Here is a 64,604-nt window from a genome sequence, read left to right as displayed (position 1 = left end):
TTATGGTCAAAATAGTGTAAATCTGTCAGATTTGCAGCAAAAGAGAACTGTAAATCAAGTAAATCAAGAGGGTGAGATCTTATTTTTCCCCTACTCATCTTCTAGAAGAGCAATGAGTGTTCAAGGTCACTTTCATGTGATGGGACCAACCTAAAGATGCTTTCTAAATGCCAAGACAGACAAGTTGAGATACCCTGCAGGAGCCACCCGTAGGGCCTCATGGTGGGGCCCACCTACATTATGCACCCCTATGGAGCCTTCACGGTCTAAAATGATATTTTTGGTGAATAAATAGTCCCTTTTATGTCCAATATTCAATGAGTGGTCAAAGGACACTTAATTAGGTCTAATCACTTACTCTAATTAAGTGTAGCATAATCCCACTCCTACACAACTATAAATAGCCCCCCTTGGAGAGACTCAAGGACACACACCTATATTTTCAACTTCATGTTGTTTCTTGATCAATAGTAGAGAAAACCCCAACTCTCCCTCTTTCACATCCTCCCTCCTAACCTTTCTCTTTGGAGGAAGAGCAACTCTATTCTCCACTCTTTCCATTCTACAATCTCTTACTCCATCAACCCAATAAATCATTTGTAGCACCTCAATAACTTGTAAATACATCATGATCTCTCTCATGGTTATGTTAATGATCATGAAATCATATTCAAAACTTTCAAGTGTCGCAATTCGTGATGGTTAGCGAGCGTCGGTCCTCCCCTTAAAAGGTGTGCGAGAAATCAAGTAAGTGTTCTATTCTCAATTTACCATTGGTTTGTTTCTCCACACTTATTCAATTGGTCTAAAGAAATTTCTCACTCCAACTCTCTTTTGCTTCATTACATATGCATGTGGCTACCTCTCATGGTGATTTTATTTGTGTCACGGCATTGCATAGATGGAGATGAGCTCTCTATGCAAAGTGTGTTAGTTTGATGTAAGTGATTCTCTTGTGTGTTTGAGAGGCAAGTCTTGTGTGCATGATTTTTTTGATGAGTGCTTGAGAGAGGAAGAGTTTGGATGTATTATGGGTATTCTTATGGGGAGAAGGTGAATGCTATTCCACAAATTGCATATTTCATTTTGATGCACGGCATTGGGTTGCATAATCGTTGATGGTGTTCAAGTGTCCAAAGTGTATATAGAGTAAGGGGGTTTTCAAAGTGTGTTGCTTGAGTGGGTGAGTGCAAGTGTCATTTTGATTGGTTCCCTTCTCCACTCCCAAAAGAAGGTGGTGCCCCAAGTAGTGTGCGTACCTTTTACGAACATTTTGTGAGGGTAGGCCCATTGGTTTGGGTTTAGAGGCCCCATTTCAAAAAGCTCGCCCTCATAAAGTGGTGCCCCCACTGAGGAACATATTTCCAAGTTACCTTCAAATTTTTTAGTGATGAACAACGGAGTTCCCATCTATCCATTTCATTTTGCACAACACATTAGAGTAAATGTTCACATAGATAGAAAAGTCTTTTTCCAGCAACGCATTGTTTTTATGTTTGGTGCAGAAAGACTTAGAGAAATACTGGCATCACCCAATCCAATTATACTGCCAATCATCAATTATGAAACTTCTTTTGATGTTCACGTTTTCATTTTGTTTTAAAGGCAGGAACAAGGAGTGGTGAAGGGGTGCTCAATGGCCATATGAAGGAACGAGGTCTTCAAACCAACAACGAGGAGTAGCACATGAATCACGATCAAAACAATGAACCTTTTAGGCATATTGCTCGGCAATCCATTCATATAATCATTGCAACTAAGTTTAGGTTTCAATCGATCATAAGGAGGATATTTGGATCCACTCGCCTCAATGAAATCAATGCTTCAATTAATCCATTTATTCTACCTATGATAAAGTACGAATTAACAATGGATGTGTACATCTTCATTTTAATGTAATCAGATTTATAGTGTCAATAATCTTGTGCGGCCCGTAAGAGAAAAGTTTCTTTTAAAAAAAGAGATTTCAAAAAGTCTAAACAAAATGTCAAGTTCTTTTCCCACGTTCTATGCAAGAAGTGGGGAAGATGCGCAAGAGTTTCTTGACAACTTAGAGATGGCACATCTCATATCCGGGAGAGATGAAGAGGAAGTAAAGCTACGAGCCTTCCCGCTGGTTTTAAAAGCAGAAGCTAAAGAATGGTATGAGACCTTGCAACCCCAAATCAAGTCCAATTGGGAGAGACTGCGAGCAAGCTTCCTCTCCAAGTTCGGGCAAGGTGATACTTCTGAAGGACTATGAAAATGTCTTATTGGACATAAGCAGGTATCACTTGAAGACTATCCCTCTTATGAAGCAACCTTTGTCAATCTATGGGGTAGGTGGGAGGCTACCCCATAGATTGACATAAGCAGGTATCACTTGAAGACTATCCCTCTTATGAAGCAACCTTTGTCAATCTATGGGGTAGGTGGGAGGCTATCAATCCGTTGATAGGCAGTCATCTGTCTACATCGTCTAAGCTACAAATTGACATTGATCCCTTCGGCTTGGCAAATGCTCCACCTATTTTTAAAGCTTTGATGTGCAAAGAAGAACCAGCCTTGGAATCTGAACATATCCAAGGCAACCCTCCCATCTCCGATTTATGGGATTGAGGTAATGAAAAGCAGATCTAATGGAGTAAAAGAGTGCATGACAGTCCTCCTATCGGGAAAAAAAAAAAGTGAAAAAGAAAAAATAACAAAAAAAGAGAAAAAAAAAAAGAAGAAAAAGAAGCAACACCGTCCTCCTAAAGATATGAATATCTCTAGGCCTGGGGGAGGGCTAATATGAGTGGCATAAAATGGTAACCATCTTTTTGCAACATTTGTCAGCCTACTCAACGTCCTCTTTCTCATATGTGTATATATTTTTCTACGCTATTAAGTTATTTAGAGTAAATTCCCCCTCTTCGTTTAACCTTTGTGGCGACACATACATTATACTCTTCTCAAAAATGTCACCTTAGTCATATATTTATATTACCACCCTTTTCTTTTTTGCTTTGTAAATAGAATAAGCATACAATAACCAACTATATACCCCCAAACTTTCTTACCTCTTTTGAATTAGTAGTAGAAAAATAATATATCCATCTTCCACCCCATATAGATAAATTCCCATGGAAATCAACTCTCCACTTGTCTTTACCAAAGATTATGGTCCCTCTCTACAAGTCTTCTATGCCCCTTACATAGGTGGCCCAATATCTCTTAAGAATATACATATAGTTTTTCTCCTTTCAAAAAGACTCCAATTGTATATTCTTTTCACAAGAAAATAATATTGGGCCCTCCTCTATTTGTTTAAGCATCATAGCCTTTTGAAAAAGCATGATTCCCCTTGGATGCATACAAGCAAAGGGCCCATACAAGAAGACTTGGAAGCAAAAGGTTCCCTAGCCTAGTGTGGACCTCCCAAACCGAATTCCTTAGTGCATGGGCGTGAAGAATAGTCCAAATTCATATCAAACATGTTGAGAAGGTCAATTTTGCCTTTTGAAGCATGTCATTCCGAGCTACAGGTAAAAAGTTATGGTCAAAATAGTGTAAATCTGCCAGATTCGCAGCAAAAGAGAACTGTAAATCAAGTAAATCAAGAGGGTGAGATCTTATTTTTCCCCTACTCATCTTCTAGAAGAGCAATGAGTGTTCAAGGTCACTTGCATGTGATGGGACCAACCTAAAGATGCTTTCTAAATGCCAAGACAGACAAGTTGAGATACCCTGCAGGAGCCACCCGTAGGGCCTCATGGTGGGGCCCACCTACATTATGCACCCCTATGGAGCCTTCACGGTCTAAAATGATATTTTTGGTGAATAAATAGTCCCTTTTATGTCCAATATTCAATGAGTGGTCAAAGGACACTTAATTAGGTCTAATCACTTACTCTAATTAAGTGTAGCATAATCCCACTCCTACACAACTATAAATAGCCCCCCTTGGAGAGACTCAAGGACACACACCTATATTTTCAACTTCATGTTGTTTCTTGATCAATAGTAGAGAAAACCCCAACTCTCCCTCTTTCACATCCTCCCTCCTAACCTTTCTCTTTGGAGGAAGAGCAACTCTATTCTCCACTCTTTCCATTCTACAATCTCTTACTCCATCAACCCAATAAATCATTTGTAGCACCTCAATAACTTGTAAATACATCATGATCTCTCTCATGGTTATGTTAATGATCATGAAATCATATTCAAAACTTTCAAGTGTCGCAATTCGTGATGGTTAGCGAGCGTCGGTCCTCCCCTTAAAAGGTGTGCGAGAAATCAAGTAAGTGTTCTATTCTCAATTTACCATTGGTTTGTTTCTCCACACTTATTCAATTGGTCTAAAGAAATTTCTCACTCCAACTCTCTTTTGCTTCATTACATATGCATGTGGCTACCTCTCATGGTGATTTTATTTGTGTCACGGCATTGCATAGATGGAGATGAGCTCTCTATGCAAAGTGTGTTAGTTTGATGTAAGTGATTCTCTTGTGTGTTAAGAGTATTCTTTTATTCAGGGAGAATTCGTATAGAAGCACGAGAACCCAAGGAAACCCCTCCGTTCTGTAATCTTAGACCCGAAGGTTGTGCTTTCCCGTAAAGGGCTTGGGCACAAGGTCGTTCCTTCCCATAAGGGACTTAGGCGCGAAGCCGTACTTTTCCGTAAGGGACTTAGGCGTGAAGCCGTACTGCCCGTGAAGGGCCTTCCCGTAAGACGGGAGATTCCTACAAAACAAACCACACAAACACGCGACAACAATCCGTATGGTGAATCCACAATAGATACCTGTCGTCTTGCGCGGGAAAAGTGACTTTCGTGCTTCGTAGTCTCGTGATCTCTTGCGGCAGAGTCTTCTCTTGCTTATGTTGGTACCTCCTTTGAGTAAGGGCACGTGGTGCTTTTATAGCTCCCTGGCCACAGGACGAATAGCTGCTCGCGTAGAGATCGCGGTTGTTTTTTTTTTCGTTGTTCTACCCGAAATAGGGAGAGAGAATTCGCTGGCTGGTTTTGGTGCTTTATCTTCTAAGTGGCTGCCCACTTATTAAGTGGGCAGTCGGCATATTTTAAAATTGGTCTGAACCTGCCCAAAAACTCAATAAAACCTTATAAGTTAAAACCAATGCATTTAACAACACTTCCCAGGCGTCCCTGGATGCAACCACATGCACGAATGCAATGCAAACATAGATTCCTCGCGGGAAAGCGTCTGCCTTCCCGCGATTGTTCCTGCTTTTCGTAAAAAGCTTCATTGAACCCATCTTTATTCTTGTGCTTGCGTTCTTACGCGTATTTTCTTACTCAGTTCGGATTTCCTCCTTAGCCTACAGGATGCCCCCTTACTGATGCACCCGTCACCCATCATGTGACGCATCAGGGGCACTCGTAACCCGGCCCTTTCCACCTAACTTACGAAAACTCCTTCGCGATGTTTACCGTCACCCATCAAATGACACATCAGAGTTGTCCGTTCTTGATGGCAGTTCCTATAGCTACAATCTTTTTAACAGTTCTTAGTGCACATAATAAAATATCCTTAAAAAAAGATTAATCATTAAAAATAAGAAAATAGTCCAATTAGCAACAGAGTCTATAATCCAGTAACTCAGTGCATGTCCATCAGATACTATAAGAAGGGCTGAGTCCATTGTATTCTTCAAGAAGTAGATGTCTCCTGACACTAGACTGTCATCCTCTGCAACAGTGTTTGTCACATTTATTTCTTGAATTTTCACTGAGGACTTGTTTTTCTCACCATGGTCTTCAGCTTTCTCTTTGCCTTTTTCTGCTTTCCATTCTCTGCAGTCTCTTTTCATGTGACCCTTCTTGCCACAATGGTAGCATTCTATGTCACTCTTGCCTTTAGCACTGCCAGACTTGCTACGAGACTGATTCCTCTTTCCACCTTTGTACTTTTCTTGGTCCTTCCCCTGACAACTAAGGCTGTTCCTTTGCCTTTGTCCATTGTCTTTCTGTTGGTTTCCTCAGTAAGCAGACTGCCTTCTACACCTGCTATGGTCAAACCATCTGGAGGTGCAGAATTACTCAAAGCTGTGCGAAAAGTGTCCCAACTTTCCAGCAATGTGATCAACAGGAACATAGCTCTAACAGGTTCATCAAACTTGACACCTTGAGCTGATAAGACTGTAGATGGTGTTGAATTCATTCAGATGATTGGACATAGGTGTCCCTTCTTTCATCTTCAAGCCAACAAGCTTCTTAAGCCAGTATACCTGTGAAGCTGCACTCTGATTCTCATAAAGATCACTTAGCTTTGTCCATGCTTCATAAGCCGACATCTCGTCTGCTACATTGAAGTAAACGCTTTCTGCCAAAGTCAGCATAATGGTAGAAAGTGCAAATTCATCCATTTCACTCCATTCATCTTCGTCCATATCTTGTGGTTTTATCCCCTTGAGCTTTATAGGTTTTATCTGCTTCTTTTTTACCAACACATGCCAAATCTGCTTCTTCCACAATGGGAAATTGGTTCCATCCAGCTTCTTGATATTGTAAAGAGCAGTGTCCTGTGATATAGCCACAGCTACGCTCCACAGTAGTTTACTTTCCTGGAAAAAATTCGGCAGAGTTTTCCCTGTAAACTGACCTCTGAACCAATATCAACCTGTCAAATGAACCAAGAAAGCTTCAGATTCTGCAGAAATTTTGGCAGAGTCTCCTTTGTAAAATGGCTCTGGTGTACCAAAAAACAGACCAAAAAACAGCTCAAAAATCCACTATCTCTCTAACACTGTAAGCTGTGGGCTTTGGGTAAACCTGTCATGCACCTGTACTGTCTCTCACTGTCCTGTCACTGTCGTGTAAGCATAGACTGCGACAATGCCTCAACGGCAGTAAAGCAAAGATGCAATCCCAACTGTCTAACTCACAGTCAATACATCCTAGCTGCCTATCTAAGGGTGCTCAAGGGATCGCTCCAGAACCTGTATCACCGAAAGAATCTCAACATTCGAGAATCCCCCAGCTCAATAAAACCTCACTCGACCCTCAACAAAGGCTGCAGTAAATCTGACAATACATAGACTTCTCACAAAGTCATACATCCACAAATTTCCCACTATATGTTGTAACCGCTGCGGCGATTGTTTGCTGCGTGACTCATAGCCAGCAAACCCTCAACAGACATACATCATCTCTGACAATACATCCCATGTGAAAGTACCTGCAATGTCACGATGAAATCTGGAATATCAAGCAGCAAACACAAGCTACCTGATGAACTAGTGGATGTCGCCTACAGTGTGTGTGTGTAGATGCACCCGTGTCGTATGTGACACGCCTCCAAGAACTGTGAACCGTCCTTCGATGTGTAGACAGCCACAAATCAGCACTCTGGAAGTGCCGATATCCTCAGAACCTGCAGTCGTAGGCCGAAACCCCAAATTTGCAGAGTCTGATCTGCACCCGTCGAGACCACGTAGTCGAAAATGGTCTACGTAGAACTTTGTCGAAGCCGAACGGTGGCCGAGATGACTTCAGAATGAAATTCTGAGAACACCGAGCCCTTCGGGTGCACTCACAAGATTTGGGGCCGTGTCTTCGCCTGTCGAATCTCACTCCAATCTGAGCAGGTGACTGGCTACCTGCAAATGCTGCCCCGAGCCTCGATCTGAGCTCTGATACCAGTTGAAGGAGTACGAGCGGAAGTGCGACGCGAGATAGAGTGCGAGAAGAAGAGCACGACGATATGGTGAACTCGCTCTGTTGTAATGTACAGAGCATAGTGAGTTCTTATTAGGTTTTTACAAAAGAATATGTGTACATACCTGGAGGCCCGCCCACTTACCTGGGCAACCACATTGGGCTTTATACCCCAACAAAAAGGTGGCGTCAGGTGGGGCTGTCCTCTCAAGCCACATAACTCGTAGCGAAAGAACTACCAAGAGAATTCCTCGCGGCACAAGCGTGTCCAAACCCCTACGTCTAAGGAGGAATGGAAGAGGGGTCAGGAGATAAGGTTGTGGGCCCCATCGTGGAAAGAGGAGGGACGAGAGGCACAGGTGGAGGTGGGGGAGGTGGAGGAGGCGGGGGAGGCGAAGGAGCAACATCTGAGGGAGGAGGAGGTGGAGGTGGAGGTGGAGGTGGAGGAACTGAAGTGAACGGGGCCTCCTCATGCATGTCTTGTTGAAGGGGGTCGAAACGGTTCTCAATCAAAACCCAGTGCTGTTGAGCTGGAGAAGATCGGCCACCAGGGGAGCAATGGGGCGAGCCCACCCCTATCGGTGACGGCCGGGCACATGCTATCAATCGTCAACTGTCTGATCGTTGGTCTCAGACGAGGTACCAACCTGTGCGTCCTCTATATCTAGTTGTTGGGCTTGCTCATCCTTGGGAGGCTGCGCATGCGCTGTGGGTCGATTTCTCCTGCAAGGACAAGCCTTTTCAAATGGCCCATCTCTCTGCAAATGAAACACTGATTTGGGAGGCCTGAATACTCCACGCTCTGAGGAACCAACCTCGACTCATTCGAGGTAGTAGGATGACCTTCGAGAGAGTGTAGGTGTCCCGAACCAGAACATGTACTGAGGGGATGTCAGCCGCCTTGGCAGCTACTACAGAGGCTACCATGCGAGGTGTCTCCAAGACAGTCCCAATCTCTAAGACTATCCTGGACAAGAGTGGCAGGTACTCCCTCCTCAAACCGGGAAAGCAGACGGAGATGGGAAGGTCTACCTCCTCTACCAAAACATCTGTAGCTAGATCAAAACCATGTCTCCACTGTCAAAAGTGGGCTCGAACTACTCGAATGGCCAAGGGGCTCATCACTATGACCTTGGATGCCATCTCATAAGTCTCAAACTCTATCTGACATTAGTAGCCGTGTCTGAGGAACTCAACATCCAAGATCTTGCTCACCTCTGTGAGAAGGCGGTCCTGGAGAAGATCATGCATCTCTCCTCTGTTGGGTTTGGTATCGAGAATCTTGTAGATGACGGAATTCACCTGAAGGTGTTCCACCCCTGCTGCAAGGCTCGCTTGCTCTATCGGCGAAAGAGCAAGTCAGATGGTGGGCTCTGCAAAGTCGGACGAGGGGGCTTCTTGCGAGTCCCTTTGGGTTGGAGCATAAGCCTCCATCTGTGTCTAATGTTGTGGAGGAAAAGGAGTGAAAGAAGACGACCCTCTGCAAAAAACCCCAACAAGCAATGTCAAGAATCCAGAACAGAGCAGGTCAAAAGACACCTTCAGGGGGAGGATGGCATTGAACAAAACGGGGGGGGGGGCAATGAACGAAGGGGAGAAAAGGCGTGTAAGATGGCAGCAAGCAAAAGGCAGGCAACGGGTAGGCGTGGGCGATTGATGTACATCCCAACCAAAATGAGCTGCCAATGCACATAGAAAACGTACAGTAGTCATACGACAAGTGGGAGCAAAAGTCTCTTCATAATCTATGCCTTTTTGTTGTGCATAACCTTTTGCAACAAGTCGAGCCTTATGGCGATCGATCTCACCATCCGACTTGCGTTTCAACTTGTAAACCCACTTCATACCAATGGCCTTTTTGCCAAGAGGCAAATCACATAAAGTCCATGTGTCATTTTCTATAAGTGCATCATATTCTGATTGCATGGCAGCCATCCAATTTTTTGAATTCTGTGCTTCATCAAAAGACAGAGGCTCCTCAACATCATGTAAGCTAGACATAGCCAAAGCATAACAATATGATGCATAAGATGCATGGCGAGAGCCTGAACGAGTACGACTAGACAAAGGTGCATCCAATTTATTGTCACGCAAAGTGTGCACCAGCCATTTTGGCATACCTCTAGCCTGCTCATTTTCAGCCCTTTCCTCATCAAGTCCATCATGTACATTTACATCAGTAATAGGCTGATCTAAAACATTTTCAGAAACCCCCATAGGCTGTAAATTTGCCTCATTGGAACTTACATTCGTATTTCCACCACTGAAAAGAGGCAACAAAGTGTCATATATGTCCTGTGAGCTTACATTACTGTCTCTAGTATATGAGAGCAAGGGCTGAACAGAATCTTCCACAAACACTCCATCTTGAGAAACCAGAATATGTTTTGTTTGCGGATGATACAACCTGTAACCTTTGCTTTCAGGACTATAACCAACAAAAATACATTTGACAACCTTATCATCCAATTTTCTGCGCTGCACTTGTGGCACCAAAGTATATGCCAAACAGTCAAAAAGACGCATGTGCTCAATAGAAGGCTTTCTATCATGCCATGCTTCATATGGAGTAATAGACTGCAAAGCTTTCATAGGACACCTGTTAAGTACGTAAGTGGCACACATGAAGGCCTCAAGCCAAAAAGAATGCGGCAAAGCTTGACTTTTGACCATACATCGTGCCATTTCCGTCAGTGACCTGTTTTTCCTCTCAGCAACTCCATTTTGCTAAGGTGTATAAGGCACTGTACATTGGTGTTTTATCCCACAACTAGCAAAAAATGCATTAAATTCATGAGACAGATACTTCCCCCCTCGATCGGAACAGAGGGTGCCCATAGTACATTTCGAGACATTTTCAGCCATAGCCAGAAATCGTTTGAAGCCCATAAAAACTTCGAACTTCGCTTTAAGCGGAAATACCCATGCATGCCTCGAGTAATCATCAACGAAAGTCACGAAGTACAGGTAATTGCCCAAGGACGGAGTTTGCATGGGCCCACAATCATCACTATGCACAATCTACAACCTTCATGTGGCCCGAACTGAACCATCCTTTGGAAATTTAGAACGCTGCATCTTACCCAAAATACAGCCTTCACAAACATGTTTGACAGGTGCTTCAAGAGGAGGCAAAGAAGCAACCATATCAGATTTCTGCAAACGCAGCAACCTGGAAAAATTCAGATGACCAAAACGTGCATGCCAAAGTTTTGCATCTGAAATAGCCCTTGAATCTGCAACAGCATTTAGAAAAAAATTTCAACACTTGTCATACATAGTGAGCTTATACAGCCCACGGCACAAAAGCCAAGATGCAACAATTTCATCACCAAAACTGAGACCATGAACTGTACATCTGTCATCCACAAATTTGACTACAAGTCCAAGTCTAGCAAGTGCGGATAAAGACAAGAGATTCTTCTTGATCCCAGGTACATAAAGTGCATCAACAAGTGTGAAGGAACTGCCATTAGCAGCAGTGAGCACAATCTTTCCAACTCCCTAAACTGGATAAGAGGCGTTGTTGGCACAAGTGATTGAATTCCCATGAGGGACAGACTTGAGAGAGGTAAACAATTCACGATGTGAGGTAATGTGCTTTGTAGCACCATTGTCGAAATACCACACATGTGAATCTGCAGCAACTGACAAGCATGCATCATGGACAGCAGGATTGTAAGTGCACTCTACGCTAAAAGCCCATTCTGTATCAACATCAGCATTACATTCTCCTTTCACAGAAGACTCAACAATGGCTGCATTTGTAGTGGAACCAGCAGTTGCTGTGGATTTTCCCTCTTTCTTCTTAGCCTCTTTGGCCTTCAACTTAGGACACGACTTGATCAAGTGATCATTGGCTTTACAATAATGGCAACGCATCTTCTTTTTTCCCTTATCACCAGAATTTCCAAACAAATTGCTGCCAGTAGAAGCATTAGGAACATAATTTTTGCCACTTGCAGCAGAACCATAAGAAGTGGCTGCATTGCTGTTACCACCCTTTCTTTGAGAAGCAATAAAAGCCTGCTCAACTGCACGCTGTCTAGTCCTGTTTTTTCTGGAAACTGACTCTTGCAACGGCAATGTGCATAATGCATCAAACTTGACATCATCTGGATTTTCTTAAGTCATAAGTCTCCAAGTACTAGCAAAAGTCTGGTAAGAATCTGGTAAGGCATCAAGAACAGTCTGCACAAGGGAATTGTCTGAAATAACTTCACCTGCAGAAATAAGTTGCTCATTGATATCCTTGACACTAGCAAGGAAAGTTTCCATATCATCTTTCTCATGCATAATCTTCGACTCCAGCTCTTTACGCAACAAAGCAATTTTAGCCTCATTGCGGCTTGCATAAAGACCTGCTAGAATATCCCAAGCGTGTTTTGCAGATTTTATTGAACGGATGTGAGGAACAATGGTGCGCTTCACAGAAAACGCAATCAATGCATGAGCCTGCGCATCCTTAACATCCCAACGAGCTTGTTCTACTGTAGGCAAAACAACTCTAACAACTACAATCCTTGCAGCAAGACCTGCAACATCCTTAACATCGCCTACATCCTCAGAACCAGGACGTACATAAATGCCCTACACAATGTTCCATACACCCTTTGACACAAGAACATGTTGCATCATATAAGCCCACATAGGGTAGTTGCCCCCATCCAACCTGTCCTCAGCAGCAAACATCTTGAACACATCTGTGTTGTTGTTGTCAGCCATGGTAAATGTTGCACCTGATGTGAAAACTGCTCGAAAATAGGAGAAACGGAGCGGGAACAACCTGTGCTATATAGCACAAACCGTAGAAGACTATAAGGCACCTGTTATGCAAAAAACGGAACTGATAGAAATTTTGCACAAAATGGCGAAATAGCCTGTGCAGTACTATCTGTAGTGAAATTGGAGGCCGAAATGAGCCCAAATCAAAATTCTTAGCAAACCGAGCTCTACGAGCTCGCCCAAAATATTTGTCAACCTGCGAACGCTTGCCGAAGCTCACTGAAATCGGAGAAAGTGAGCAGGCGTGTGCTAGAGCAGCTGGCGACTAAGCCCGTGAGGACGTGACCTTCTCTGATACCAATTGTTGAGATTAGTGTTGCAGAGAAACACACACAGCTTAGAGAAGATGAAGGAAGCTCAAGGCGCACAATAGAGAGTGTATTACTTAGTGTGTAATGAAAAGATAGATAGCCCTACAGTGATGGGCGTATATACAATGCTCGGGGGAAAAAACCTCCTAAAGAGGGAAAAAATGTCGCGACGGTCGTAGTGTGTTCACACACATCACTACCACATGTATATGGTAACAATTTTCTTACGCATCCCTTTTTGAGGCACTTTTGGCCCTAATGGATATCCATAAGATGGCCTTTTGAGCAACCTTTGACCTATATGAATTCTTGGTACTCCGTTTTGGACTTACAAATGCACTGGCGACCTTTAATCGAATGATGGAAAGGCTCTTCAGACCTCATCGAAGCTTCATGAGAGTGTTCTTTGACGACATTATCATCTACTCGGACTATTGAGGAACATAAGAAGCATCTTTAGGTAATATTTCAAGTTTTGAGAATATATAAGCTTTACATTAATCAAAAGAAAAGTAAATTTTTTTGGGTGCTACAAGTGGAACTTCCAATACATAAGTGCACGATCGAAAATATTGGCATGTGTGAAACAAACTCTGTTTTTCAACTCATTTGCCCCGTACTATGCGTACATTTTGATTCCCTTGTTGATATCATCTAGTATCATGTTGTGAAAGAAGTGCTCGTAATGTGGTTGATCCATGTCCTTCATGCAATATCCAAGCATACCATGAAAGGTATGCATGTTCTTCTGCTTAAGGGCACGACACAAGAAGTTTGCTCCAACAGGACTATCAACATCCCACCCTAGGTACTGCTTTATTTTCTTATTCACTGCAACAATGGATGTCCCCATGATTCGAATGACCATCTGGAAGTGGAGGTGGAAGACAATGCCATCACGCTTGATCGAGCACTTGCCAGCGATCGCTTCCTCCTCCACAAAGGCTTTCAGCATTGAAAACAAAGCAATGTTCACATTGTTGCCGCCGGTAGATACTGCTATGCTCAGCTCAAGTATCTTTTTGGGCTTGTTGCCTTCTGTACGAGCGATTCTCTCATGTTCGGAGAGCCTTGGCCTACCTCGGTCTCTCTTCAAACTGGAGCAAGTGGCATGTGCCTTCCAGGCGAAATGCTTCATCCTTCCCATTACAAAAGAACCCTAACGACACAAGTCACTTGACAAGCACAGTACTGACATGCATAAAGAACTTCACTTTGTGTGCCGCAACCATTCCCAACAAATATGTGCAAGGAGAAAAAGGTATGCACATTTACCTGCTCACACAAATGCGAAGAGTGAAAGAAAAGGCCCAAGTGTCGTAGCCTACCGTCCTCGAATAGGGATGGCTCCCTCTGCTGCTCTTCTTTGATGCCCTGCCATGACAAACGCCTCCCTCGGTGCTACGATCAGGTAGCGTAGGGCACTTTGCAACAGTCAAAACCGTATCGTACGATGGCGTTTTCAGCTCAATACTGTGCTACATGCCCAAACGCAGCTGCCTCAGCCCACTGCGCTGCAGAATTATGTGCAGCGCGTGGCGCTGCAAAATCGACCCATAGACATGCGAAGGCTTTCAAGCATACGTACCATTAATAAAATATTTGCATGCACCATTCCATGCAAACAACAGCACGAACTCAGCATTGGATGGATTTTCCGAAAAAGACTCCACTCCTACCCTTCCACTTTCACCATTACAATTGGATTTCTTCCCAACTTTTGCGAACTATTCATCATGTTTTACCACTTTCCCCAACTGGGTACCCCTACTACTTCCGTAACATAGTCTTTAAATAGATCAATGATAGTTGACTTTGCTATCTCACTTTGGCCATCCGCTTGTGGGTGATAGGCCGAAGAGAAATTCAACTTAGTACTCTAATATCAAAGAGACCCTTCCAGAAATTATTGATCATTCTTGGATCTCTATTGGATACTATAGATGTTGGTATTGAAAGACTTGTAAGATAAAGAGGGTTTCCATATGGTGTGCTTTAATAGTCTTTTTGATCGATATAAAATACGTTTGCTTGCTAAATCGGTCTACTATTGTCCATATTCTCTTATTCCTATGTATGGACATGGGTAATCCAAAGATGGAATCCATGGATATACTTTCCCATGGGGAATTAGGTATAGGCAATGGCTGAAACAAGCCAAGCTACTTCTCTCTATCATACTTTGTCTTTTGACATACAATGCATTTGGCAATATAGTCTGGTATGTCTACCTTCATTATTGGCCAATAGAAGTATAGCCAATAAAAATGCATCTCTACTCCCTTGATAGTAGCTTGAATCCCTCTATGTCCTGCATAAGGTGGGACATGATATTCATACATAACCTTTTCACGTAGATTATGTAAAATGTATAGCTTATTGCCATAGAGAAGATAACCATCTTGCACATTGTATAGTGTCTCTTTCTTCCCTAGTATAATAGATGTCATTACATCTTTGAAGTTCGGATCCATAGCGTACTCATCTATCATAGAGGATAGATCATTATGAGTAGCTATTGATATAGCATACACCCTTGGTCTTCGTGAATGTGCATCGGTCCCTTGGTTGTGCTTACCATCTATGTAGGAAACATGAAATTAAATTGTGAGAGAATATCCACCTCATTTACTATGACTCAATTTAGTTTGCAACAAAAAGTATTTAAGACTTTGATGGTTGGTACGCAAAACAAATGGAGTTCCTAGGAGATAATGCTTCCAAGTATCCAGGGCATATAAGATAGCTAAAATCTCTTTTTCATATATACCTAGATTCTTTTCTTGGTCATCCAGTATCCTACTTCTGTATACTAGAATATGTCCTTAGAACTAGTAATTGAAGAACCACCTAAAATTTGAGGGTCAAGAAGAGATCTTGCAACCAAAGAGCATCCTATAACATGAAGGCAAGGTTCTAAGAAGTGTTACCATATACATGTGGTAGTGATGTGTGTGAAGTGTATCCCTCTTTAGGAGGTTTTTTTCGTCGAGCATTATATATATGCCCATCACTCTAGCGCTAACTATCTTTCCATTGCATACTAAGTTACACACTCTCTATTGTGTGCCTTGAGCTTCCTTTGTCTTCTCCAAGCTGTGTGCGTTTCTCTGCAACCCTAATTCCAACAATTGGTATTAGAGCAGGTTACGTCCTCCCGAGCTTAGTCGCCAGCTGCTCCAGCACACGCCTGCTCACTTCCTTCGATTTCAGTGAGCTTTAGCAAGCGTTCGCAGGTCGACAAAAATTTCGGTTGTGCTCGTAGAGCTCAGTCTACTTAGATTTTTGATTCGGGCTCATTTCGGCCTCCGTTTCCACTACAGACAGTACTGCACATGCTATTTCGTCATTTTGTGCAAAATTTTTGTCAGTGCCATTTTCTACATAACAGGTGCCTCATAGTCTTCTACGGTTTGTGCCCGCTCCGTTTCTCCTATTTTCGGGTAGTTTTCACATCAGGTGCAGCATTTACCATGGCTGACAACAACACAAATATGTTCAAGATGTTTGCTGTTGAGGACAGCTTGGATGGAGACAACTACCCTATGTGGGCTTATATGATGCAACATGTTCTTGTGTCAAAGGGCGTCTGGAACATTGTGCAGGGCATTGATGTACGTCCTGGTTCTGAGGATGCAAACGATGTTGAGGATGTTGTTGTTGAGGATGTTGCAGGTCTTGCTGCAAGGATTGTTGCTATTAGAGTTGTTTTGCCTATGGCAAAACAAGCTTGTTGGGATGTAAAGGATGCGCATGCTCATGCATTGATTGCGTTGTCTGTGAAGCGCACCATTGTTCCTCACATTCATTCAGCAAAATCTGCAAAACAGGCTTGGGATATTCTAGAAAGTCTTTATGCAAGCCGCAATGAGGCTAAAATTGCTTTGCTACGTAAAGAGCTGGAGTCGAAGATTATGCATGAGGAAGATGATATGGACACTTTCCTTGTTGGTGTCAAGGATATCAATGAGCAACATATCTCTGCAGGTGAAGTCATTTTAGAGAGTTCCCTTGTGCAGACTGTTCTTGATGCCTTACCAGATTCCTACCATACTTTTGCTAGTACTTGGAGACTCATGACCCAAGGAAATCCTGAAGTTGTCAAGTTTGATGCATTATGCACATTGCTATTGCAAGAGTCACTTTCTAAAAAAAACAGGACTAGGCAATGTGCAGTTGATCAGGCTTTTATTGCTTCTCAAAGAAAGGGTGGTAGCAGTAATGCAGCCACTTCTTGTGGTTCTGCTGCGAGTGGCAAAAATTCTGTTCCTAATGCTTCACTGGCAGCAATTCGTCTGGAAATTCTGGTGATAAGGGCAAAAAGAAGATGCGTTGCCATTATTGTAAAGCTAATGATCACCTTATCAAGTCGTGTCCTAAGTTGAAGGCCAAAAAGGCAAAGAAGAAAGAGGGTGGTTCCACTGCAAATGCTGGTTTCACTACAAATGCAGCCATTGTTGAGTCTTCTGTGAAAGGAGAATGTAATGATGATGTTGATGCAGAATGGGCTTTTAGTGTAGAGTGCACTTACAATCATGTTGTCCATGATGCATGCTTGTCAGTTGCTGCAGATTCACATGTGTGGTATTTCGACAGTGGTGCTACAAAGCACATTACCTCACATCGTTAATTGTTTACCTCTCTCGAGTCTGTCCCTCATGGGAATTCAGTCACTTGTGCCAACAATGCATATTATCCGGTTCAGGGAATTGGAAAGTTTGTGCTTACTGCTACAAATGGCAATTCCTTCACACTTGTTGATGCACTTTATGTACATGGGATCAAGAAGAATCTCTTGTCTGTATTTGCACTTGCTAGACTTGGACTTGTAGTCAAATTTGTGGATGACAGATGTACAATTCATGATCTCAGTTTTGGTGATAAAATTATTGCATCTGGTCTTTTTTGTCGTGGGCTGTATAAGCTCACTTTGTATGACAAGTGTGGATAAAATTTTGCAAATGCTGTTGCAGATTCAAGGGCTATTTCAGATGCAAAACTTTGGCATGCACATTTTGGTCATCTGAATTTTGTCAGTTTGCTGCGTTTGCAGAAATCTGATATGGTTGCTTCTTTGCCGCCTCTTGAAGCACATGTCAAACATGTTTGTGAAGGCTGTATTTTGGGTAAGATGCAGCGTTCTAAATTTCCAAAGGATGGTTCAGTTCGGGCCACATGCAGATTGCAGCTTGTGCATAGTGATGTTTGTGGGCCAATGCAAACTCCGTCCTTGGGCAATTACCTTTACTTCGTGACTTTCATTGATGATTACTCCAGGCATGCATGGGTATTTCCGCTTAAAGCGAAGTCCGAAGTTTTTATGTGCTTAAAACAATTTCTGGCTATGGCTGAAAATGTCTCGAAATGTACTATGGGAACCCTCCATTCCGATCGAGGGTCTCATGAATTTAATGCATCTCTGGCCAGTCGTGGGATAAAATAGCAATGTACAGTGCCTTATACACCTCAGCAAAATGGTGTTACTGAAAGGAAAAACAGGTCACTTACGGAAATGGCACGATGTATGGTCAAAAGTCAAACTTTGCCGCATTCTTTTTGGCTTGAGGCCATCATGTGTGTCACTTATGTACTTAACAGGTGTCCTACGAAAGCTTTGCAGTCTATTACTCCATATGAAGCATGGCATGATAGAAAGCCTTCTATTGAGCACAAGCGTGTTTTTGGTTGTTTGGCATATGCTTTGGTGCCACAAGTGCAGCGCAGAAAATTGGATGATAAGGCTGTCAAATGTATTTTTGTTGGTTATAGTGCTGAAAGCAAAGGTTACAGGTTGTATCATCCGCAAACAAAACGTATTCTAGTTTCACGGGATGTAGTGTTTGTGGAAGATTCTGTTCGGCCGTTGCTGTCATGTACTAGAGTCAGTAATGTAAGCCAACAGGATATTTATGACACTTTATTGATTCTTTTTAGTGGTGGAAATACGAATGCAAGTTCCAATGAGGCACATGTACAGCCTATGGGGGTTTTTGAAAATGTTTTAGATCAGCATATTACTGATGCAGATGGACATGATGTACTTGATGAGGAAAGGGCTGAAAATGAGCAGGCTAGAGGTATGCCAAAATGGTTGGTGCATACATTACGTGAGAGTAAATTGGATGCACCTTTGTCTAGTCGTACTCGTTCAGGTTCCTACCATGCATCTTATGCATTAGATTGTTATGCTCTGGGTGTGTCTAGCTTACATGATGTTGAGGAATCTCTGTCTTTTGATGGAGCACAGAATTCAAAAATTAGATGGCTACCATGCAATCAGAATATGATGCACTTATAGAAAATGACACATGGATTTTATGTGATTTGCCTCCTGGTAAAAAGGCCATTGGTACGAAGTGGGTTTACAAGTTGAAACGCTCGCCAGATGGTGAGATCGATCGCCATAAGGCTCGACTTGTTGCAAAGGGTTATGCACAACAAAAAGGCATAGATTATGAAGAGACTTTTGCTCTTACTTGTCGTATGACTATTGTGCATTTTCTATGTGCATTGGCAGCTCATTTTGGTTGGGATGTACATCAATCAGACATTGTTACCGCTTTCTTGAATGAAGACATATTTGAGGAAGTTTATGTAACGCAGCCTCGCGGTTTTGTCAAGAAAGGACAAGAGGACAAAGTGTGTAGATGTAAGAAGGCTTTATATGGTTTGAAGAAATCTCCTCGTGCTTGGTATGAGAAAGCTTACACTCATTTGGTTAAACGAGGCTTTCGTAACAGTTCAACAGAAAGCACATTGTATGTAATGTGTGAGGATGATGTACTTCTCATTGTGTTTCTTTATGTCGATGATTTGCTGATCACTGGACCAAATGAGAGACATATTGCTGAATTTGAGGCTAATTTGAATGTTACTTTCAAGATGAAAGATTTGGGCCTGTTGCATCATTACTTGGGTATACAATTTAAGTAATGTGATGGTGGTATTGCCTTGTGTCAGAAAAGTTACATAGAAACATTGCTATGTAAGTTTGGACTTGAGGATTGCAAACCTATTGCCACTCCCATGGAAACAGGTTTGAAGTTGAGTCTACATGATGCTGGCGATCCTGCTGATGTCACTATTTACCGAACTGTTGTTGGCTGCCTCATTTATGTATGCAACACGACGCCAGATATTCAGTTTGCAGTCTCACAGGTTAGAAGATTTATGCATAGCCCAGGGTCTAAGCATTGGCAGGCTGTCAAGAGGATTTTCCGCTACCTTAGTGGCACTTTACATCTTGGCTTGTTTTATCCCAAGGGGGGATCATTGCCACCAGACTTACATGCTTTTTCGGACTCAGATTGGGCTGGTTGTTTTGACACGCGAGTGTCCACAAGTGGTTTTTATTTCATGCTTGGCAGTTCATGTATATCATGGTTGAGCAAGAAGCAGCCTACTGTGGCCACTTCGAGTTGTGAGGCTGAGTACAGGGCAGTCTTCACAGCTACGGTTGAGTGTGTGGCTCAGACGCCTTATGTGGCTGATTTGGGTGTTGGACAGGACACTGCCAACACTATCTACACTGACATTCAGAGCGCATTGGCGGTTGCGAGGAACCGAGTTTTTCATGCTCGCACAAAGCACATTGAGGTGCATTACCACTATGTCAAGGAGAGGCTCTCAGCAGGAGAGATCGGCTTGGCTTTTGTGCCAACACAGGACAACCTTGCAGTTCTTTTCACAAAGGCATTGTCTCGTGAGAAGCTTGAAGCTTTCCGCAAAGCTTTGGGCTTACTCCTCTTTGTGGACTGATCATGTCCTCAGGGCATGGCACTTCCCTTTACTCATGTGCCAGCTCTCGTTCACCGCATCACTGCAGGGGGGATTTGTTACCATATACATGTGGTAGTGATGTGTGTGAACACACTAGGACCGCCGGGGCATTTTTTCTCTCTTTACGAGGTTTTTTCCCCCGAGCATTATATATACGCCCATCACTCTAGGGCTATCTATCTTTCCATTGCATACTAAGTTACACCCTCTATTGTATGCCTTGAGCTTCCTCGTCTTCTCCAAGCTGTGTGCGTCTCTCTGCAACCCTAATTCCAACAAGAAGTGGTAAGACTATCGAACGATATCTTGTCAAATTTAAGAATTGTCCGTTTAAAGATACAAGGTGGATGCAAACTAAAGGATAATGTAAAACTTGTAAATACTTACAATGACTCATATTAAAGGTAAGAATCAAGTATGAACAAATATATTTTATAAAGAATTTTTTCTTGTTAAGATTTCTTTTCAAAGTTCATAAATTTTAAGTGTATGCATACCATGAATCAAGTTTGCAACAGCTCAATCTCTCAAGCATCTAGTAGACCTGGTTAATCTACTATGAAAAATGATTAGAGCTAAGTAAAGACATACTTGCAACAACTAAGTCTTCTAAGCGCTGCAAAAGAATGTCGACGGGTAAAAAGGGGTCCTCTGTCAAAAGCAACAAGACTAACTATGACTTTATTTTTCCACCTCACAGTCGAGGACAACTATGATTTCAAGGGGGAGATAATGTCATGAATATTAATATGTAACCTTCTAAAAGTATCTTCCAACTTAAATTGGTCACTTAAGTAAAAAAAAAAAAACAAGTGAAATTGATAAAGTGCTAATGGACCAACCAGTCAAGATTTAAGACCAAAAGGGAAAAGTCCATAAAAAAGCAAGAGTAATTGCTAATTAACTATCTTGGTCATAAGTACAGGTCAAGGAGGGATAAATGTATCCCGAGAAGCCTTGATCAGAGGTATATGACAAAAGAGATGACTAAGAGCAATTATAAGTTTGAAATTAATTGTGTTAAGCTCAAGTCATTAGAATAACTCTTTAGATCTAAGTATAAAGTTTGGGAAGCTTTGGGATGAAATTCTAAATTTAGCAAGTTTTGAGAGCAGCTTGGCAACACCTCCAAAGCATTGTGTAAAGGTTTTGCACAGGAGGTGAAATTTTTAAAGCCCAAAGAGTGAGTTTTGTTTTTGCCAAAGATTGTCCTAATTTATAAGGTCTCAAATAGAAGGTAAGGTGTAGCCCCGCATCAACTTCATAAACCTCCAAGGTTTGTACAAAGGTCTTGCACCTGAGATAATTACTAAAAGGATATGTTTATGAATTTTATTGAATGGAAGGGAAAAGCTAAAAGATTAAGGTTAGATCACTCATTCCTCATTTAGTAAGTTAATCTTTGTTTACTAAGCTTGACTAAGCCACGTGTCCAAAGTAAGGGAAAAGCTTGACTAAGGTTAGATCAATCATTCCTCATTTAGTAAGTTAATCTTTGTTTACTAAGCTCGACTAAACCACATGTCCAAAGTAACCTACACTTGCTTTGAATGAACTTAACAAGTGTGTGTGAATGCATGTGGTGTTTCCACTTACCGAGATCAGTTCCAAGAATGGGGGGGCAAGTTCTAGTATGCAAGGCAAGAGTGGAAAAGTGTTGGGCATGCTTGAGTTAGAAATGTGGTGTTAAAAAACCAATGACTCAAATTGAGGAAGGAATCAAAGAGCTAGATGGTCCACACCACGTCAAATACAAGTTCAATGCATATTATCACCAAACAGACGGCCAAGCTCAAGGAACTTGACCTTCAAGGCGAGATGGAAAAGCAACTTGAAGAGAGAAAAAAATCTTGAGCTTCACTTCAAGAGAGAGCTCAACAATGAGCAAACTAAGCACTTCTACATACCCTCTTTTTCACAACTTTGAGAGAAAATGCTTGTGCGCGAACAATGGCCAAGTGTCTTGTGCCCTACATGATCGCATGGCAAGCATTGCAGAAGGGAAAGCCAAAAACCTCCTCTAAACTCTAGATACACACATGTTCCTCGCACATGTAGCCATCTCTCTCAAACACAGAAACAATGGAGATCATCACACACACGCGTGCGCGCGCGTTTACATATAAGTGTAATTTTATTCCAGAGGGTGCAACTTGTCCCTTTTTGTTCCAAAGGGCCCGGAGTAACAATATACAGGCTTCGCACTGTTTTGACTTGCCCAACGGCTCTAACACATGCATACCACTACCTATCGAACCCAACACGTGTGAATCTTGCTTAGATGTCATTCCATGGATTTCTATCCATGAGCACTCACGAAATTAACGGCACAAGCTCCACAATGAGCGCAGCAAGACTTACAAATGCATACCATTACTAATTGACAACTGAAGAACGAAAAAATCTTTCTTAGATGCCGTTCAATGCCTTCCTATCCATAAGCACTCACCAAATTGACAGCTTCAGCACATGCTCCACAATGTGTGCTTCAATTGTACCGAAGCATTTCACCACTTGCCTCCTAAGTTTTTACCATTAAAACGAGAGAGAATGCAAGTACTAGTTTTAGAACTGACATCAGACCCCTTCGAATATCTAGCATCCAACAGAAAGTTTATGAGACGTAGGCAATTCTAAGTATGCCATTCCAAAATAAATGTGTACAAATAAATGAGTTGTGTTTCTAAATGTACCACAGACAAGAAACACAGAACATAATCAGGCTTTCTAAATGGAAATTATAAACATACTGTACCCATCAGTAGTGAGAGCAGGGAGGTCATGGGCAACCGAACCGGCCCGTCTTAGCTTCTCTGACTTGGGACATTATTACCTTCCAAGAGCTACTAGGTCCACAGACAAAGCATATGCTCTACATAATAGTCAAGAAAACTCGCACATGTCCAAGCGGTGCAAGTTTGGCATGTACAAAGGCTCGCATATTACACCTGCTCATGTGTAGAACTTTGCTCGTGTATACAACTGTCATCCCTCATAACATCTCTACTTTCCGTCTTGTGGCCGAGGATAGTAGGGTGCTTGGTAAGCAGGGGGAGGTTGAGAAGATCCACCGAGAGAAGTGGCATTGTAGTATGGTCCTTGCCATCCAGGATAAGGAGGTTGTGCATAATTTACATTTGATGTAGGAGGAGGTGGTGGATAATAAGGTGGTGTTGCACCATGGGGAGGCCCTGGAGGATAATGGTGTGCTTGCTGCCCATGAGAGTAGTAGGGTGGCTGAGGCATCTGCTGGTGCGCGGTCGGGTTGGCATTTTGCTGCTGCGGTGTGGGTTGATGCGGCATTTCAGAATTCGGTGCTGATTGCTGCGAGTATTGATGTTGCGACTGTTGCTGTTGTTGAGCACCTCTATGTGATCCAGCAAAAGGAAACAAAGAGAAGATCCCACCACCTGTCCTTTGTGGCTGGTTGTTACTTGCAGCATTGCCCTGTCGGAATGATAAGTTCGACATACGTCGCTGGAGATCCTCAATCATATCACGACCCTGAATCTCACGGGTCATGGTGTAATCGCTGCATTGCTGCTTAAGGTTGTTAATTGCATCCTGCATTTTAAGCTCATTCCTTACACATCAAATGGTGACAAGATACACAAAATATGTGCTGGCTGATAAGAACGCAATTCGCTCAGAACCAACCTGAAGAGAGACATAAAATTTGATTCCCGCATTGTTAATGTTATCCCGTATTTCCCTATATTTAGCAACAGCTGCAGTAATTTGACTCAATGTACGATCCCGAGAGGCTATGTCCAAAAAACACAGAGATAAGCATCAGGGTAAGCAGCAGGTCAGTCCAGAATTCAATACAAAAGATAGTTCACCTTTGTAATCGTCCAAGTTGAACACAGCTGCAAATGCCCCACTTTGCATCTGCAAAAAACACATGAAGCATAAATCATCTAAAGGTAGAGATTGGATGTATGTGGGTATGTACTGATTGAAAAACATCCCCTAGCCCAGCGGGGGAGAAAAACCTTTTGAATTCCATAGAAGGCTTAGCCCTTACATGATCTCTTGCTCGTGAGTCGTGCTGACCCTTCACACTCTAGACTCTAGAGGATGATAGTAAAATTTGAAAATGACCCTCAGGGTCCTAAGGCATGCCCTTAGGTGCTCTCTGAGTGCTCAAACTATTCAGTCATGCTGATGCTTTTGCACTAGTCTCTGGAGGATAATGGTGAAGTGACCGCTTCTATAGAGATGGCCAAATTAGAAGGGTACGCAACCTCCAAAGTAAAGCATGATCCAAGACATGAAGTAATCCATGATATGGTGGAAAAGCTGGCATGAAAACGAAGAATGAAGATGCCGAGACTCTACGAAGAGAAACCACCACTTTAGGGTTATGACACTCGGTGTGCCTAGTGAACTTTTGAGAGTTTTTTGGTGCCAACCGGTGATGCTGCCCTTTGGAAACCATAACCCTAAGGTTTGTCACCCCTGCCCCAGAAAAGGATCACGTACAATGAGCATATGGAACTCCCGCAGTCAAATGCTTGATGTCCAATGATAGTATATCCTCTGATAATTGAAAAATAGTGAAAGTGAAACAAAGGCTCTAGCAATAGTAATCAGCCGTAAAGTTTATAACTAAAGCCAATGTGACATGAAAAGAATCTCTATTATAATGTTACTGCTCCTCTGTACTGCCCACCAAACAGGCGCCTGAAATTTCAAAGCCTTGTTCAAATTTGCAATCTGCTCACTCGTAAACCTATTCTTGCTATTGTGACACCACCAAGGCAACTGTGGTGTCATGCGCAACTGTGGGCAGACAGGAAGACGGCCATGTTTTGTACCACCAAATAACCACCTGCCCCAAACAAGAGAAAATCGTGGACAAAAAGAACAGAGAGTTGGTGGTTGGATTATCCCGACACGAGTTTCCAACGGACGAAGCCGTGGACTACCATAGTGGGTGAACTTGTACTGGGACCATTATGACTTTCAATTTCCTCCATATACCCTGATTCTCACCCACGGAGATGTACTTTGCGAACCTAATAATAAAGAAATACCGGACGGGACACCAGTCTTTGGGGCCAGTGCATCTTAGCTCGGAACTCCGCCATGCTCTCTCTCTCTCTCTCTCTCTCTCTCTCTCTCTCTCAAGACGTTCTGGGAACATGCCTCAGAATAGTTGGTATGATGAGGAGTGCAGAGAGATGAGAGTTCAGATTCAGAGCGAGCTTATACTTGGAGTCATTACATATAGACAGTCTCGGATTGCCCTCCAGCGTTTAGTGCGACGGAAGAAGCGGGCCTTTTTAGCCCAGATGGAACATGATTTGTATCAACTCTTTTTGAGTCGAGATTCAGGTGAGGCCTGGCGTCTCTTCCATGAGCACTCACCTCCTCCAGTGATTACCTCTCCCGAGATTTGGGGTCAGTATGTAGCATCATTATATACAGTACCTGGGCAACCACCACTACCAGACCCTCTAGAGCCATGTCCAGCCACTAGTACCTTCTTCACCACTGAGATGGTGAAGAACGCCATTGACAGGATGAGGACTAGGAGAGCATATGATCATGATGGTTTGGTGGCAGAGCACTTGATACATGCTAGAGATTTACTGCAGAGGTTCTTGCGCGGTTGTTTAACCGTGTCATGTGTGAGGGACTACCCGAGTCTTGGAGATTATCTACTATTGTACCTCTCTTCAAGGCAGGGGACCCCACGGTGCCAGGGAACTGCCGTACTATTATGATAGGACACACATTGGCACGGTTGTATGCATCCATTCTTGAACAGCAACTGAGTAAATGGCAGAAAATGAGGGCATACGAGCAGCAGGACAGGCTGGATTCAGGAGGGGTTTCTCCACTTTGGACCATATTCTTACACTCAGAGCCATTATTGAGGAGGGTCGGGCACATGGGAGACGGATGTACTATTGCTTTGTGGACTTCCGCAAAGCATTTGACATAGTGCCGAGGGCCAGATTGATGCGCAGGCTACTGAAGTTGGGAGTACCCACAGAGATCAAATGGGGGATCAAGGCTTTATACGGCTCAGTGATTGGTCAGGTACGCACTCTTGAGGGGATTTCTGACATTGTTCATTCCACTATTGGAGTGAAACAGGGGTGTCCTTTGTCCCCTACACTTTTTGGTATGTATGTAGATGATGTCTCTGACTACATTGATAGAGAAGGCGACAGAGGCGCTCAGCTAGCAGGGACATGGATCCCTTTATTATTATATGCTGATGATATTGTGTTGATATCAAAGTCACCAGAGGGCATGCAGAGACAGTTGGATGCATTGCACAGCTTTGCAAAGGATAGTGGATTGTCTGTGAACCTTGGTAAAACCAAGGTTATGGTGTTTAACACCACACCACAGTGGGTCAAGAGATCGGCACCTACACTCGTATATGGTCAGGACACTGTGGAGTACACAGATGAATATACATATCTGGGGGTGGTATTCACGGGACCAAGGTTTACTCTGAGGAGAGCGGCAGAGACTAGACTGTCCAGAGCCTATGCGGCATTGGGAGGGCTAGAGAGGATGTGTTCGCAGGTTCAGTTTCAAGAACCACGAACAAAGCTATGGCTCTTTGATAATTTGGTTGTTTCAGCTATGCTTTATGGGGTCCGGGTTTGGGGACCATCTATGAATCGTGACAGTTGGAGGAGCATGGAGAGACCCTTGGTATTTATGATATCCCGGATGATTAGAGCCAAGGCCTCCGTACCACATGCGATTATTCGAGCGGAGGTGGCCGCCCCTCCTACAGAGATTGACGCTCTTACCAAATCAGTGTCCTTTATGCACAGTCTATGGGATACACATAGAGACATATATACTAGATTGGCTCTTGAGTCCTCTAGACAGTTAGCGATGCAGGGAGACGCATCATGTTGGTATGCGCAGATGACCTCATGGTTTCAGAGGCATGGTTTCAGCATGGATAGATTGCCTCCTTTTCAGTATTCCCTGGATGCACCCTCCCTGCCAGTCACACGAACGGAGATCACTAGACTCATTCCTCAGGATCTTATACAGTTGGACACCAGGAGGACATGGGTAGAGCCGATGCAAGAGTTGGACACGAAGATAGCTTTCTACAAAGAGCATCTTCTCCAACTTTCGGGAGATGGGTTTGTGATTCGTCCGAGCTACATGGACACTCATTTGTCTCATGGTCTACAATGTGCTATTGGTCAGATTCGCACATCCTCACACCAGCTGGAGATTGAGACAGGTAGATTCAGAGGGATACCACCGGAGTCTAGGATATGCCAACTATGCGATAGAGAGCCAGAGACAGAGCTACACTAAATATGCCACTGCACTCTGTATTATGAGATACAAGGGCGCTTCCACTGCTTATTCAGGGAGGGTTTTGGACCCCTAGATAGAGTCATGAGGTATCAGAGTCAGAGATGCCTTGGCTTATATCTACTTGAGCTACACCGACATAGAAATAGTCTGCTGAGGAGACATGGAGTACGACAGTCACAGAGACAGATCACATGCTTCTTTAGATCGAGGGAGCCACGAGACCAGCCACCAGCACAGGGTTGTACCCACATTCATACCAAAGGCACCCTCATTGACAGGGCGACTGAGCTCGGGAGATCGAGACGACCACGACCGAGACACAAGAGCACACTCCATCGACGGAGACTCCAACAGAGGATCAGAGGCATTCAAGTACGACACCCAGAGTGTCATTGAGGGCTTATTCTACATTTTCACATTTCACTACACTTCATTTTCAGTTTTCATTTTGACATTCAGTACTTTTTGTACTTGTACTTCAGACATTGTATTAGATTCACCACTTTGTATCTGATGGTCTCATGGGTCATTTTGGCCTTTTGAAGACGTTAATATATCATTTCAATTCATTTCATTTCCCTCTAGCGTCACGCTCATTGATCTTGTAGTTTCTGTTCATGGGTTGCAATTGATTTCTCGCTTGGAGTGTCCAAGGCTGTAACTTCTCCGGAGAGCATCTGGACGCATAGTGTCACAAACTGGTGACGTGGCATGCCCGAACACACTCACACAGGCTGGCAGCAGGGTACAGGCCCGTAAACACGGCAACAGGCTGACGTGGCAGTACCGTCATTAAATCCCGCTTTTTGTGTTGACTTGCTGACGTCGCAAAACATACGGATTTCCACTTCTTACGCTGATATACAGAATTCCTGATTTTTTGCTAGCTGAAAATTACTGGCAGCTTTTGGCTCCAATGCTTTATTTTTAGAAACTTTTCACTTACTGTTTTTGGGGCTCTACTTTTGGGCATCCCTTGTAACCAATAAATAAGTGGTTAGGCCCTCACTTCTCAGAGCATCTGGACGCAGAGTCTGAGAGTGAGCACCCACCCACTCTCTTTGTACTTTGAACACAGATTAATACAAAAAGAAATACCGAAAGGGGCGCCAGTCTTTGGGGCCAATATCTCTAGGCACGGAACTACGTCGGGCCGTGTTGAATCAAGTATGAATTGTGAACTGTTTTGAAGTGAATCTCTACTGTGTCGCGGTAGAATCTTGACTTGGAGTGTCCGAGTCTTTGTACTTCGAACACAAATTAATATACCTTCATAAGTTCAGAAAAGTATGAACTCACGAATTACAAGAGGGAATAAAGCACTCATAGAACTATAAAAGCAAGGGACACAAGAAAAGAAAAGAAAAACAAAAACAAACAAACTAACTAAATCACTTTGTTTGCCTCTATATAAACCTGCAACTACTCTTGGGCACCGACAACGTCAGTAGGGATGTCATAGCTATTGTCCAAGCTATGCATGATAAAGGTGATAATCTTATTCTTCCTGTGTGGACAAGCAGCAAAGTTGAGATCACATGTTGTTAAGTTACGTTCTTTGCTACTCGTAGGTTTGTAGTAGTATTCATTTTTCGATTTCGTATTAGCTTACCTCAGGAGTTAAGAATGTGTTCCATTAGAAGTTGTTGTGTGAAGTTTGATTTCTAGGATTAAGTTTTTAAGATGTCTTATTCTTTTTTGCTTAAAGTTTACTTGTTTTAAGCCAAGTAAGTTGCGTCAACTTATTTTACACATGCCTTTTCTAAAAACATTTTTAAGTTCATAATGTTGTACTTTGAACACAAATTAATACAAAAAGAAATACCGAAAGGGGCGCCAGTCTTTGGGGCCAATATCTCTAGGCACGGAACTATGTCGGGCCGTGTCGAATCAAGTGTGAATTGTGAACTGTTTTGAAGTGAATCTCTAATGTGTTGCGGTAGAATCTAGACTTGGAGTGTCCAAGTTTGTTACAGTGGTATCAGAGCACAGAAAGATTCTTCTTCTGTAGAGGATCCGATCCTTTTTGCAGCGTGCACAGCTTTTGGGAAAGAATCTTCATACCCCGACCGCGGACTTATTAGCGACTCCCACCCTTCATACATCGCGCATCCGGCGCGCTCCCGTCTTCATCGCTCTGTCTTACAAGGCATAAAGCCATAAAAAATCCCAGATTACACATGGAATCTGACAGAGATGATTACACATGGAATCTGACAGAGATGACACCTCTCAGTGGGAAGGCAAAGAAAAGTTGAAAATCCGGTGCAGGAATTGAAGAAAAGAATGAAGATTTGGGCAAATTTTTTCGGACAAGTTTGCCAGAAAGGAGTACAAACGTCAACTGCAGATTGGTATATGTGTAAACAGATTGATTAAGTACTCCAGGGACCCAAGATTGGAAAAACACCTGAAGAATTACCCGATTGATAAGATTTACTCGAGATGGCGTGTGACCATTGCTTCTCCTCGCAGGTAGGGAGAAAAGCCGAAAAAACAGACGAGTGCAGACAAGCAGAACTTGTACTCGCAGAAAGAGATGGATAAGAACTCTTGAAAAGAAGATGAACCAAAGAACATAAATTTGAGAGTTACAAAGCAGCAACCGGGTGCGGAAGAAAAGAACAGATGAAAGCAAAACTAGTACCACTTTGCGTGGAGCCTGAACCGAATCAGATGAACAAAACGTACAAAACTTTTCCGCCCTTGGGGCAAAGTGAAAGATCAAGAAGCCCTTATTTTTCTTTGATGGAGGAGCCAAGGCCAACTTCTTGAATTGCGGCTCGATTTGGAATTGTGCCTGACAAGCTGAGGCCACAGGCGGAGGCAGTTCTAGCGGCACCCAGACGGGATGTTGCCATTACATCGATCATTGGCAAACTTCGTTTGCAATGTCAGGGGTGTTTAGGGCACAAGGACTTCTACGTAATGCCCTTGGGAGGTTGTGGAGTCCTCCTAGGAATCCCTTGGTACCACAAGAACAACGCCATGGTTGACTATCGGGGTATGAAAGCGACTTTTGACAAATGCAGGGCAAGAGAGATTGTACTTGATGAAATTCAGTTTCTTTACTCGATCTTTCTTGAGAGTTTTGAATGATAATTGAAGGTCGAATATGTTTGACCTCGAAAAGAAACGACAAAATTTTTTCTGCAATAGAGGCTGACTGTTTCTCTGAAGGCATATAAAGCGAGTTACCTCCTTTATGTCGTGAAGATCCCATGATTGATTCCTGGTAGTACACCACCGAATCGGCCACCTTGCAACGTTAGCCGAGGCCAAGATAAAGAAACAATGAACCAGAATAGATTTCCACATTACAAAGATCGATGATGTACTCGACAAACTTCAGAATTCTACTTGCCGAATTGATATGAAGAAGTGATTATCATCAGATCTCTATTTTTCCTGGGGACGTCTACAAGACAGCTTTCAGGACGACTTTTTGGATTTTCAGAGAAAACCGATCATTTGTGTGTTTTCCAAACATTGAGGAAGCATAAATTGCTTATAAATATAAAAAAGAGCAAAAAAAAAATTGGCGGAGATGCACTTTCTAAGACACGTCGTCTCAGCAGCAGCAGCAGGAGTATAGATGGACCTGGCCAAGATTGAAACTATACGTGATTGGCCCGATTTGAAGAATGTTCATGAAGTTCAAAGCTTCTTGGACTTATGGCAGTTCATTAAAAAATTTACAGAGGTTGCTTACCCTTTGCACATTCTGACACAGAAAGGAGACCATCGTGCGCACCCACAGAGGTGGCTGCCTTTCAAACATTGAAAGAGAAATTGACTACAGGACCAGTTTTGACTTTGCCGAATTTGCAAAAGTCATTCGAAGTATATTGTGATGCTTGTGGTCGTAGTTTGGGTGCGGTCTTAATGCAAGAAGGCCATGTCATTGCCTATGAGCCGATTGTTTTCAAGGCCGGAATTGACAGCACAGATATATGAGAAAGAGCTTTTGGCGGTTCTCCGTGCTCTTACTCAGGGGCGACATTACCTACTCGGAGCCGAGTTTACGGTCTTCATAGATCAACAGAGTTTACGCTACTACTTGTCACAGAAGCAGCTATCGGAAACGCAAACGCGGTGGGCAAACATCTTGTCACAGTTTCACTTCCAGATTGTCCATGTGCAGGGACAGAAGAACTTGGTGGCAGATGCTTTGTCCCGGAAGCTGTTGGTTTTAGCTATTTTCGCGATACACCATAGAAGCTTTGAGGACATGGTTGATCAGTACGCCACAGATCCAAATTTTGCAGATATTTTCAGTCGAATACAAAATGGGGAGGTAGTAGCGGGATATTCCATTCGGGATGGCTACTTGATGAACAAAACGATGTTGTGCGTTACACAGCCGTTGAGGGAAAATGTTATAACCGAATGCCACTGTCCACCATTTACGGGGGTCATCGCGGCATTGTTACCACCTTGAAAGGTGTGGAGCGCTACTTCTTTTGGCCGAAACTCAAGAAGGATGTGGACGACTTTATACGCAGTTGCTTGGTATGCCAGAAGGTCAACTTTGACAGGCATAACGCACAGGGATTGTTACAGCCTTTACCCATTCCCACCCGACCTTGGGAAAGTATTGCTATGGATTTCATTTTTTATCTCCCGAAGACACAAAGTGGGCATGATGGCATTTGGACTGTCATCGACAGATTTAGCAAGCAAGCTCACTTTGTTCCAGTGAAGAAGACAGTCAAGCCGGATCATTTAGCGAGATTGTTCATTTCACAGATTTTCAGATTACATGCGATGCCAAGACAATAGTCTCTGACAGAGATCCCCAATTCAGGAGTTTGTTTGGAAGGCTATTCGGGAGAACATTGGCACACGGTTACAGTTCTCGTCATCTTTCCACCCGCAAACAGATGGGCAATTTGAGATTGCAAATTCAGTCGTAATAAATTTATTGAAGTCTTACATTTCGGATCAGAAGACTAGATGGGAAAGGTTTTTACCTTTGGTGGAATTTGCCTACAATAACACGACTCACTCTTCGAAGGGGAAGGCGCCATTTGAGATTATTGAAGGTGCTCCGAAGGTTCGAGCCTTCCTAAGCACGAAAGATAAGATTTTTGAAGCCGACCTGTCACAGGGACGTGGCAACTGCTAACTTTAGTTGTTGGTTTGTTTCCAAGGGGTTTTGTTTTATTTTTGAGACCCTCTTCTTGAAGTAGCAAACGGTCAGACATTGTATGGCCAAAGTGAACGGTAGTTTTACCGGCAGATGGGTAGTGATTGGCACTCGAATTCGTATGGTAAGAGAATGTCTAGGCTCAGAGCAAGATCATATAGGTCCCCCCGTCGCACTTAGCAAGTTGGTGGATACTAGGAAGTGAACTCAATAAAGGCCTAAAGTCAAGGTGTGACTACCAACAGAAAGTATCCAACAGTTGGACCACATTGCACTTTTGGATGCGGTCCCAATGAGGATAGATGGTCAGATGACCACAGGGAGCCCAACGGAATCCTTTCCTAAAATTTAGGGAACTGCTATTTTGGGCCGTGAAATGTGTTCGCGTCATTACCTCCGATATGACTAGGCGAACATTTTACAACTCTGCCGTGAAGTCAACTGGGCGACCAGTTGGGAGATTTTTAAGCGGCGAACCCGAAACGGGAAAATGCTTGTAAATGCGCCAAGTGGCACATCTCTGTGCACTTGCCTCACAAAGGAAGAGTTGGCGCTGAATTTTAAGCTAAGAGGAGCCTCATTTTGCATCTGTCACAGGTTAAGAGCTATGGAGTGCTTCCTTTCCCCCTTATGTACAGTGCGGTGCCAGGAGTGATGCCCTGCACGCTACGCACTGCTCTCTCTCTCCCCTACGTGCAGTATGTTACGCCCCACTAGTGGGCTTTTCATTTGACCAATGTACAGTTATGTGGGTTCATGCGCGATTGCTGAGGCAAGAGCCTCTTGCACAGGTACTGGATTAGCTAGCGGCTAATCCCCCACAGGTACAGGTGAATTCGGAGAGGTTTCACGTCAAAAATCTTGTCCGATTCAAAGGGCAAGTAGCCCTACATGTGCGGGAGCTCGAGGTCTTGCTACATATGTGAACGGCACACGAAACGGAGCCCAAAACAGGGAATTACAGGCTGCTGTGTATTTTTGCAGGTTTAGGGTTTCGGCATTGACAGAGCAGATAGAGAAGTACTGTTGTGGGTTGCCTAAAGGGCTTCGCGATTACTATACAAAGAAGAGAGTGGCTACCCTCACTCAGCTTATGGAAGTTGCGAACACTGGTCTTGCCTTGTTGAAAGGAGAGAGCAGTAGATTTCCGAGCAGCGACAAAGGAGGGCAGCAAAAGAAAAATTCAACAAAGAAGCCCTTTGTGAAAATGGCTCCTGATGCGTCACAAGGGTTAGAAAAGGCCACCAAAGACAAGGATTCAGCCGGGACTTCTGGAACACAGGCAAAGAAACAGAAAAGGAAGCCTTTTGTGTGCAAGTCGCTCGAGGAAAAGAAGGTCCTAATGGCTGAGAACAAATGCTTTATGTGCGAGCAACCTCGTCACTGTTCTATCAATTGTCCACCCAAAGGAAAAGACCAGCTGACTCAGAGGATAAAGAAAACCAGAAAGGCAAGAATCCTAAACCCACGACAGGTTTAATGCCAGACATGGTGGGTGACAGGCCCAGCAGAGATGCCAGTGAGTTATGCAAGGCATGGGGTAAAATTAGGGATCAGACTGCACTCATCTTCTTTGATCCAGGTGCCAAAGCCAACATTTTCTCACCAGAGTTAGCTATGAAGCTGGGCATCAGAGCTGAAGAGATGGGGTACACAGCAGAGGCAGGCTCAGAGTCTGTTACTCCCATCATTGGAAAACTGCGTCTGCATATTCAGTCGTATGTGGACACAGAAGAGTTTTACATCATGCCGCTGGAAGGTTGTGACGCCTTGTTGGGGATCCCGTGGATGTTCCGAGTGCATGGAGTCTTGGATGCCTACAACAAAAAGATCACTGTAAAGAATAGGGGCAAAACTCACATCCTGGATGTAAAGCTTAAAGGAGAGTCAGTCCCTATTGTATTTGCTTCTGCTATCACTTCTGTAATAAAGAATCATCTTTATGTGTACTTGGTTTTTGCACGTGATGTCTCAGATAGTGATCAGTCAAATTTATCTATGTTAGATAAAGAAAGGTCAGCATTTTTTGCAAAAGTTTAGTTACTGTTTTTCTGATTCTTTACCGTCGCAATTGCCGCCAGAGAGACCTGAGGACCATCGGATAGATTTGGTGCCAGGGTGTAGCCCACCAAATAGACCTCCCTACAGGGTTAGTGCGGCGCAGCAGAAAGAGATTATGGGCCAGGTTGAGGAGTTATTAGAGAAGGGGCTGATTCAGCCTAGTTCTTCACCCTTTTGCTCCCCAGTGCTCCTAGTGCAGAAGAAGGATGGCTCATGGCGCATGTGTATTGATTACCGTGCGTTGAATAAGAATACCATCAAGAATAGGTTTCCTATTCCTAGAATTGATGATATTCTTGATCGTTTAGAGGGTGCTGCAATTTTCAACAGGATAGACCTTAAGAGTGGGTACCATCAGATTCGTATAAGGCCAGAGAATGTGCACAAGACTGCGTTTACAACGACATTTGGTCTTTATGAGTTTCTAGTGATGCCGTTTGGGCTAACAAATGCTCCTGCCACGTTCAACAGAATGATGGACCGGATTTTCCACTCGCATCAACAACTTGTTGGAACGTTCTTCGATGACATGATAGTGTATTCGAAGAATGAAGAGGAGCATAGGCGTCACTTGACCATTGTGTTCGAAGAGCTGAGCACTCACAGGTTACTTGTCAATCCTAAGAAAGGTGAATTCTTCCTCGAAGAGATCCACTTTCTGGGCCACATAGTCTCAAAGGATGGTGTTAGAATGGATCCCGCAAAGGTGGAAGCTCTCAAGACATGGCTAGACTTGAAGATTGTGCACGATGTCAGAAGCTTCTTGGGATTGTGTTCCTACTACAGAAGGTTTATCAAAAATTTTGCAGAGATAGCATCGCCTCTTCACGCTTTGCAAAAGAAAGAGGTCACTTTCAGATGGACCCAAAAAGAGATTTCAGCTTTTAGTCTCTTAAAGGAAAAGTTGACTTCAAATCCAGTTATTGTTTTGCCAGATCTCAGGAAGTCATTTGTGGTCCAGTGTGACGCGTGTGGCAGTAGCATCGGAGTAGTGCTAATGCAAGATGGACGGGTAGTAGCTTATGAGCCGAATTTTGCAAGGGCCAGATAGGACCATGCAAATCTATGAGAAAGAGCTCTTGGCCGTGATTCATGCGCTCTCTAGCTGGAAGCACTACCTCTTACCTGCTGATTTTGTTGTCCAAACAGATCATCAGACCTTGCGATACTTCTTGACACAGTCAAAGTTATCCGAAAAGCATATGCGATGGGCAAACATTCTTTCCATGTTCCACTTCCAGATTATGCATGTGGAAGGCAAGAAGAATGTTGTGGCTGATGCGTTATCAAGAAAGCCACAAATTTCAGCTGTGTCAATTCCTTATCATCATGAGCTAGATGACATGAAGGAACAGTGTACTGTTGATGAAGATTTTGCAAGGATCTTTGAACTGTTACAAGAGGGGTAACATCACGAGCACTACCTCCTCAGAGATGGTTTTATGATGATGCATGGCAGACTTTGTGTCACTAGGCCACTGCGACATAAGGTCATGGAAGAGAGTCATGTCCCACCGTATGCAGGGCATCGTGGCATTCATGCCACAGTTAAAGCGGTAGAGACATTCTTCTATTGGCCTACCTTGAGGAGAGATGTGGATGCCTTTGTGCGAGCATGCATAGTTTGCCAAAAGGTCAAGTTTGACCGGCAAAAGGCACCAGGGTTGTTACAACCACTGCCGATTCCGGATAAGCCATGGGAAAGCAATTGCTATGGACTTTATCTTTGATTTTCCAAGAACGCCAACAGGGAATGATGGTATATGGACCATTATCTGCACGTTCAGCAAGCAGGTCTATTTTATGGAAGACGATAAAATATGATCAGATGGCACGCTTGTTCATGTACAATGTGTTTAAGTACCATGGTATGCCACAATCGATTATTAGTGATCGTGATCCTCGCATGACCAGTTTGTTCTGGAGAGGATTGTTTAAGAACATGGGCACTACGCTCGAGTTCTCGTCTTCGTTTCATCCACAAACCGATGGACAGTCAGAAGAGGCTAATTCTAATGTCTTAGATGTGCTGAAATACTATATGTCAGATAATAAGGGCAAGTGGGAACAGTATTTGCCTATGCTTGAGTATGCGTACAATAATACGGTGCGTTCGTCTACTGGCAAAGCACCTTTTGAGATTGTTGAAAGGGGCAAAAAGGTTCCTCCCATTTTGCATACAAAGGACAAGATCTTTGAGGCAGATCGATATGTTGAGAACATGGATGAGATGCATAAGAAGATTAAAGTTGCCTTGGAGAAGACTCAGGCAAAGCAAAAAAAGGCTGTTGATCGTCACCGTCGTGAATTGCTATTATCACCTGGTGATTGGGTTCAGGTAAGGTTCGAAAAGGCAAGGTTAAAGAAAATGAAGGGCAAGGAACGGCTGTTTCCTAAGCTCAGCATGCGTTACTATGGGCCTTTTCAAGTGCTTGACAAGATTAGCGATGTGGCTTACAGGCTGAAATTGCATGATGCGTGGAGGATTCATAGTGCGTTTCACGTGAGTCTTCTAAGACCCTTCGTGGGTGATGTGCCAAAAGATATGCCAGATGAGGATCAGCCAAGAGTTGAGGAACTTGATGAGATCCTGGTACCTGAGCAAGTTTTGGCACATAAGGACAAAAACGTTAAAGGACAAGTTGCAAGACGTTATTTGATGAAGTTCAAGAACTATCCGCCTATGGATGCAAAGTGGATGGAAGAACATGAACTGTTAGAGTCACCAAATGTATTGCAGCTTTACCTTGAAGCCTTTGGGTTACAGCCTACTTATGCCCCAACCCAACGTGTGCAAAGGAGGGGTAATGATAGAGCTAGTACATCAAATGTACATATGAATTCAGTGTAATAGATGGAAATGACGAAAGTATGAAGGCCTCATTAAGTCATTTGTATCTATGTGTTATGACCTTTCTTGCGGATACATGCGATGATAAAAGAGTGTTGATAGCACAAGATCATCAGTGGCGTGTATTTATGGTATGCAATCGAGGACGTTTGCGATTTCAAGAGGGGGGTATGTCACACGGATGTGGCAACTGTTAACTATGTCACGAGGACGTGGCAATTGCTAACTTTAGTTGTTGGTTTCTTTCCAAGGGGTTTTGTTTTATTTTTGAGACCCTCTTCTTGAAGTAGCAAACGGTCGGACATTGTATGGCCAAAGTGAACGGTAGTTTCACCCGCAGATGGGTAGTGGTCGGCACTGGAATTCGTATGGTAAGAGGATGTCTAGGCTCAGAGCAAGATCATGTAGGTCCCCCCGTCGCACTTAGCAAGTTGGTGGATACTAGGAGGTGAACTCAATAAAGGCCTAAAGTCAAGGTGTGACTACCAACAGAAAGTATCCGACAGTTGGGCCACATTGCACTTTTGGATGCGGTCCCAATGAGGATAGATGGTTAGATGACCACAGGGAGCCCAACGGAATCGTTTCCTAAAATTTAGGGAACTGCTATTTTGGGCCGTGAAATGTGTTCGCGTCATTACCTCCGGTATGACTAGGGGAACATTTTACAACTCTGCCGCGAAGTCAACTGGGCGACCAGTTGGGAGATTTTTAAGCGGCGAACCCGAAACGAGAAAATGCTTGTAAATGCGCCAAGTGGCACATCTCTGTGCACTTGCCTCACAAAGGAAGAGTTGGCGCTGAATTTTAAGCTGAGAGGAGCCTCATTTTGCATCTGTCACATGTTAAGAGCTATGGAGTGCTTCCTTTCCCCCTTATGTACAGTGTGGTGCCAGGAGTGATGCCCTGCACGCTACGCACTGCTCTCTCTCCCCCCTACGTGCAGTATGTTACGCCCCACTAGTGGGCTTTTCATTTGACCAATGTACAGTTATGTGGGTTCATGCGCGATTGCCGAGGCAAGAGCCTCTTGCACAGGTACTGGATTAGCTAGCGGCTAATCCCCCGCAAGACAGGTGAATTCGGAGAGGTTTCATGTCAGAAATCTCGTCCAATTCAAAGGGCAAGTAGCCCTACAGGTGCGGGAGCTCGAGGTCTTGCTACAAATGCGACCGGCACACGAAACGGAGCCCAAAACAGGGTATCACAGCCTGCTGTGTATTTTTGCAGGTTTAGGGTTTCGGCCCTAAACGGACCCTAATACCCCCAGGAGGTTCGGGGACGCAAGGGGACCGCTATACAGGTGAACTGGCGCATTTTCGAGGCAGAAAACAGAGAATTCAGCGTGCTGCAGATTCTCGCCAGGTTTTGCAAAGTGTCCGTATGTGTCGGGAAAGTCACCTACTGCGTGGGGATACTGACTGTGAAGCGTCCTAGTACAATTATGCTGCCGAAATCGGGCCAGAACAGGTGTTTCTTAGCCTAGATTGTGCAGGGCAGCTTGTAGGCGATCACAGGTTTTATTCCCTCTGTTAAAGAATAAAGAAATACCGAAAGGGGCACCAATTTTGGGGCCTACAGGTTGTCGGTGTCTGCTCGGAGCATTCTAGCTCCCGAGCAGTGTGTGCACTTAGGTGTTAATCCCCGTTACAAGTTACCTTTGCAAAGTACTCTGTGTGTGTCTAAAGTAAAGAATTTCGGGTGAAAGCCAACGTCTACCACCCCACGGGCCGGTTTCACGACCAGTACACGAGGGACCTGGACACTACTTTTGCCAAGGTCCGGGAGGCTTTAGAGAAATCTCAGAAAAGACACAAAAAGGCAGCATATCGACACCATCGCGATTTGAAATTAAAAGAGGATGATTGGGTGCTCTTACGTTTTGAGAAGGCACGCCTGAGAAAGAAAAAGGAAAAAGAGCGGCTTTTTCCAAAGCTTAGCATGAGATATTATGGACCTTTCCAGATAAAAGAAGAGATAAATGGTGTCTCCTTTAGACTAAAGCTGCCCGATAGTTGGAGAATTCACAATGTTTTTCATGTGAGTCTCTTGAAGCCTTTTAAAGGCGATGTGCTCGATGATGGGGAGCAAGATGAGCAACCCGAAGTGGAGGAAAGCGAGAAGATACTCGTTCCATAACAGATACTGGCACATAAAGATAGAAAGATTAAAGATAAAGCGATTAGGCGGTTCTTGATTAAATTCAAGAACTATCCTGCATTAGATGCGAAGTGGATGGAGGAGGAGGACCTAGCAGATACTCCTCAGACTGTGGAACTGTACCTTGAAGCATTCGGTTTAGCATAGTCTACTCCGATAGAACCCCGATTTCAGCATGGGTGAATCTAGAGCAGTGGGCATGCACAAGAGGGGAGTCACTCTGCTTCTCTGTCAACAGATTCCCCGATTTTTTATAAAGAGTCACTGATGTCCCTTTGGGTTTCAGGGATACTCCTAAGCTGACAATATTTTGCTGAATTGACTTTATGAACTTGGATTCCCGAAAATGAAAATGATAATGGTTAATTTGTATTTGACTTGTTTGAGTACAGGAACTGAAAGACGAAATAACTGCAGCATTTCGGTCTCATAAATCTCTATAGAGATGATTGCAGTATGGATTAGTTAATCGAGCATATGTGAGATCCCGACTGGAACTAGATGCGATTGCTAAATACGTTGCCGATTAATCATGGTCTGAGATTTGAAATGATTTTGAATGTGATTTGTCAGGTGATGTCCTGTGATGTCAAGTGATGTCCTGTGATGTGACTGTCGATCGGTACATGTGCTAGATGTGTTGTTCCTAGTGTGTCGGTACTAACAGTCAGTGTCTGCTAAGACAGTTTATGGCCTATGTTAGTTTTGCAGGCGTAATCGAGGGCGATTACAATGCTTTTAAGAGGGGGGTATGTCACAAATTGGTGACGTGGCATGCCCGGACACACTCACACCGGCTGGCAGCAGGATACATGTCCGTAAAACGCGGCAACAAGCTGACGTGGCAGTACCGTACGAAAATCCAGCTTCTTGCACTGCCTTGCTGACGTGGCAAAGCGTATGGATTTCCGCTTTTTACGCTGATGTACGGAATTCCTGATTTTGCGCTAGCTAAAAATTACTGAGAGCTTTTGGCTCCAATGCTTTATTTTTAGAAGCTTTTCACTTACTGCTTTTGGGGCTCTGCTTTTGGGCATCCCTTGTAACCAATAAATAAGTGGTTAGGCCCTCACTTCTCAGAGCATCTGGACGCAGAGTCTAAGAGTGAGCACCCACCCACTCTCTTGCACTTTGAACACAGATCAATACAAAAAGAAATACCGAAAGGGGCACAATCTTTGGGGCCAATATCTCTAGGTGTAACAGACTTGGACACTCCAAGTCAAAAATCAATCGCGACAGCACCAAATAACCACTTCACAGATCACAATAGATTTGCACTGGCCCGGCGGAGTTCCGTGCCTAGAGATATTGGCCCCAAAGATTGGCGCCCCTTTCGGTATTTCTTTTTATATTAATCAGTTCAAAGTACAAGAGAGTGGCTAGGGTTTCACTCTCAGACTCTCCGTCCAGATGCTCTTAGAAGTGAGGCCCTCACCACTAATTTAAAGGTTACAAGGGATGCCCAAAAGCAGAGCCCCAAAAGCTTTTAAAAATAAAAAGCATCAGTTCTCTGTCTCTCTCTTCGAGAGTCTCTTTTTTTTTTTTTTTTAAGCAAGTTCTCTCTCTTTCTCATGGCGTAGAGAAAAAGCAAGATTTGCGTCGCTCGTCATTAAAAAATAAAATTAAAATTAAAATTCAACCTCTGCGATTTCCAAAAATTAGGGTTTCTGGCAAAAATTAGGGTTTGCAAGAATTTTAGGGTTTCTGGCAGGGTTTCTGATGTCCGCCACGTCATCACTTTGTGACACTAGGCACGGAACTATGCCAGGCCGTGTCGAATCAAGTGTGGATTGTGAATTGTTTTGAAGTGAATCTCTGCTGTGTCGCAGTGGAATCTTGACTTGGAGTGTCCAAGTTTGTTACACACAGTCTCAGGGAGAGTTGGACCCTCGAGGAGTTATACTTTGCAAACCTAATAATAAAGAGGAGCGCCAATCTTTGAGGCCAGTGCGTCTTGGCTCGGAACTTCGCCGTGCCGTGCCGTGCTCTCTCTCTCTCTCTCTCTCTCTCTCTCTCTCTCTCTCTCTCTCTCTCTCTCTCTCTCTCTCTCTCTCTCTCTCTCTCTCTCTCTCTCTCTCTCTCTCTCTCTCTCTCTCTCTCTCTCTCTCTCTCTCTCTCTCTCTCTCTCTCTCTCTCTCTCGTCAAGTTCAGTGATTTTACAGTTTATGTTCGTGTGTTGCTATTGATTTCTTGCTTGGAGTGTCCAAGCCTATAACAATCAATGTGCGATGTCCTCCTCCTCCATCCACATGGCATAGAGGGCCAAAAGTACCTTCTCTTTGTCTTGTGCCTTGTGACCTACTGGTAGATTTGTTTGCCTCCCCTGCCCTTGGCACCTCAATCTGGATCTTTGGAATTCTCTGATCTACCAGTTGATTCCTTTCCTTGTTGTGCCTTGAGACGTGTTCGTAGCCTCGCTGGCCTCCTCTGTCCGCTGGCACTTTAATCTCAATCGTCTGAATTCTCTGAGGAACCATTGACTAAATCCCTTGCTTTGTCGGAACCCTCAGATGCCCTATCTTCTAATTCCCTTACTTCTCAAGAATCCTGTGATGAACTTGCATTTGGTTCCCTTGATTCGTCAGAACCCTTGGATGCACTATCATCTGATTCCCTTACTATCGCGGAAATCCTCTGATGAACTTTCATCCGGTGCCCTTGATTCATTCTCTTCACTAGAAGACTCTTGCCTTGTAGAGGTTGGCACTAGCTTGTCCATAGGATAAGTCAATGAGCCGGCATGCATATTAACCCTTGCTTAGCATGAGTCAGACTTTTGTTGCAAACAATACTTTGAAATCTCTTTTGGCAAACCACAGCAAAACTCCTCAATCTCGTCCCTCAAAGTGACCCTCCAAACGATAAATCATGGTCTAAGATCCAAATGAACGTTGGATGTGATTGGTCATGTGATGTCCTGTGAAGTCGACTGATGTCCTGTGATGTCGTGATGTGACTGTCGATTGGTACATGTGCTAGATGTGTGTTCCTAGTGCGTCAATACTAACAGTCAGTGTCTGCTAAGACAGTTATGGCTTCTGTCTGTTTTGCAGGCATAATCGAGGGCGATTACGATGCTTTCAAGAGGGGGGTATGTCACAGACTGGTGATGTGGCTGCCCAGTACATACACAAGCAATGGACCCCGGAAAAATGCGGTTGAATGCTGACATGACTGGCTGACTGCAGAAAAACTGCCGTACTGCTGACGTGACAACAATGTGACATGAAACGTTTTCGGGGTTTCGAGGTTTTTGAAACGTTTCGTTTCGGAGCTTAAAGAAAGCGAAACACGGGTTTCATAATATGTATGTTCGTATAATTATACATTGAATATACATACAAATTCATGTGTAAAGACATGAAATACCAAAATCTAGATGTGAGACTTGAGTCACGAGTGAACAAGGTAAGTCGGCAGCCAGCTGCAACAACGTGGAGGTAAAGAGGAGGGGTGTAAGGTTGAGAGAGAGAGAGAGAGAGAGAGATTATTCGATGTGAGTGAGGGTCAAAAACTCTATCGATTTTTTGAGGCGGCCTTTGTGGATAGCTCTAAAAATCCCCGAACGGGTGGTTTGAGGTTAACTAGTCGAAAGGGGGCAAAAAAGAAAAAATCAACTTGTTTCGCACGTTTCACCGAAAAGTTGCGATTGTTTCGCCGTTTCGGGGTTTCAGAGGGCTGAAACGGGTTTTTAAGTCACTATGCATGGCAATTCCGTACGACTGCTGACGTGGCAGTTCGCAAATCGCAGCGGATTTTACAGCAACTAAAAAGCAAGCTTTTTGCTACACAAGGCTGGAATTCCACGCAATTTTGAAAGTTGCTTTATTTTACTAAAGCATAGGAGAAAGAGATAGAAAGAGCCTTTGCTTTATTTTTCAAAGCTTTTAATGCTTTTGAGAACAGCTTTTGGGCTCTGCTTTTAGCATCCCTTGGTAAACTTTAAATATGCGAGCATGGCCTCATAACTCAGAGCATCTGGACGCAGAGTCTGAGTGTGAGCGCCTGCCTGCACTCTTGTACTTTGAACACAGATTAATATAAAAAGAAATACCGAAAGGGGCGCCAGTCTTTGGGGCCAATATCTCTAGGCACGGAACTCCGCTGGGCCAGTGTCGAATATATTGTGAACTGTTTTGAAGTGATTATTTGTGGTGTCGTGGTAGATTCTCGACTTGGAATGTCCAAGTCTCTTACACCTACAGCTCACCGAAAAGCTTCTGAAATGCAAGGGAATCCGTACTCCATATGTACTTTTGACCTACAGGGGTTTTGGCGCCATTATGCTACCAAAATTGGGTTAAAAACCTGCAATTTCAGCCTTTTACAGATATGGACAGCTTGGTGAGAGTTTGGTTTTAAGTGTTCGAGTCGTTTGGATGCAATTGAATGCAGAAATACCGAAAGGGGTGACAGTCTTTGGGGCCTACAAGGTGTCATTGTCTCCTTGGGAGCACTCTAGCTACCAAGTCATGAATTGTTTTGAAGTGGTGAATTCCAATTGCAGGTTCATTTGTGAAGTTATTTTGTGTCATATAGTGCAAGGAAATCTAGACGATATAGTTTTGGGTGAATCCTAATGTTTACCGCCTTTCAGTGAGGTTATATGCCGGTTTCAGTGATCCTTCAAGGAATTCGGTCCAAAAGTCCGCAAATGTACCTCCATGTGAGCTCTCTTTATAGGCGTCATCCTATTGTAAGCATTGTCTCCAAGTGGCTGAAGATCTCTTGCAACTCTCCGCTGTGTAGTGAGCGCTCTGTGTCCACATCATGAGAACTCTCTGCAACATTCTTCTTTTTTGTGAGACACTCCAAGGTCGCAGAGGAATTCTCCATAGATAGGTGCAGCCTGGGCTTCATGGCTGCAAGAAACTTCTCGTCAAAAGGGATCTCCAAGCTCTCCTTAGCAAGGGCTGTTATACCGGCTGAAATGTTTTAGGTCCCTCAGCCAATGTTCCACAAGTCTTTTAAGTTGGTGGGTAAGGATTACAAAATCCTAACCTCTTTTTAGCCCACTCAGCCACAACTTCTTCCAAGTTCTCCTTGGTTCAGTTTGTGTCCTTTGGTTGTTTTTGCAGGCGTAATGGAGGGCGATTACAATTCTTTCAAGAGGGGGTAATGTCACAAAGTGATGATGTGAAGTGCCCAACTGGAAGAGAAATTGCCGAGTGCACAAGAGAAATTGAACCCAAGAGAACTTGGAAGAAGTAGTGGCCAAGTCAGCTAAAAATGGGTTAGGATTTTAAAATCCTAGCCCACCAACTTGAAAGACTTGTGGGGCACCGATCGAGGAACCAGCATTCAAGCTAAAAGGAATCACTAACACAAGGAAAGAAAGACAAGGATTTGTGGAATTGTAAAACCTAGATCTTCACCATTTCAACTCCGCTGCACCTGACACTTTTATAGGTCTTCCAGCCATTTGCCCTACCTACTTTAAATAAATGTCATGTCAAAGTCACTTATTGATGAATGACTTAAGTGACTGTTGTTCATATGCCTATATGCTTAAATGATTGTATTGTGTGAGGGTATGCAACTGTGGCCTGCCTGATTATGCACGTCCTTCTAGATGCTCACAAAATGCCAAGCTAGATCCTAAGCTAAGACAGATGCTAAACTATAGCAGTAGCTTGTCCACGTGGCTCCAATGCAATGCACACATGACACCCCCCCTGTTAAAGGTGAGACAATACTATCGAACTACTTCTTCTGGATGCTTTTTGTACTTCTAATGTTGAATGCTTCTGATGCTTGTGGATGCATAAACTGATAAAAACTCCTCCGAACTTGTGGATACTGTCACGGGGACGACACCACGTGCCAATAGAAAAGAACAGACTGAACAGACTTTTAGCACTTCAATAACAACTAAACTGAGAGAGAGAGAGAGAGAGAGAGAGAGAGAGAGAGAGAGCACGCGACACGGAGTGGGAATTCCATCCCAAAGAGTACTGGCCCCAAACCTTGGTGCCCCTTTCGGTATTTCTTTATATTGCTCAAACAAGGTACACTCTCTGGCTCTTGCTCTGCTCTGCCCACGGTAGAATGCCAGAGTAAGAGCCCACAATTCATATTTGAAGGCCCTTGTTAAAGGGCCTTGGCCATTCAAAAGCAGTTTACATGAAAAACTATAAACTCAAAAGCATCTGGTCCAAAAGCGCTCAACCCAAAAAGCTGTCAGCGTAAATTACAAAAATCTATACACCTACCACGTCAGCAGTGTGATTAGCAAAAATCAATACTTGCTGCCACATCAGCACTTGTCAACACAAAACACGGACATCCGTACAGTTGCCACGTCATCATCTTTTGCGCAAGAGATTGAGGGTGTGTGCATGTGGTCTTGTTTTATTTTAATGCCTTAGATCCCTTGGGCCCCATAGACGGGGTCCCATAAGTTGGTGGGAACTCCTCTTTTAAAAGTAGGCCACTCGCCAAGACTTTGCAAGTTGGTAAAACTTCTTATGTTGCTTTTGCTTCTTTTACTGCTTCTCTTAGGGTTTAGGCCCTCGGTCGGGATCTGCAAGTCTGCCCCGTTCTTCAGTGGCTTGACACGTCAATAGTTTGTGACAGATACTACGAATGTATGTACTGCTGCGATGTAAACACAGACTAGCGGAGTTACACGCAGAATATCAGTCTTGATGTTGACTATGTCTTGCGAGCAAATACTACCACCCGGATAGTCTTGTCGTGAAAACATTGCAGGTGAAAGTGGAAGGTAAGGGTGCTGTCACAAATTGCTGACGTGTCAAAGCCTAAAGAATGGAGCCAACTTACAGATGCCGGCCGAGGGGCCTAAACCCTAAGAAGAACAAGTAGCAAAAGAAGAAGAAGTCCTACCAACTTATGGGGACCCCGTCCGATAGGGCCCAAGCGACATAAAGGGATTAAAATAAAGCAAGACTCACAAACACCCACGCAAAGCTGATGATGTGGCAGCTGTACGGCAGATTTCCGAAAATTGCGCTGGCATGATGACGTGGCAAGCTGTACGGATTTCCGCCTTTTGTGCTCGCTGATGACGTGGCAAGCTGTACGGATTTCTGTAATTTACGCTGGCAACTTTTGGCATTGCTTTTGGGACCAAAAGCATTTGAGTTTTGAAGGCTTTTCACTGTAACTGCTTTTCAGGCCAAGGGCCTTTATTAGGGCTCATTCTCTGGCATGCTTCCTGGAGAAGGTGCAGAGTCTGGAGTACTGGCTTGTACTGTGTTGATGCAATATAAAGAAATACCGAAAGGGACGCCAAGATTTGGGGCCAATACTCTCTGGGGTGGAATTCCGCCACTTCGTGTCGCGTGTCATCTCTCTCTCTCAGTTAGTTGTTATTGAAGTGCTAAGAGTCTGTTCGGTCTGTTCTTTTCTATTGACACGTGGTGCCCATCTTGTGACAGGTGCTCAGAGGAATATCCAATAGTTCCTTGTCGACGGAAGTGGATGCACGCTACATGCCAATGCGAATGCACAAGAAGGTTAGGGATATTATTTCCAACTCCTTCAATAACTCCATCTTCGTACTCAAGATCTGGATTTTCCTGTATCCGTTGCCAATCTTTGTTCAAAGACAACGGATGAAGACAGGAGCACGCCCGATGCGCGATGGACGAACGGTGGAAGTGGCTAATAAGTCCCAGGCAAGGACATCAAGGTTCTTTGAGAAGAAAAAATCTCAGAGAGGTTCTTTGAGTTATTGGTTCTTCTTGGGTCCTTGATTCTTTCCTTGAGTTCACGAAGCCGAAGAACGTCTAGAGCTTTGATACCAATGTCAAGTGCAACAGAAGGGTTTAAGGATTCCTCGAATCTAGTCCTTCGCACAAACACAAGGTTACTTTTTGAGAGAATTGAACACAATGAAAGAGAGAGAGAGAGAGAGAGAGAGAGAGAGAGAGTAGCACGGCATGTCGGATACCAATGTCAGGTGCAACAAAAGGGTTCAATGATTTTAGCTCAGATCTAGTACTTCGGACAAACAAAAGGTTACTTTACTTCACTTGAAAGAACTGAACACAATGAAAGAGAGAGGCTCAGAGAGAGAGAGAGAGAGAGAGAGAGAGAGAGAGAGAGTAGCACAGTATGTCGGGTTCCAACCACCCTCAAGGGCCCCCTTGCTCTATTGCTAGAGCAAATACTTGCTTTAATTACTTGCACAAATGCTAATACAATGGCTAAATATTGAATGCTGAATGTTGACCACTGCATGCAGATGCTGATTTGATGCAGAACGCTGGGTTGAACTGATGCAAAAACGCTAAGGCTGATCTGATGCTGAGGCTGGCTCTAATGCAAAACGCTAGGGCTGAACTGACGCAGAGGCCGAAAGCGCTGGTGTTGAGCTACTGGTACTGAGGGTACTGATGATAATGGAGGAGTTGGCGATGGAAACGCTGGTGGGTGCTTGTGCTGCAAGTACTTGTTCTCATGTCTGTAAACTGAATGCCGAGTGACCTTTTATAGGTCTTTAAGCCATTTGTCCTACCTAATTTTAATAAAGTCACTTATTAACAAATGACTTAGTGACTGTTCATATGCCTATATGCTTGACTGATTGTACTATGCAAGTGAGGGTATGCAACTATGAACTGCCTGATCATGCACGTCCTTCTAGAGCCTCACAAAATGCCAGGCTAGATCCTAAGCTAGCTAAGACCGACGCTAAACTATAGCAAAAGCTTGTCCACATGGCTCTAGAGCCAGAAGATTCAACTTCAAGGGGAAGTGCAAGGTATAGACTCATGGTAGTCGTCCACCCACTAACATCGTCAGTGCCCAATAATGGCCATTTTATTGCCAAAAACTCACATCTGTGCACATTTGCACATTTGGGGCAGCCACTAACGTTACGCACCTCAAGGTATCTGTCACGAGGACGTGGCAGCTGTTAACTATGTCACGAGGACGTGCAACTGCTAACTTTAGTTGTTGGTTTCTTTCGGGTTTTGTTTTATTTTTGAGACCCTCTTCTTGAAGTAGCAAATGGTCAGACATTGTAATGGCCAATGTGAACGATAGTTTCACCCGCAGATGGGAAGTGGTCGGCACTGGAATTCTTATAGTAAGAAGATGTCTAGGCTCAGAGCAAGATCATATAGGTCCCCCCGTCGCACTTAGCAAGTTGGTGGATACTAGGAAGTGAACTTAATAAAGGCATAAAGTCAAGGTGGGACTACCAGCAGAAAATATCCGGCAGTTGGGCCATATTGCATTTTTGGATGCGGTCCCAATGAGAATAGATGGTCAGATGACCACACGGAGCCCAACGGAATCATTTCCTACAATTTAGGGAACTGCTATTTTGGGCCACGAAATGTGTTCGCGTCATTACCTCCGATATGACTAGGGGAACACTTTACAACTCTGCCGCGAAGTCAACTGGGCGACCAGTCGGGAGATTTTTAGACGGCAACCCCGAAACGGGCAAAAGCTTGTAAATGAGCCGAGTGTCACTTTTTCATGAACTTGCCTCATGCAGAAAAAAGGGCGCTGAATTTTATGCTAGGAGAGGCCTCTTTTGGTTTTTGTCACAGGTTAAGAGCTATGGAGTGCTTTTGGTTTTGGGGCTGTTATGCTGCCGAAATTTGGCCAAATCAGGTAGTATCTAATGTGATACAGGTAAAGGATTCCCAAGACCTTACTTTGTAATTTTCCCTCTCAAAGAATAAAGAAATACCGAAAGGGGCGCCAATTTTGGGGCCTACAGGTTGTCGGTGTCTGCTCGGGGCATTCTAGCTTCCGAGCCGTGTGTGTATTCAAGTGTCAATTCCCGTCACAGGTTTCCTTCGCACATTCTCTTTGTGTGTATTTAAAGTAAAGAATTTCGGGTGAAAGCCAACGCCTACTGCCCCACGGGCCGGTTTCAAGGTTTCGTTGCCGGGACATCAATCACTTTTTCCCAAAGAGTGAGCCTCGGTTGTTTTGGGTAAAGACAGAGTACAAGAACGCGGGATTAAACTATGGCCGACAAAGGGAAGGGCATCATGGAAGAGGGTTCCTCTTCAAAGGACAAGCAGGAGATTCCTATGGTCTTTGAGATTGGCGAGAGCTCACAGCCACGTCAGCCTGTACCTCCTGTCAATGTGAATGTCCCTCCAGTAGTACAGGGCTTTATGACTGGGCAACTTGAGGATGATGCGTTCAAGACTCGGTTAGTTGCCGCGGTGAATGTCTTTTCGCAACTAGTGCAGAACCCAAGGTTTATGGAGTTCTTGCAAGCGCCACCAGTGCAACAGCAAAATACGCAACCTACGCCGCATACGGAGCTTGTTGAGACTCAAGCCCAGGTACTTCATGCGGCTCAAGAGGATAGGGAACACTCGCATGTTGCCGAGTCAGAGATTCCTCCCGTGCTTGAACAAGTGGCTAGAACGCCTATTCCACAGGTTATGCCAGTTCAGCCCGCCACCTTTCAGAGCCACGATGCTGTCTTGAATAGACAGGGAACTGGATACCAGGCTATGCACCCAGTTTTTCCACCACCCATGGTACATCCTCGGTATTTCGGGGGTGGATCAGTGTTCCAAAGTATGGCTGGTTATGCGCCTGGAAGTCAGCCGTACATGCCAGGAATAGTGTTTGGGGGTATGCAAGGCATCATGCCAAACCCCATGTATGGTAGTATCGGCATGCAGCAAGGTTTTCAGTGTAACCAGGGCCAGTTTGGGGTGCCACAGGGTCATTTTGGCATGGCTTGTTTTTCTCGACAGCAGCCAAATATCGCACCTCTGACGCAAAATGTGAATGGCCAAGATGTGCCGATCATGCCTACTACAGTGCCCATGTTGTAGACCATTCCTTATGACAACTTGGGGGCACTAGAGAAGCCAAAAGCTTACAAAATAGGTGGTGCAGCTGTAAAGTTCAATACCTTCAGTGGTTTTGAGGATAAGACAAAGGCTCTTACCTTCCTCCAGCAGTTTGATACAGCATATGCAGGAGGGAATTTTACAGAGGCCTCGAAGGTCAGGAAAGCTGCCACTTTCTTAAAGGACAATGCGCTCACATGGTAGACGACGACGTTAATGCAAGGGCAAGCACTCGCCACTTGGGTTTACTTCAAGCTAATGTTTGCATCTGCTTGGCTGTCAAATGAATTTGAAGCCGACGTCATGACATATTGGCACCAGCTTACTTCAGCTTCATGCAAGAGCTTGCTGGAGTACAATAGGAGGTTTTGTAAAGCCTTACTCTCAGTGACCTCCTACAAATTTGTGCCACTGACAGAGCAGATAGAGAAGTACTGTTGTGTGCTGCCTAAAGGGCTTCGCGATTACTGTACCAAGAACAGAGTGGCTACCCTCACTCAGTTAATGGAAGTTGCTAACATTGGAAAGGAGAGGACAGTGGGTTTCCGAGCAACGACAAAGGAGGGCAGCAAAAGAAAAATTCAGCAAAGAAGCCCTTTGTGAAAATGGCTCCTGATGCGTCACAAGGGTCAGAAAAGGCCACCAAAGACGAGGATTCAGTCGCGACTTCTGAAGCGCAGGCAAAGAAACAAAAAAGGAAGCCTTTTGTGCGCAAGTCGCTCGAGGAACAGAAGGTCCTAATGGCTGAGAACGAATGCTTTATATGTGAGCAGCCTGGTCACTTTGCTACCAATTGTCCACAAAGGAAAAAACCAGCTGACTCACAGGATAAAGAAGACCAGAAAGGCAAGAAGCCTAAACCCACGGCAGCTTTAGGCTTGGTGACAGGCCCAGCACAGATGCCAGTGAGTTATGCAGGGCATGGGGTAAACTTAGGGATCAGACGGCACTCATCTTCTTTGATCCAGGTGCCAAAGCCAACTTTATCTCACCTGAGTTAGCTATGAAGCTGGGCATCAGAGCTGAAAAGATGGGGTACACAGCAGAGGTAGGGTTGGCATGTCCTGGCCACTCAGAGTGTGTTACTCCCATTATTGGAAAGCTGCGTCTGCATATCCAGTCATATGTGGACACAGAAGAGTTCTACATCATGCCGTTGGAAGGATGTGACGCCTTGTTGGGGATCCCGTGGATGTTCCGAGTGCATGGAGTCTTGGATGCCTACAACAAAAAGATCACTGTACAAAATAGAGGCAAAACTCACATCTTGGATGTAAAGCTTAGAGGAGAGCCAGTCCCTATGGTATCTGCTTATGCTATCACTTCTGTAATAAAGAATCATCTTTCTATGTACTTGATTTTTGCACGTGATGTCTCAGATAGTGATCAGTCAAATTTATCTATGTTAGATAAAGAAAGGTTAGCATTTTTGCAAAAGTTTAGTGACTGTTTTTTTTATTCATTACCGTCGCAATTGCCGCCGGAGAGACCTGAGGACCATCCGATAGATTTGGTGCCAGGGTGTAGCCCACCAAATAGACCTCCCTACAGGGTTAGTGCGGCGCAGCAGAAAGAGATTATGGGCTAGGTTGAGGAGTTATTAGAGAAGGGGTTGATTCAGCCTAATTCTTCACCCTTTTGCTCCCCAGAGCTCCTAGTGCAGAAGAAGGATGGCTCATGGCACATGTGTATTGATTACCCTGCGTTTAATAAGAATACCATCAAGAATAGGTTTCCTATTCCTAGAATTAATGATATTCTCGATCGTTTAGAGGGTGCTGCAATATTCAGCAGGATAGACCTTAAGAGTGGGTACCATCAGATTCGTATAAGGCCAAAGGATGTGCACAAGACTGTGTTTAGAACGACGATTGGTCTTTATGAGTTTCTAGTGATGCCATTTGGAATAACAAATGCTCCTGCCACGTTCAACAGAATGATGGACCGCATTTTCCGCTCGCATCAACGGTTTGTTGGGACGTTCTTCGATGACATGATAGTGTATTCGAAGAATGAAGAGGAGCATAGGCGTCACTTGACCATTGTGTTTGAAGAGCTGCGTACTTATAGGTTGCTTGTCAATCCTAAGAAAAGTGATTTCTTCCTCGAAGAGATCCACTTTCTGGGCCACATAGTCTCAAAGGAAAGGTCAAAGCTATCAAGACATGGCCAGACTTGAAGACTGTGCACGATGTCAGAAGCTTCTTGGGATTGTGTTCCTACTATAGAAGGTTTATCATAAATTTTGCAGAGATAGCATCGCTTCTTCACGCATTGCAAAAGAAAGAGGTCACTTTCAGATGGACCCAAAAAGAAATTTCAGCTTTTAGTCTCTTAAAGAAAAAGTTGACTTCAGATCCAGTAATTGTTTTGCCAGATCTCAGGAAGTCATTTGTGGTCCAGTGTGACGCGTCTTGCAGTAGCAGAGCAGCAGTGCTAATGCAAGACGGACAGGTAGTAGCTTATGAAAGCCGAATTTTGCAAGGGCCAGAGAGGACTATGCAAGTCTATGAGAAAGAGCTCTTGGCCGTGATTCATGCGCTCTCTAGCTGGAAGCACTACCTCTTACCTGCTGATTTTGTTGTCCAAACAAATCATCAAACCTTGCGATACTTCTTGACACAGTCAAAGTTATCCGAAAAGCATATGCGATGGGCAAACATTCTTTCCATGTTCCACTTCCATATTATGCATGTGGAAGGCAAGAAGAATGTTGTGGCTGATGCGTTATCAAGAAAGCCACAAATTTCAGCTATGTCAATTCCTTATCATCATGAGCTAGATGACATGAAGGAACAGTATACTGCTGATGAAGATTTTGCAAGGATCTTTGAACAGTTACAAGAGGGGCAACATCACGAGCACTACCTCCTCAGAGATGGTTTTATGATGATGCATGGCAGACTTTGTGTCACTAGGCCACTGCGACATAAGGTCATGGAAGAGAGTCATGTCCGACCGTATGCAGGGCATCGTGGCATTCATGCCACAGTTAAAGCGGTAGAGACACTCTTCTATTGGCCTACCTTGAGGAGAGATGTGGATGCCTTTGTGCGAGCATGCATAGTTTGCCAAAAGGTAAGTTCAACAGGCAAAAGGCACCAGGGTTGTTACAACCACTGCCGATTCCAAATAAGCCATGGGAAAGCATTGCTATGGACTTTATCTTTGATTTTCCAAGAACGCCAACAGGGAATGATGGTATATGGACCATTATCTGCAGGTTCAGCAAGCAGGCCCATTTTATCCCTGTCAGGAAGAAGATAAAATCTGATCAGATGGCACGCTTGTTCATGTACAATGTGTTTAAGTACCATGGTATGCCACAATCGATTATTAGTGATCGTGATCCTCGCATGACCAGTTTGTTCTGGAGAGGATTGTTTAAGAACATGGGCACTACGCTCAAGTTCTCGTCTTCGTTTCATCCACAAACTGATGGACAGTCAGAAGAGGCTAATTCTACTGTCTTAGATCTGCTAAAATGCTATGTGTCAGATAATAAGGGCAAGTGGGAACAATATTTGCCTATGCTTGAGTATGCGTACAATAATACGGTGCATTCATCTATTGGCAAAGCACCTTTTGAGATTGTTAAAGGCGGCAAAAAGGATCCTCCCATTTTGCATACAAAGGACAAGATCTTTGAGGCAGATCGATATGTTGAGAGCATGGATGAAATGTACAAGAAAATTAAAGTTGCCTTGGAGAAGATCAGGCAAAGCAGAAAAAGGTTGTGATCGTCACCGTCGTGAATTGTTGTTATCACCTGGTGACTGGGTTCTGTTAAGGTTCGAAAAGGCAAGGTTAAAGAAAATGAGGGGCAAGGAACGGCTGTTACCTAAGCTCAGTATGCGTTACTATGGGCCTTTTCAAGTGCTTGACAAGATCAACGATGTGGCTTACAGGCTGAAATTGCCTGATGCGTGGAAGATTCATAAAGCGTTTCACGTGAGTCTTCTAAGACCCTTCGTGGGTGATGTGCCAGAAGATATGCCAGATGAGGATCAGCCAAAAGTTGAGGAACTTGATGAGATCCTGGTACCTGAGCAAGTTTTGGCACATAAGGACAGAAAAGTTAAAGGACAAGTTGCAAGACGCTATTTGGTGAAGTTCAAGAACTATCCGCCTATGGATGCAAAGTGGATGGAAGAGCATGAGCTGTCAGAGTCACCAAACGTATTGCAACTTTACCTTGAAGCCTTTGGGTTACAACCTACTTATGCCCCAACCCAACGTGTGCAAAGGAGGGGTAATGATAGAGCTAGTACATCAAATGTACATATGAATTCAATGTAATAGATGAAAATGACAAAAGTATGAAGGTCTCATTAAGTCATTTGTATCTATGTGTTACGACCTTTCTTGCAGATACATGCGATGATAAAAGAGTGTTAATAGCACAAGATCACCACTGGCGTGTATTTATGGTATGCAATCGAGGACGTTTGCAATTTCAAGAGGGGGGTATGTCACGAGGACGTGGCAGCGATTAACTATGTCACGAGGACGTGGCAACTGCTAACTTTAGTTGTTGGTTTCTTTCCAATGGGTTTTGTTTTATTTTTGAGACCCTCTTCTTGAAGTAGCAAACGGTCAAACATTGTATGGCAAATGTGAACGGTAGTTTCACCCGCAGACGGGAAGTGGTCGGCACTGGAATTCGTATAGTAAGAAGATGTCTAGGCTCAGAGCAAGATCATATAGGTCTCCCCGTCGCACTTCCCAAGTTGGTGGATACTAGGAAGTGAACTCAATAAAGGCATAAAGTCAAGGTGGGACTACCAGCAGAAAATATCCCACAATTGGGCCACATTGCATTTTTGGATGCAGTGCCAATGAGGATAGATGGTAAGATGACCACACTGAGCCCAACGGAATCATTTCCTAAAATTTAGGGAGCTGCTATTTTGGGCCATGAAATGTGTTCGCGTCATTGCCTCCGAAATGACTAGGGGAACACTTTACAACTCTGCTGCGAAGTCAACTGGGCGACCAGTCGGGAGATTTTTAGGCGCCCCGAACGGGCAAAAGCTTGTAAATGCGCTAAGTGTCACTTTTTCATGAACTTGCCTCATGCAGAAAAAAGAGCGCTGAATTTGATGTTGGGAGAGGCCTCTTTTGGTTTTTGTCACAAGTTAAGAGCTATGGAGTGCTTTCTTTCCCTCCCATGTACAGTGTGGTGCTAGGAGTGATGCCCTGCACACTACACACTGCTCTCTCTCTCCCCTACATGCAGTTATGTGATGCCCCACAAGAGGGCTCTTCATTTGACTGATGTACAGCTGTGTGGGTTCATGCTTTTGTGCTGAGGCAAGAGCCCCCTTGAGCAGGAATAGGGATAGCTAGCTGCTACTCCAAAGCAGGCACCGGTGAGGGTCATAACCTCACCGTACAGGTGCAAATTCAGCGCTGCGTATGCGCAGGAAATTGACTGTTTTTCAGCAATACGGACACCCGGACCTTTGGAAATCGTGCCCCACTGGCAGAGGACAGCTAGGGGACTGTTTGGGGCTGAAAACAGGGCAAAAACCAGTAAATACAGTGAGCTGAATTTACTGTTTTTGGGCAGGAATCAGAGGGTTTACGCCAGTGCAAGTGAGATCCAGCAGGGGAATTGATTTTGCGCAAGTTTTGGGGCTGTTATGCTGCCGAAATTTGGCCAAATTAAGTAGTATCTAGTGTGATACAGGTAAAGGATTCCCACGACCTTACTTTGTAATTTTCCCTCTCAAAGAATAAAGAAATACCGAAAGGGGCACCAATTTTGGGGCCTATAGGTTGTCGGCGTCTGCTCGGGGCATTCTAGCTTCCGAGCCGTGTGTGTATTCAAGTGTTAATTCCCGTCACAGGTTTCCTTCGCAAGTTCTCTCTATGTGTGTTTAAAGTAAAGAATTTCGGGTGAAAGCCAACGCCTACCGCCCCACGGGCCGGTTTCAGTATCCTCAACCACTGTAGAGACAGCATTCTCCCTCTCTCATCATCCATAATTCTGGACGCTACCTTCATTTTGGCATTTTTGAGAAAGTATCGACCCTCTTCCGCCATCTGCTAGCATTTTGTGTTGAGATCACCCTATTTAAGCCCAGTCGCTTCTCAGCTTGCTAGAGGCCCTCTTCTGCAGGCAGCAGTATATCCCCGGCACCCTAGCAGTCCATTAATCGCCCTCTCTCTTGTGCCCTATCGCCCTTGACATTGGCCTCGTCTACTCCTCCATCAGCTGTGTTTTCAGCGTTGGGTTAACGCAAGATCTCCTGTGTTTCAGCGTCTTAGATCTGAGTCTTTGCAGCCAGCATTCAGCCCTTAAGGCTTTATCAGAATATGGAATGTGTATCAGCTGATTGAAGGTTTACTCAGCATAATCTCCAATCTCGCTGTGAAAGACAGAGTTAAAATACCTCGATCAGACCAGATTATACACTACGAAAGATGTCACACAAAGACAAAAACAAAACAATGGAATATTCGTTATAAAAAGGGAAAGAATTCATCCAAAAAATGATTAAGAGCATGGCCAAACTTGTCGTAACAAAGAACTTCAATTTTAAAGTGAGTAGCACAAATATAATCCTGTGAATGTTATTTGACAATTGAAGGACATGTGTGGCTAGTGCACATTGTTATATAGATTTCTACCAAGCTTGCCTCTTCATACACATTTAGAGTATCTTTCATTTTCTGTTTTCTCAATGTGTGCAATGACTTAGAAAAATTAAGTTATAGCAAATCAGAACTCTTGACAACCAGGTCACAAACCATGCTTACCTTGATTTGCAGCAGTAACTTCTCTTGAGCCTCAACATTTTTGCTTACTTCCTGACAGACTTGATCATACTTTCCTAACTCCTTTTTGAAAAGATCTTCATAGGATCCAGAAGTGGTCATTAGCTTGGGTAAAATATTGTCCTAAACAAAAGCACACAAACAACCCATCGTGTCAGTCAAGAAGGCAATAATTTCAGATTAACAACCAAAGAAACAATACCTTTCTTTTCATTTCCTTCAGCATATCCTCCAGCCCAGCACGCTGTGAACCTAGAGCCTCTAATTGTCCCTACAACAGCATAGCCGGGCAACAACTCATTAACATACCTTTATAAAAGATCATACAACAAAGCCTGCACAACATACAATACCAGCAAGTTGATACTACCTACAGTACTGTGAAGATAGTGTGCAATGCCTATGCAACTAGTTTATATAGTTAAGATTATATTAAAACAAGCCCACAAAGTACCCCCTGCACATTGATTAACACAACTGAAGGTGGTGCACATTGATTAACACAACTGAAGGTGGTCTTGTAAAGTTCATTGTGAATGAACACACACTGTGTGTGGACTTCAAATGCTGTGCGAGTTTGTCCATTGCAAATAAGCCTAATAATACTTAAAACCATCATGCAGGAGAAACAAAGGTAGCCTCATGGCAGCATTATGTCTTAAAGCAACAAAAAGTCTGACATCCTGAATTGTGTCCCAAAGCAACTTCACACAAACAAAACTCACGCATCCCGCTGTAGTGAGGCTTGCTTGACAAAATAACCGGTGCTTTCATAGCTGATAATATACTAGTGTTAATAATTAATCATTATGATGTTGATCTATCGACTTTTGCATGCGATGAACCACCTATATCCTCAATTTAATAATGAACTCCAAAAATGTAGGTGCACTTTGGTCAACCTTGCAAATTGACATTGCAAAAATCCACATAGCTCTAAAACTTACCAGACTTTGCTTCAACGCGCCCACTATTGCATCCTCATCACCATCCAAGGACATGATAGGCCTTCCTAGGGTTGGAAGAGCAGACTCTATCTGCAAAGAGAAAAAGAAAAGCGATACAGAAAACTCAAATCAGGAAATTACACTGTTTTCATCAGAAACTGTTTGATTTACCAACCGGCTTTGCAGAAAGAATGGACAACATAACCCAATTGTCCTGCAGCATGCGTTCAATTCTAGCATCCACTTCTGCCGCTTGCTTCAGCTTTGCATGAAAATTGTTGCTCCGATCTTGAAGGGACTTAGTCAAAGTGCTCGACTGTGGTCGTGTCCAGCTTGTGCCATATTGTGCTCTGTATTGTGCATCCTCACGTGCCTCCTTTTGCAAGATTTCCTCACATTGTGCAAGCATTTCTTGGTTGACCCGTCTCAAATCCTGTAGCTGTCTCATCTCTGCCTCTAAACCGGATGGTCCCCCATCTATTTGAACAGCTTCGACGTCACCTCTAAGTTGTTCCGGAAGTGCTATACTGCCTTCTAGAGCGTGGAGAGACTCTGGCAGCTCCATTTCTTTGAGTCTCACCCTAGTTATCTCACTTTCTTGCTGTAATTTCTCTGATTGGGTCCTTATAATGTCATCCACCATTTCCGTGTACCTGGAAAGTGCCTTAGCACTGCTATCTGGGACAAGTCCTGCGAACATTCTTTCTTTGCTTGCATCCAAAACATCTGATAAATTGAAAGGCTTCACAAGCGATGCTGCTGGCAATGGAGCCAGAGACGTTGCAGGGGGGACTCTCATAAGATACACGCGATCATTTTCCTTTTTGGCTTGCTCAAGGTTGTGGTTTACGTTTGCTTCAAGCTTAGACACAGCATCCAGAAGGGGTTGTACAACTCCACGGCCTGCTGTCTTCTTTGCATTTGCTAACAAAGTGCTCGCCACACTCAAGCGTGCAATTTCCTCTGCAATATCCTCTTTTTCATGGAATTCTAAAGCTATCCTATAGCAAGCCTCTCCATGAAACTGTGCCGCTTTGAGTTGAACATGAGCTACCCATGCACGATCAAAGTGTTGATTAAGGGGATGAAGTACCAAAGCTGCAAGAGCTTCTTCGTAATAAAGACTGACCTGCCGTGCTAGCTTCCCACATAGTAAAGATGGTTTGCCATCAGAGATTGCTTTCTCAAAAAAGCATTCCTGAGCTTGTGCAAGCATAAGCCTCTCAAGCATTCCAGCAGACTCCACGGATATATCCACAGTTGAATTATTCCCAGATGCCTTCATTGATATGTTGTCTCTAAGGAATGCGAACGCACCTGCTGCTGCCTGAAAGCAATTACAAGCTTGCTTGATCCCATTGAGTGTAGCACGATCCGCAGCCAAAGCAAGTTGGCTCTGCACTGCAGCCAAGTTGAACACAATGGAAGCTTTCTCAAAGTGAATGTTTTGCTGGTTTGCTTTCTTACCCGGCTTGAATGCATCAAACCATGTAAAGGTAAGGGAGTTCACATGCTCCTTCTCATTGGATATGGGGAACCGTGACTCCATCATACAGAGGGCTCGATAGTATCTCTGCAGGGAGTCGCGACGTGCTTCCAGTGAGTCTGAAGCTTTCTCTACTTCCTTGCGCATCTGTTGTACCATTTCCAAGTCTTCATCATTGTGGGCAGCATCCTGTTCAGAGTAGTGTTGGATAATGTACTGTCTCAGTGGCTTGTGAAGTTCAACGGGGTTTGTCTTCTTCTCTTGGACTGCCAGCATCACATTAATTGAAGCAGAAGGAGTGGCCATGGCATGTACAGGCAAGATCCAGGATTTAACGCAGTCTCCTGTTAGCCAAAGTCTGCAAATGGCGCCGAGAAGGGGGCACACAGAATGCAAATTGTTGGATGACGGATCAGAAAACGAAGATGGGCGCTATACAAAAACAAATACTATTCGATCGCCGCAATCCAGCTCGATTGGCGACAACTCGACGAACAAAGAGCAGAGAAACCGACTAGCAATCGCGAGGCTTGAAGACCACGTACCAAAACAAAATCAAGCTATATACCACGTGTGTAGAAGAAGAAGAAGTTTAACGTTGTAGAGAGAGAGAGAGAGAGATCTCCAAACCAAAGTATCCGTGTGTGTGTGTGTGTGTGTGTGTGTACATATAAATATATACATGTACGTGCATATATAAAAGATATATACATACATACACACACACGCATATCTATATATATATAGTATGTGCGTGTGTGCGTGCGTGTATCTCAGTTTCTACGTATGTATATAGATATGTATATGTGTGTGTTATACGTATACACACACAGAGAGACTTGGCACATGGGATAAGGAACCCATCATGCAAGAAAAAGCAACAGACCATAACCAATGTTTAGTCAAATCTTATCAATGTGCACATGTCGCAAACCGCAAGCATCTGATTAGTTACTACTAAGAGAAGATTTGTTAAAGTATGTGTTGATGTGTGTGCGGGACAAAGTTGTGCATCTCTTATTGGCCACCAAAGATGCTGCAATTGGCTTCTGTATTGATGGTGTGGCTTGTTTCCTTTAGACTAGGTACGGACAAGCCGAAGGCAGTATTTTGGTTGTTGCCTTTCCACCACCTTACCTAGTCACGCAAAGCGACACCTAGCAAACAAGGCACTTCTTGGACTAGTTGGGTTCAGTGGGCCCCCTTGCTACAGCCAATTGAATCAAGCTTGAGGATGAAACTCCATATTTTCAAGGGGGAGGGCTAGAAGAAATGTGATGGAAGTGATAACAACGTAGCTTCTTCCTCTGCAAACCAAACGTTGCCCTGTCAAATCATTTTTTTTGTCTCTTGATCATCTACCTCAGCCTTATAATGTGACTGACAAATGGTGAAGGGATAGTGGAAAACGCATATGACTACATTGATTATCCACGAATTTTTTGGGGCCCTTCTGTGTGAAGCATGAATGAGAGAGAGAGAGAGAGAGAGAGAGAGAGAGAGAGAGAGAGAGAGAGAGAGAGAGAGAGAGAGAGAGAAACATTAAACACGTCTCACTATTAATGAGAAATGGAGAGATATATATTCATTTATCAATCTACTTTGGAGTGTTATAGACAGAAACATAAGACTGGATTACAAATTATGGATCATCTCTCATAATAGATTGTCCCTTCATTTGCAGTCGAGTGTCGTTGCCTTCACCTTCGTATGTGTATAATCAAATACATTAAAAGACGCAAATCTCTACACATTTGAGGAGTTCACCAAGGTGGTTGAGTTGATTTATGTCCAATCATAAGTGGTGAGGATGCCCACGAATGGGCATCCAAGGAAGAAGTGGCAAGATCGGAACGAGGCCATGGGTTCATTTCTTGCATTGGGTATCAGAGCATGGATAAAACATAGATAGTCTCAGCTAGGCAAGATTTAAACAATGATATCAATCAATTGATTGAGCTCAGTAAATTTTCGCCAATGTCTACACATTTCTTAAAGTGGTGGCATCAGCTACAATTGCATAGTGTAATCATGGTGTTGTAAGAATCTAGTGGTTGCTTGTGTGACCACCTTTGATACTCTTGCTAATACTTAGGCAAGTACTACCATTGCCATGTGAGTGCACGGTGTAGGAGCGTACGCATGCATGTGCGGTGAGGAAGGAGATGAGAAGAGGGAGACGCTTTCTTGGATGGAGTCACTTGAGCATGAATTAGATGTGACCCCTTATTCATCTACTATATTCAAAGAATAAAGCTAGTGAGTCAGAGATGGGTGTTAATGGTGATGGGCTGGTCAACATGGCCTTTACCCCAATAATCTCCCACTTAAAGGCCATCTGGCCCTAAGTCACCATGGAACATAAGTATGTACAAAACCTATACAACCATGAAGCATGACAATAACTTCACCCCACACCCATAAACTCTATGCAATGTGAAAACTATTCGAAGCTAGGCTCTTTGTAAGAGCATCCACAGGGTTGTCATCAGTCTAAATTTTGACAAGCTCAATTTGCTTATTTGCCAACACATTCCATGATACCTCACCTTTATGTGTTTTGTTCTGGAATGAAACGCGAGATTTTTTTGCCAAAGCAATGGCACTCTTAATATCACAATGTAACACTGGAATTTGTCGACCCTTGTCTAGCTCTCCCCCAGTAAACCTACCAGCCATAAAGCTTCCTTGATGGCCTCTAACGTAGCAACATACCCAGCCTTTGTAGTGGAAGAGGACGTGCAATCTTGAAGACATGATCTCTCTAGCAATTATGAAAACATAGCTAGATGTGGACCTCCTATTGTCTACATCTCTTGCATCTATGTATCCAACGGATGCAACATTGCTTTCGAAGCGTAAGCACCTGCTTTTTGTACCTTCTAAGTTTACACACAAGCTCTTCTCTGCTTAGCTTAACAAACCCTTCAAGTTGCGTGTATAAATACTCTTAGAGATCATAGTGAACGAAACATATATTCACATCCATTTGGATTAACTCCAAGTCCTCAATAGTTACTAATCCAAGCACTAGATGCCCAATAATCATCTTGACCACACGTGATAAGATTTCATCAAAATCTACATCTTTGTGTTGCTTAAAACCCTTAAAACTAATCTTGCCTTATACTTATGCTTCGGATCTCTCTATGTAATTTATTGCTTGTAAATCCATTTGCAGGTAAAGCTTTCGTCCCTCAAGCAATTTGACCAATTCCCAAGTCTCTTTTGTGACAATTGAATCATATTCCGATTGCATAGCTTGCTCCCATTGTATCTTATCATCCATTTGCATGGCTTCTCGGAAGCAAGACGATTCTCCACAATCACTCAACATGACATAATCCACACTTGGCTGAAACCGCTCAAGCAGATATGAGGCTCTACTAGAGCATCTCAAACCCTGACTACTACTCCTTACTCTGTTTAGAGCATTGCTAGTGAAAGATTCCCCAGTGTAGAGTTTTGAGTTGTTAACGAATTTGAGGCAACATCCTCAAATGTGACGCTTATGTACTCAACCTTGTTTACAGGCTTCGTGTTACCATATATGTGATAGTAATGTGTGTGAACACATGTAGGACCATTGAGACACTTTTTCCCTCAATAGTAAGTTTTTCCCTCATGCCGTGTATATACACCTATCACTCTAGGGCTAACTTATCTTTCTCTTTGCGTACTAAGAAACACACTCACTATTGTGTGCTTTGAGTCTTCTCAAAGTTGTGTGTGCATCCTTGCAACCCTAATTCTAACACTTGGTATCAAAGCAGGTTGCGTCCTCTCGGGCATAGTTTCCAGCATTGCTAGCACTCCCTTGCTCACATTCTCCAAATTGGGTGAGCTTTGGTGAGCTTCAGCAAGTCAAGTAATACTTCGGGCGAGCTTGTTGAGCTCCATCTGCTCAAGAATACTGATTTGGGCTCATTTATGTCCCTGTTTCCACTATAAGCATTATTGTGCATGCAATTTTTTTCATTTGTGTAGAATTTCTATTTGTCCAATTTTTTTGCATAACACGTCCCTTACATTCCTCTTTGGGTTATGCTACATAGCATGTGTTACTCCTACTTTGTTTTTCCTCTTTTGAAGCAGTTTTCACATGAGGTATAATCGCTCGACATGGCTAACAATAACACAAATGTTTTCAAGATGCTTGCTTTATTGGGGACAAGTTGGATACCCAATGTGGACTTATATGATGACGCACGTTCTTGTGTCAAAGGACGTCTGGAATATTGTGCAGGGTATTGATGTATGTCCGCCTTCTGTGGATACACACTCTTTCAAGGATATTGTAGGTTCTAGCAGATCTGCTGCTACTAGAGTTGTTTTGCCTATGGCTGAGCAATCTTGTTGGGATGTCAGAGATGTGTAGGCTCATGCACTGATTACATTATCTATGAAGCTCACAATTATTCCTCACATTTGCTCAATAAAATTAGCAAAAAAGGCTTCGGGGATACTCTGGCTGGTCTCTATGCAAGTCACAAATTGATGCTAAAATTGCATTGTTGCATAAAGAGCCGGA

At 43.7% G+C, this 64,604-nt stretch overlaps 1 protein-coding gene across 1 annotated transcript; it reads right to left on the bottom strand.

The window, feature by feature from the left end:
• Window positions 1-23,138: 23,138 nt before the first annotated feature.
• Window positions 23,139-60,625, bottom strand: LOC147418876 (Endosomal targeting BRO1-like domain-containing protein). Its single transcript, XM_086505524.1, has 7 exons — window positions 58,763-60,625; window positions 58,588-58,677; window positions 57,843-57,911; window positions 57,623-57,763; window positions 24,357-24,405; window positions 24,172-24,278; window positions 23,139-24,078 (listed from the first exon to the last, which is right to left on the bottom strand). The coding sequence occupies exons 1-7, from the start codon at window positions 60,377-60,379 to the stop codon at window positions 23,518-23,520; spliced, it is 2,634 nt and encodes an 877-aa protein (XP_086361650.1). The 5' UTR covers window positions 60,380-60,625; the 3' UTR covers window positions 23,139-23,517.
• Between the last annotated feature and the right edge of the window lie 3,979 nt (window positions 60,626-64,604).

The sequence above is a fragment of the Adiantum capillus-veneris genome, chromosome 29 (assembly GCF_014529385.1).
Source record: "Adiantum capillus-veneris isolate H3 chromosome 29, ASM1452938v2, whole genome shotgun sequence".
NCBI classification, from domain to species: Eukaryota; Viridiplantae; Streptophyta; class Polypodiopsida; order Polypodiales; family Pteridaceae; genus Adiantum; species Adiantum capillus-veneris.
Note: the sequence above shows the minus strand (reverse complement) of the source record. Positions and strands in the feature narration are given on the sequence as shown.

Bases quoted from the DNA above. Each gene is read 5' to 3' on its own strand.
- LOC147418876 (XM_086505524.1), bottom strand. From the start codon at position 60,379: ATGGCCACTCCTTCTGCTTCAATTAATGTGATGCTGGCAGTCCAAGAG. The intron at 57,764-57,842 runs GTATTGTTTCTT...GCTTTTGTTTAG, and splicing joins TGAAGGAAATGAAAAGAAAG to GACAATATTTTACCCAAGCT. The intron at 24,406-57,622 runs GTAAGCATGGTT...TGTTTTTTGCAG, and splicing joins AGTTACTGCTGCAAATCAAG to ATGCAAAGTGGGGCATTTGC.